This window comes from Scatophagus argus, chromosome 18 (assembly GCF_020382885.2).
Source record: "Scatophagus argus isolate fScaArg1 chromosome 18, fScaArg1.pri, whole genome shotgun sequence".
Taxonomy (NCBI): domain Eukaryota; kingdom Metazoa; phylum Chordata; class Actinopteri; family Scatophagidae; genus Scatophagus; species Scatophagus argus.
Window position 1 is genome coordinate 21,615,101 of NC_058510.1, and position 60,948 is coordinate 21,676,048.

The 60,948-nt window shown below is 42.9% G+C and overlaps 1 protein-coding gene and 1 long non-coding RNA gene across 2 annotated transcripts; both read right to left on the minus strand.

Annotated features, from left to right (window-relative positions):
• Positions 1–35,386: 35,386 nt before the first annotated feature.
• Positions 35,387–50,756, minus strand: LOC124049212. Its single transcript, XM_046370550.1, has 4 exons — positions 50,331–50,756; positions 44,555–44,674; positions 44,179–44,257; positions 35,387–36,295 (listed from the first exon to the last, which is right to left on the minus strand). Exons 1-4 carry the CDS (start codon positions 50,370–50,372, stop codon positions 36,204–36,206), a joined length of 333 nt encoding a protein of 110 aa, XP_046226506.1. The 5' UTR covers positions 50,373–50,756; the 3' UTR covers positions 35,387–36,203.
• Positions 50,757–57,454: 6,698 nt separating this feature from the next.
• On the minus strand, positions 57,455–59,196 carry LOC124049214. Its single transcript, XR_006841370.1, has 2 exons — positions 59,003–59,196; positions 57,455–57,955 (listed from the first exon to the last, which is right to left on the minus strand). It is a non-coding gene; the product is annotated as an uncharacterized LOC124049214 (long non-coding RNA).
• Between the last annotated feature and the right edge of the window lie 1,752 nt (positions 59,197–60,948).

Sequence of the window (60,948 nt, forward strand, 5' to 3'; positions counted from 1 at the left end):
CCTTTCCTTTTGTCACACCGCGGTGAGGTATTGTCTTGTTTTGGGTTTTTTTTTTGTCTCGTCATTTCCTGTTTTATTTTGAAGTATAACGCTCCTCTCGTTTCAGGTCACTTGCCCTTCCTCGTGTCTCCAGTCTGATTGTCTTCCCGATTACCTGAGTGTTTCCACCTGTTTCCCATTACCCTCGTGTGTTCAAAAGGTCTGCGTTTCCCTTGTCTTGTGCCAGTGTGTTTCGTCTTCGAATGATCACGCCAGCGTACCTTGAGCCACAGTCATAGATATCTTGTTTTTGAATCTCTTTGTTGAATCCTCTGTCTGAGTGAGTTTTGTTAAACCATTTTCATAGCGCAGCTTAGTTTCTAGATAGTATTTTGACATAGCTTTTCCTCTATATGAGTGATTTTTGTTGTAGTTCTTTATAGTGAGATTTCGTTCTTTTTCCTCCTTTGGAGTGATTTTTCGTTCTTGTCAGTAAATATTTTCCTCCTTAGGGAGCGCTTTCTGTTCGTTAATTCTTATAGCCTGCTTTCGTTTTCTCATTGCTTTGTATGTTTCATAGCCGTGGGATCTCTTCTAGAGAGGATCTCACATCAGGTAATTTTCATAGCCTCTTTGTTAATACACTCTGCTTAGAGGATTTGTCACAGACATTCTCAATAAAGATTGTTTTTTGCTACCCGAGTCTCCGCATCTGAGTCCTGCTCCGAGCCCCAGCCTGACAGTACACACTGGCCAATATGGACTCAGCGGAGACCCGGCAGCTGGAAGCCGCATTGCGGGAGCAAGAAGCCCGTATAACTCGTCAGGAGGAATTTCAAACAGCCATGGCCTCTCACTTCGGAGCTTTGTCCAGTCAGGTGAGAGAACTCCAGAGTCAACAGGCTAACACATCAGGATCACCCGTGGATCCGGAGGCTCTGGCAGCCTCCTCTCCAGCCCCAGCTCCGTTCGCCGTGGGAACGGGGATCCGGCTAGCCTCTCCTGAGCGGTTTTCCGGGGAACCCAACCAGTGTAAGCCATTTCTGGTTGATTGTTCAATCCACTTTGAATATTCTCCCCATGCATTTCCCACCGACAGGTCTAAAATAGCGTTCATGATTTCCCATCTGACCGGTCGGGCGAGAGCGTGGGCTACGGCGGAGTGGGCACGGACTCTGAACTCTGTCAATCCTTGTCCGAATTTAAAGCAGCTCTGCTTATGGTCTTTGATCCTATTACCTCGGATCGTGAAAAAGCTCGGGAGCTGTGCGGGGTGAGTCAAGGTACAGAGTCGGTGAGTGATTATGCCATTCGCTTCCGCACTCTGGCAGCGGAGAGCGGGTGGAACTCCACGGCACTCTATGACATTTTTCTGAAAGGACTGGCGCGATCCATTCAGGACCAGCTGGTTCCTCTGGACCTTCCCCCGGATCTAGATTCTCTGATCGCCTTGGCCATCCGGACTGATAGCCGTCTCCGCGAGCTCAACAGGCAGCGGCGAAGCGGAATGTCAGGGCGGAAGATTTATTCCAGCAATCAAGTACCGGACGGACGCAGTCTTTTTCTGACTTCGCAAGAGCTTTCTTCCCCCCACGCAGAGGATGAAGGGGAGCCCATGCAGTTTGGACGGGCTCGGCTCTCTCCTAAGGAGCGACAGCGACGTCAGGAGGAGGGTCGATGTTTTTACTGCGGTGAAAAGGGTCATCTCGTGGTAACTTGCCCGGTTAAAAGACCTACGAAGGTGAGTCTACGCACGGTGACTGGCCCTGATTCACGTCATCTCACTGCGGTCAAGGTAACGCACCATGCTGTCTCCACTGAACTTATGGCACTCATTGACTCTGGGGCAGATGAAAGTTTAATGGACTGGGGGTTAGTTAGAAAAATCGGCTTAAATACCGAACCCTTGGTTAAGCCTTTTGAAGCCAGAGCTCTCGACGGGAAAGAACTATTTGTTATCACCCACAAGACTGAAGCTTTAGTTTTAAACATCCAGGATCATAGTGAGGAAATGAGCTTTTATGTGTTTGAGTCTCCTTCACAGGCACTGGTTTTGGGATATCCATGGCTGACAAATCATAACCCTCATCTAGACTGGAAGACAGGTCGAATTCTGGGATGGGGAGAAGATTGCAGGAAAAGGTGCCTGGAAACACAGATACCTATGGCTGATAACTATGTTTCTGCTAAATCTTCCACAGATGCCGAACTCTCAGACTTAAGTTCGGTGCCAACATGCTACCACCACCTCAAGGAGGTTTTCAGCAAGACCAAGGCCTTATCTCTCCCTCCCCATCGGCCATACGATTGCGCTATTGACCTGATTCCTGGGTCTACCATACCCAAGGGACGGCTGTACTCCGTTTCGGGCCCTGAAAGGGGCGCCATGACTGAATATATTCAGTCCTCGCTGAAGGCAGGACTCATTCTCCCTTCATCATCTCCGGCAGGGGCTGGATTTTTCTTTGTTGAAAAAAAAGATGGCTCACTACGACCATGTATAGACTATAGCCCATTGAATGCTATAACAATAAAGAATCGCTATCCTCTACCCCTCATGTCATCTGTCTTTGATCAGATCCAGCAGGCCAAGATTTTCACTAAACTAGACCTCCGCAATGCTTATCATCTGATCAGGATTAGAGAAGGCGACGAATGGAAAACGGGTTTTAACACTCCTAGTGGACATTATGAATATCTGGTCATGCCATTCGGTCTAACAAATGCACCAGCAGTTTTTCAGGCAATGATCAATGATGTTCTCCGGGATTACCTGGATCAGTTTGTTTATGTGTATCTTGATGATATACTCATTTACTCCGCTGACCTTGATTTTCACCAGGCTCATGTAAAGAAAGTTCTACAGAGGTTGCTGGACCATAAGCTGTATGTTAAGGCGGAGAAAAGTGAGTTTCATGCCGACACTATCTCCTTCCTGGGCTTCATAGTAGCCCCAGGTAAGGTTCAGATGGATCCGGCTAAGATTAGTGCGGTCGCTGAGTGGCCCACACCAGATAACCGCAAGAAGGTTCAGCAGTTCCTCGGATTTGCTAACTTTTACAGGCGGTTCATCAGGGGTTTCAGCGCCATAGCCGCTCCGCTGCATGCGTTGACATCCTCCAAGGTATGTTTTCAGTGGACTCCTGAGGCAGAGGCTGCTTTCCGGGAACTCAAGCAACGCTTCACCTCAGCGCCCATCCTCATCCTACCTGACCCTCAGCGACAGTTCATTGTGGAAGTGGATGCCTCCAATGAAGGGGTAGGAGCGATTCTCTCCCAACGGTCCGAACAGGATGGTAAGATGCACCCATGTGCCTTTTTGTCACGGCGGCTATCCAAGGCTGAGAGGAACTATGATGTTGGCAACCGCGAGCTGTTGGCGGTCAAACTAGCCTTAGAAGAGTGGCGGCATTGGCTGGAGGGGGCCCCTCAGCCGTTTGTAGTATGGACCGACCACAAGAATCTAGAATACATTCGACATGCTAAAAGACTGAATTCGCGCCAGGCCAGATGGGCATTATTCTTTAACCGCTTCAACTTTTCTCTCTCTTACAGGCCGGGGTCTCAAAACGTCAAGCCTGATGCTCTGTCACGCCTCTACGACTCCGAGCCTGTTGCCAAAGAACCAGAACCGATTCTTCCACGTTCCTGTGTGGTTGGAATGGTCACTTGGCAAATAGAAAATGAGGTAAAGCAGGCTATAGGTGAAGCTCCGCCATCTAGTGGGTGTCCTAAGAATAGACTGTTTGTCCCTGTCGAGTTACGCCCACAGGTGGTCCATTGGGCTCACACCTCCCTGCTTTCCTGCCATCCGGGGATTAGACGGACGCTGTTCGCTATCTCCCGGAGGTTCTGGTGGCCATCCATGGAAGCGGAGGTCCGGGAATATGTAGAGGCTTGCTCAGTCTGTGCTAGGAACAAGTCATCTGCCAGGCCTCGCATGGGGCTCCTGAATCCTCTTCCTATACCGTCCAGGCCATGGGCGGAAATTTCCTTGGACTTCGTCACGGGGCTTCCGTCTTCCCGAGGTAATACTACAGTACTCACGGTAGTGGATCGGTTTTCCAAAATGGTTAAATTTATAGCTTTACCCAAGTTGCCTTCTGCCAAGGACACAGCCGAAATCATGTTACATCATGTGTTCCGTGTCTATGGGTTCCCCAAGGACATTGTCTCGGACAGGGGCCCTCAGTTTGTCTCCCGCTTCTGGAAGGAGTTTTGCCGACTCATTGGCGCTAAAGCCAGCCTGACCTCCGGATATCACCCCGAGTCGAATGGCCAGACCGAGCGTCTCAACCAGCAACTTGAGACTGGCCTCCGCTGCCTGGTGTCCCAGAATCCCTCTTCATGGAGCAACCACCTGGTCGCTCACCGGAGGAGGAGGCCAGCTCCTGCATATCAGCCGGGACAGAGGGTCTGGCTTTCTGCTAGAGACCTCAACTTGAAGGTGCCCTCCAAAAAACTGGCACCGCGGTTTGTAGGTCCCTTCCCCATCACCCATGTCATAAATCCCGCTGCGGTACGCCTTCGCCTACCTCGTTCCCTCAGAGTCCACCCCACTTTTCATGTCAGTCAAGTCAAGCCTGTCCGGGAGAGCCCCATGGTTCCTACGACTCCTTCACCTCCTCCTCCGGAAATCGTGGATGGCGGGCCGGTCTATCGGGTCAAGCAACTCCTCGCCGTTCGCAACCGGGGCCGGGGCCGACAGTACTTGGTTGACTGGGAAGGTTACGGTCCTGAGGAGCGGTCCTGGATTCCCTCCCGCTTCATTATAGGTGATACCCTCATAGCAGACTTTCATCGGGACCATCCTGAACAGCCTGGGCCGTCAGGAGTCGGCCCTAGAGGGGGGGGTACTGTCACACCGCGGTGAGGTATTGTCTTGTTTTGGGGTTTTTTTTGTCTCGTCATTTCCTGTTTTATTTTGAAGTATAACGCTCCTCTCGTTTCAGGTCACTTGCCCTTCCTCGTGTCTCCAGTCTGATTGTCTTCCCGATTACCTGAGTGTTTCCACCTGTTTCCCATTACCCTCGTGTGTTCAAAAAGTCTGCGTTTCCCTTGTCTTGTGCCAGTGTGTTTCGTCTTCGAATGATCACGCCAGCGTACCTTGAGCCACAGTCATAGATATCTTGTTTTTGAATCTCTTTGTTGAATCCTCTGTCTGAGTGAGTTTTGTTAAACCATTTTCATAGCGCAGCTTAGTTTCTAGATAGTTCAGTTAGATCCATCATTAAAATAACTGAACCAGTCCTGACGTATTTATATGAGGGGCCGTCAGCGACATTATTCAGAATTACCATTCACCTTCTCCTTGTGCCTGATGTCCATGTGCCGAAGCTCTGCTGAGCTTGATAATGCGGCACGGAGGTCTGGACCGGGCCAGCAGCTGGCTGTGGCAGAGCGCCACAGCCACGAGATGGCAATAGCATTGTAGGTCGACTCTCCACCAAGTCGTAACCTGAGGCAACGCATGACTGTTGCCTGGTTGTTGTTGCATAGACCAATGGTTCCTAAACTTTCTCTGCTCAACTGGCTTGTCTTTGTGCTGTGGATGTTTTGTCTCTAAGTGTCATCTTAGCTTGTTCTGTTTGAAGCTGTTACAAGCTAACACTTTAAGACAGACAACACACTGAGGTTTCTCATTACCCACCGTTGCACAGGTGAAGCCAAAGACAGGATATGTGTCGTCATATTTTCTAGTCTTTGCCTTGGAAAGAAATTGCTTTGGAAGCACATTTGCCGATGTTTCATCCGCTGCTTTGTGTTTACGTGAGAGCCCTGTCAAAACCTGAGGTACCCTTGAGCAAGGTACCTAACCCCCACTGCTCCCCGGGCGCTGCACGGGGTCAGAAGACCAGGAAGGCTCCAGGACCTGATGGAGTGTCCCCCTCCTGCCTGAGAATCTGCGCTGACCAGCTGGAACCCATCTTCACCCAGATCTTCAAAAGATCTCTGGAGCTGTGTGAAGTACCCTCCTGCTTCAAACGTTGCACCATCATTCCAATCCCCAGAAAACCATCACGGGGTTGAATGACTACAGACCCGTCGCCCTGACGTCTGTGGTCATGAAATCTTTTGAGAGGCTGGTGCTGAACCACCTGAAGTTCATCACAGGCCCCCGGCTTGACCCCCTGCAGTTTGCCTACCGGGCAAACCGGTCGGTGGATGACGCAGTCAACATGGGACTGCACTTCATCCTCCATCACCTTGACACCCCAGGGACATATGCCAGGATCCTGTTTGTGGACTTCAGCTCTGCATTCAACACCATCATCCCAGAAATCCTTCGCCAGAAGCTCTCACAGCTCACAGTGCCGACCTCCACCTCTCAGTGGATCTACAACTTCCTCACTGACAGGAGGCAGCAGGTGAGGCTGGGGAGCATCACCTCCAGCACCAGAACCATCAGTGCCGGTGCCCCCCAGGGGTGTGTTCTTTCCCCACTGCTCTTCTCCCTATACACTAACGACTGCTCCTCAGGGGACCCGTCCGTTAAACTACTTAAGTTTGCGGACGACACAACAGTAGTTGGCCTCATCAAGGACGGTAATGAGGCTGCCTACAGACGTGAAGTAGATCAGCTGGTCCTCTGGTGTGGTCAGAACAACCTGGAGCTTAACCCGCTCAAGACTGTGGAGATGACAGTGGACTTTAGGAAGAACCCACCCACCTTACCTCCCTTTACCATTCTCAACAACACAGTGTCTACTGTGGTCTCCTTTAAGTTCCTGGGAACTACAATCGCCCGGGATCACAAGTGGAAGTCCCACGTCGACCTAATCAGGAAAAAGGCCCAGCAGAGGTTGTATTTTCTGCGACAGCTGAAGAAGTTCAACCTGCCTCAGGAGCTTCTGACCATCTTTTACACCTCCATCGTACAGTCTGTTCTCTGCACTTCCATCACTGTCTGGTTTGGATCGGCCACCAAACAGGACAGAAACAGACTGCAACGGACAATCAGGTCTGCAGAAAAAATCATCGGGGCCGACCTGCCCTCCATCCAGGACTTATACCAGTCCAGGGTCAAAAAACGGGCAGGAAGCATCACTGCAGACCCCTCACACCCTGCACACAAACTGTTCGATCTGCTTCCCTTTGGTAGGCGTTACAGAGCTCTGTATGCCAAGACTACCAGACACAAAAACAGTTTCTTCCCCCAGGCTGTCTCCCTGATCTCCCCGTAAACCACCTGCCATTGTGTGAACCATCACACTGTTTGCACTACATCATTCCACTGTTTGCACTACATGTATATATATATTTTTTTCCCTTTCTTGTAAATACTTTATTCTTCATTTGTATTATTATTATTGCTATTTTGTATTTTGTACGGTGCACAGGACAGAGAAAAATCAAATTCCTTGTATGGTCACACATACTTGGCAAATAAAGCTGATTCTGATTCTGATTCTGAAATAGTAATCTGATATTGACGTGGATACATCAGTTTGACTCGATTCAGGGGAAATAACGGACCATGTTTACCCTTGGCTTAAAAAAATATCTGGCCAACCCAAATTACCCTTCTGGACTCTTGGCTCATCTTACCTTGTGGCTGACGTGCATCCATGAGCTATTAAGCTACAACCAGAGCCCTGTAATGACGCTGTGTAGGCCAATACACGCCATGGTTTTACCGGGAATAAAAACACGCCTGACGTGAAACACACCCATTACCACAACCAACGAGATGAATGGAAAGACCCCCTTAATCCTGTTGTCTCTATTCAACAGCACACCCTCTGATGCCAGCCAGCTAATAATGAGCTAAACATGTTCATAAATTGCCAACTTTTTCTCTGTGAGTAACATCAGCAGACAATGATAATCAAATTAAGTCAGTCTGATTTAATATTTAATCAACGCAACAGCATTACATTCAAGTCAACAATTAGGCTAGTTATCAGACTACATATTCAGAATAAATTAATACAGATTACAACATTAACACATGGCATTAATTAGTATCAATTAATTACAAATAAAACTGACTATGACTAAGTATTCATAAATTAACTAAAGTCAACAACATTGGACTATGAATGAATCAGTCGTGGTGAAGACCATCGTAAAATGGGTGGAAATCTTGGGACAAAACCGTTTTCAGCTCTTGAAGGTGTTTGAACTTCAGCTGTTTGATTTTCTGCTTGGATGTGTACAGTGGGGTCACTGTGGTGATTCTGTTCTTCCTCCTTAGAGATGGGGATAGATAGGGCTCCCAGTCATCTGCGTGGCACATCTTGTATTCCATTGTGCCATCCATGTTGTACCTTGTGGACAGAAGAAATGGTACAAGAAAATACGGACAGTAGACAGTTATTTGATGGATAATGTTTTGGGAAAGAACTCTCAGATCTATCAATGTGTTAGTGGAGAACATCAATTACCTTGTATGTGATATCTGAAAATACAACGCAAGGCGGCAATATTTTTGTGAGAATGTATGTGTACAAAAAAATACCTGATTGCTCGGAGGTCATGCACTGTAGGATCACCAGTGTTTTTTTCCCGGTCGAATGGACTTGCAGAGGTTTACTTGGCTGAAGTCCTTGAAAAAAGTGTGGTCCACATATCTCACCTGGTATGGCCTGGGATTGGAGCGAGCACCCCGGATCACTGCAGCGTACTCAGCTGGAACATGGATGTCTCTGTGCCTCAGTTTTCTCTCTATCACACTATGCACAGAATCGCATTCCATTTGTGTGTGACCTCTTTCAAGGTACTTCTGTGTCACTGTCTTCTGCTTTTCAGTCGCAAACTTGAGGAGGGCATTGCTCAAGAGGTTTCGGTTCTGGTATCCACATCCATCACTCCAGATGATGTACTCCTCATACGATGGTTGTGCTTCCAGGTAATCAACAATGCATGTAGCAAACTCATTGGCAGAAAGTCCAGCTTCCCCCTCATGCCACAGGTAATTTGTTGCATCATATGATGACATGTCAAAGATGGTTAAATTATGGACACTGAACTTGGTCTTGTAGTAGAGAACAGAGGCTTGCAGCTTGGGACAGAGCAGGAGCCCCTGCAGATCCATGCACACCAACGAGGTCTTCTCACCTGCCTCTTCTTTGTCCTTCTGCTTCGTGGCTTGTGCACTGTCTTTTTTAAGGCAGTGCTCCTTCCATGTTGCAGAGTTGATGTTCCCGGCCTTGAATGCACAACAGGTATCACACTGGTCTTTTCTTGTGTGAAAAAGAGAAAGATTTAGATGTTAAAAAATTTTGGAAAAGACTTGCCTTGAAAGAGGTCTTTATAAGAACGCTTATACTGTGTGTGGAGGTAACTGATGGACTTAAACACAGGCTCCAGATACAGCTTTGAAGAAGAGGCTCTGCAGTAGTGTGATGGAACTTTAGGTAGGTCCAGAAGGAAGGTCTTCAGGAAGTCCTGTTCTTCTGTCGCAACTCTCACTCTCTCCGTCTGCTCAGGAATTTTTCCTCTTCTCCCCACCCACTTCAAATACAGCCACTGTTTTATCCCCAATGTGGACATGAACATGCGCTGACAAACTCGAAGTCTTCTTCCATCCACAACAAGATAACACAATAAGGAAACTGACCTCCTGGACTCTTCTGCTCCTGTCCGCCTCCTCTTCACATTGCTCAGTTCCACTAATGATTTGACATAACTTTTCCTCTCCTTCCAGTCCAATTTCTCCCAGAAATACTTGAAAATCTCCCCTCTCTTTGATTCATCTAATTGTCTACAGTTCAGTTTAGAAGATTTTTGACAGACCACAGACTGGCATGGCACACCCATTTGTCTTGCCTCCTTCAACACTGTCTCTTTGTTTTTTCTGCCAAGACAGGATTGGCCCTTCATCCGCCTCCTTTTCTGGAGATTGGTCTTCCAGGTCTTCCAGGTCTCAGGATTTGACCTCTAAATAAAGGAATTATAATTCTGATTCTGATTCTGATTCTTCCTCTGCCTTACCAGACAAGTCTCACCACCTGAGGAGACCTCAACTGCTTCTCCCTCTGATTCAAAGAAAAACAAAGAAAATAAGTGTGAACTTTGTGTGTACACATGTGAGGCATAATACACACACACTTTAATGCAGTGCTTCTCAATTATTTTCTGTTGCGCCCCCCCCAGCAAGTAGAAAACAATTCGCGCCCCCCCCACCCCCCCCCACTCTCCGCCGCGACTATAAATAATAGTAATAATAATATGTAATAATATTTAATAATATGTAATAATAGGATGCTAACAATTCTCGCTGGTTTACTGAAGTAGCATTCACAAAGCGGGATGATTGTTGGCAATATTCGGCACGTTTTGGCTGAAAAATCTCCAGCGGCTTATCAGCATGATTGGGATGTAATGTCTTCAAGTGGCGACTTAATTTATTTGGCTTCATGCTGTCCGCTGCCAACATTTTTAGACACAGTAAACACACCGGTCTTTCGTCTCCCACTGTAGTCACAGTGAAGCCAAGCGCTACATATGCTTCGTCATATTTCCTCGTCTTAGCTTTCGGGTGAGTTACTTTTGTCTCATTATCTTCGTATCTCTCCGCCTTTATTCTCATCCCTCTTAAAAATTTCTTCATGTTGTCTCTTAAGGGTTCGCTTACTGCACTTCATATCGCCTGCTCGGTGCAAAAAAGACGCTACACCATAGAGCTAATACTCCCTGCGCACACTCTGACAATGAGAGCGCCACTGCCAACTACTGTTGTGGATGTGCAATTACACTTTATTCTAGTACGGCAAAAAAAGCATCTTCCCCAGGGTCACACGCGCCCCCCCTGGCATCGCCCCCACTATTTGAGAAGCACTGCTTTAATGTGTGTGAAGTGTGTCTTTGCTATTCAGTACTATTTTAATATTACATCTCATTCTATAATCTGTGAAGTGCTTCCTTCCTCCTGCTTTAATTCCCCCCTCCCACTTTCATTCCTACTCCCCTCCCTCGTGCATTTCTGTCCTTACTTCTTCCCCTCCTTCCCTCTTTCTTTCCTCCCGTCTTTCCTACTCTCCTTTCTTCTTTCCTTCCTCCCTCCCTCCCTCCCTTCCTCTCTCCCTTCCTTCTTTCCTCCCTCCTTTCTTGACCAGAGGGCAACAGATAAGTATTTAAAACAGGTACAGTTAAGTAAGTACCGTTACAACAGATCAATATACATGTAAGTGAGTACGGTTACAGTTATGCCTTTTACCATCCACAACAAGGTAATAATAAATAGAGTCTTTGTGACACACATTGTGAAGTTCTATCAGCTGTGTTTTTGTATGACAAAAAAGCTATTATTATTAATAATACCCACCTTCATTTTCTGATCGATTTGTGCCAGTTTTGTGTTCACCTTTGAGTGGATCTTGAAAATATTAAGAGGAAAATATTTTATACACTGAATTAAAAGATCACATAATACAATGTCGTAAAACAGTGGCTCTTCAAAATGCAGTTTTATGTGGATAAGTTTAATATTTTGATAATACCTTCTTCAGATTCCTCTGGCAAATACTCTGGGGAGTCATCATCATCATCAGCCTCAAGTGATTCTTCATTAAAGAGAAAAACTTTAAGTACAGTCAATCAATGCAATATTGACATAACTTTGTGTTAAAAAAAAGTCTGCATCCTCTGCAGTGGTTGACTGAACCCTATTTTTTTCCTCCACAAACCTCAATCACTTGTGCTGACACTATTCTGCCTCTCTCTTGCCTTTGCCTCAATAGCCCTATCATATTTCACTTTCGCAATTTCACACAGTTCCTCTAAAGAAAGCGCTAAACATAATCTATCCTGAAAAAAGAAAACAGAACACAGATAAGACACACGACGATGAATAACCTTACATCTCAGTCACAAAACGAATGTATAAGTAAACACGGCCATAACCCAAACACTGCTAGGATAGCAGAGCTACTTAGCCTAGCGCTGGCTACCGTAATGTCGGACCGGCATGCGTTTAACGCTACAGCAATGTCTCATCGTTTGACGCGTAAGCAACGTTATAATACCATAACACTATGGTCAAACATTAAGTTTATGGACATACTATACCTCAACAGCGAACGAAGCCAGCTTCTCTTCCATAGACGAACAAGCAGTAGGCGGGGCGGTCGACGAAACACGAGGGATACATTTTTTTTTGACTGACACTCCTGACATTCAATGGAGACACGTTTTAAACACAAAACGTCATAAAACATTTTTTTATTGGTCATATAAATACCCAACACATCGGTTGCTAGGGAGGAATGCGGACATGCCGTACAATGTAAAACGCAAAAAGTGGAGATACGTTTTTTCAGCAATGATATGTAAGTGTTAGCAGCGGTATAGAGCAAACAACTTACTATATGTTTTATCAAATTTTTCATGTAAAAAGTAGGCACTTCTTGCTGTGCCAGGTAACTTGCTTTATTTAAGTTACATATACAATGTGCTGTATTTTCCTTCATGACATCTTTTAGCGGACCAGTTCAGACCAAGAAAGTTGGTCATAACTTTAACTGCAGCTGTCATAACTCTCATCTACAGTGTGAGGGACCAGAGTGGTCTCCCCGAATACCGGGATCTCAGCAAGATCGGATTCAGGTGGAAGAGGTTGACAGTAGGAGGCAGCAAAGCGTCAGGTGCCAGGAAAAGCCCTTTTATTCTCCCGGAACACAAGGTTTGTACAGCCAGACAAAATGCAGGAATCATAAACAGCAATAGCAAACACTCACAGTAGCACATGGTAGTTCTCCCAAGGAACAACAAGTGCAAAATGAGGCTCCTTTAAATAGGGCTGCTTGTTGAGCCCAAACGGTCCAAACCATTATGGAGGGGATTACCAGCAGACATAATGGTCCATACAATATGCTAATCATAATAAATAAATACAAAAAAAAATAAACAAGGCATTATTCAATGTATCCACACACCAAATATTTACACACCATACAATAATTTTTCACAAACACCACATAGCCAATACCATAGAAAAATAAAAACCCCCCTGAGTGCAATGGGCCGTGCCCCCTTGCCCTGTGCCCAATAAAGTCCGCCCCTGCAGCGGCGTGCACTTCCGCAGAGGAGCAGTGGAGCTGGACCGGGAGTGCAGGTGACTATGAGTGTATGAAAAACCAGAGTCTTTACAAACTGAAATGAAGAGGTGGACGAGTAGTGGGTACCTCACCACACGCCTGGATGCTAAACCGGGGAGAAAACTGACACGGGTGAGTTGTGGTTGTGGAAGGTGAGAGACGCAGCGGGCTGAACTTTCAGCGCCGAAGCGTCCATGGCGTACGCCACGCCAAACATGTCACCAAGCACTTGAAATATATATAAACTGACGACAGAGTCCATTTCTCCGTGTGCATGTGTGTGTGTGTGTGCGTGCACATGCGTCAGCGTGTATATGCGCTACAAAGTCCGAAAAGTCTTTTTAATTTTAATTGTCCGACACTGCCTCGCAGGCCACGTTATCAAAACGCGTCCCTCGTGGGAGACCGTGAGAAGGGGGGTGCTCACCTTCTCACATACAGCTTAAGGGTGTTTGTGAGTTTTTGCACTGTAGGTATGTAGAGGTTATACCTCAAAATTTATAGTGCAGTAATTTTCAGAGGGAGTATGTCACGTTATTCATTTCAGAGTCAGAATTTAGTTAACTTTAGCTTTAACGTTAACTTTTGTCATTTATGGGGCACTTAGGCTTGATCTAGTTTGCAGGGCTGCAGTGGCAAAATATAGATGCCCCTCATGTGGTATCTCATTGAATAGCATTAAAAGATATGTTGATCATCAGCTCCTCCATAGACATGAAGCAAATAGCTTTCCATGTTGCTTTTCAGAGTGCAAACAAAAATATACCAAGTACACTGCCTTAAAAGCTCATGTCTACCGTTCCCACAACAGTCCAATTCCACTACACCAGTCGGAGGTCACCAAAGTTAATATTGAGTCGGTGTGTAATTTAGCAAAAACCATGTCGGACTCCGTAGTGTTCTTTGGTCCCCTCCCGAATCTGACCAGCAATGACATGTTTAGTCACATGTCATCGCTCCGTCGCTGGCTGTCACGGTGGTGTCCAGAAAACAACGTGGCCTTTATAGATAACTGGGAGACTTTCTGGCGAAAACCTGCACAGTAAATTTGCCAGTGTAAAAAATGCATTGTCAAAGTATTTTAATTCTTTCAGAGTTCTTCCAACAATGAACAGAGTAAAACTGAACAAGAAAACCTCCAGTGTTGGTGAAAATAATTGGCGTTAACAGATGTTTTACACTGTCAGTGCCACATTAAAGTAAATTGACTCTCTCAGGGATAATTCAACACCGATTAGAGCAGTGCTTCTCAAATAGTGGGGCGCGCCCCCCTGGGGGGGCGCGGTGCGATGCCAGGGAGGGCGCGTGTGACCCTGGGGAAGATGCTTTTTTTGCCGTACTAGAATAAAGTGTAATTGCACATCCACTACAGTAGTTGGCAGTGGCGCTCTCATTGTCAGTGTGTGCGCAGGGAGTATTGGCTCTATGGTGTAGCGGTTTTTTTGCACCGAGAAGGCGATATTAAGTGCAGTAAACGAACCCTTAAGAGACAACATGAAGAAATTTTTAACAGGGATGAAAAAAAAGGCGTAGAGAGACGAAGATAATGAGGCGCGAATTGTTTTCTTCTTGCTAGGGGGGGGGCGCAACAGAAAATAATTGAGAAGCACTGGATTAGAGCAAGTTACCTATCAGTGTTAAAAAAAATATTACTCTGAAAACCCCGCCCACCAACCTCTCCGCTCAAACTGAGGACATCTACAACACTTTTCGAATCGAAAGACTGCGGTAAGTTTTTCTAAATAAACTATTGCTGTTGTAACTTTATTCGAGCAGAATCTGTGTGTAAGAATAATGGTATGTCGTCGTTGTCATTGTTGGTTACGTGTCTTCAAATACCGAATTTCAAATGGCTAACGTGATATCTGATCGGCGGCTAGCTTAATTGTACCAGCTACATGGAGATAATTAGGGCTGACCACGCAACGCCAAACTGAACAAACATGACACGATGTAACGTTAATGTCAGCGAGGATGGGCTGTTGTGGTGTGTTATGTGTCACGCTTGCACATTTATTCCAGTAAAATAGCTGCCACTGCAGGTGTCTTGAGTCGGCTAAAGTAGCTAACACTAGTGACTATTGGTGTCTGTGGTGGCGAACGCGGCAGTGCTGCACGCTGGTATGAAGATTTTAAGATAAGTTTCCGGTGTCAGTCCGCACACCGTGACTGCTAAAACATCGTCGCTGCCACTAAAATTTCATATGCCGATCAACTTCCCCTCTTCTGGACGACAAGCGTTGGGTAACGTATTGCGTATTGCGTCACTTCCTGTTCTTGCACCACTCATTCACTTGCTAGCGTTTGGTGTTCGGTGGTATTGGTGTACTTCAGTCGACATATTTTGTGTATTTTGTGTGTATTTTTACTGTGGTTGATTTTTACAAATAAGTACACAAGCACTTTAGGAAAAGTTTATTAACCGCACGATCATCTAGATTCTTTCCTTTCCCGATCCCCGTTCTGTTTGTCGTTCAGCTTAGCTTAGTGCTAACATGGCTTCTTCCACTCACCCTCCCTCTGCCTCTGCCTCTCCCTCTCCCGTCTTCTGTAAGGTGTGTGAAATGTTTAGCTATTCCTCTGCCTCCTTTAGTGAGAGTGAGACGTGTAGAAAGTGTAGCTTATTCATAGCCTTGGAGGCGAGGCTAACTGAGTTAGAGGCCCGGCTTCGTACTGCAGATCATAGTCTATTAGTCTCGACAGCTAGCCAGCAGCAGTTAGCCTGTGCGGACCGGCCTACTTTAGCTACTTCAGCCGAGAAGTCAGGGAGGTTGGGTGGCGGTTCGAAAGAAGTGTAGTCCAAAACAAAGGCCCGTGGTTCACCACCAACCGCTTCATGTGTCTAACCACTTTTCCCCACTCAGCGACACACCCGCTGAGAAACTGACCCTGGTTATTGGCGATTCTGTTTTGCGATATATGAAGCCAACACCAGCAACCATAGTCAAATACATCCTGGGGACCAGAGCGGGCGACATAGAGGGCAATTTAAAGCTGGCCTCATTAGCAGAGACGGCATTCATCCCACCTGGGGTGGTGCGGCTCTTAATTCTACCAATACAACAACCAACAGACAACCAACACCCTGACAACCCAGGGTCGAGGCCAGGAAGCAGAGTCGCTGTCTTACACACTTCTCTACTGCTTCTGTAGGACTGCCGCCCTCCGTTAAAATTAGAATAAATAAAAATATAAATGCACACAGTAATACTAAGTTTAACAATCCCATAGAAATAGTGTCAGTGCCTCATCCTCCCATAGTCCAACCAGCACAAAATTTAAGAAGTGTTAATCATAATAACCTCATAAAAATACAAACTAGCAAATAAGAGCCAAAAAATAGGACAGTCAGATGTGGATTATTAAATATACGATCCCTCCGATCTAAATCCCTTCTAGTCAGTGATCTAATTATTGATCATCAGTCCGATATATTCTGTCTCACTGAGGCTTGGTTACGGGATGAAGAATATATTAGTTTAAATGAATCAACTCCATCTGGTTATATTAACTATCATGTTCCTCAAGGCACAGGCCGAGGAGGAGGAGTGGCAGCAATCTACCACTCCAGTCTTCAGATTAACCCCAAACCTAAATCTATCTATAGTTCATTTGAGAGTCTCACTCTCAGCCTGTCTCACCAAAACTGGAAGTCAGAAAAGCCAGTTTTATTAGTTGTTGTGTATCGCCCACCTGCTGCTGCTTACTCAGAGTTCCTGTCTGAGTTTTCTGACTTCTTATCTAGTTTAGTGCTCAGTACAGATAAAGTCATTATAGTAGGTGACTTTAACATTCATATGGATGTTGACTCTGACAGTCTTAAGACAGCCTTTAGTTCACTCTTAGATTCAATAGGTTTCCTTCAGACAGTAAATGAACCAACAAACTGCCACAGTCACACACACGATCTGGTTCTCACCTACGGCCTAGAAACTAAGAACCTGTTAGTTGTCCCTCAAAACCCTCTCCTTTCAGACCATTCACTTGTAGTTTTTGAACTAACTCCAGAAGACTTTACAGCACACAACAAAAAGATATACTATACCAGATGCCTCTCTGAAGATAGCGTAGACAGATTTAGGGATGCAATCGAGCGTACTGATTTAAACGTTACTCCTGCAGAAAGTGATTTTTTTGTTAATAACACTGCAGCCACGTTGCACACAGTTTTAGATATGGTTGCTCCACTGAAAAAAAAGGTTAGAAATCATAGGAGGCTACCTCCTTGGTATAATTCAAATATACGAACACTTAAACAAACATCAAGACGGATGGAGAGGAAGTGGTACTCCAAATCAGCTGAATCCCAGAGAGCCTGGAAAGACAGTCTATTGGCATACAAAAAGGCCCTTCATGAAGCCAGAACTGCCTATTATTCAACATTAATAGAGAAAAACAAGAACAACCCACATTTTCTCTTTAACACTGTAGCCAGGCTGACCAAGAGTCACAGCTCTGTTGAGCCTTGTATTCCTGCAGCTCTTAGTAGTGAAGACTTCATGAGTTTCTTCACCAATAAAATCAATAACAGGGGATTGTGGGCTGCAGTCTACCAGATCTGGACTCAGTTTACACTGCCCGAGTCCAGAAGAGGGCAAGACGCATTGCCACAGACCCCACCCACCCGGGCAACAAACTGTTTGTACCGCTTCCATCAGGAAAGCGGTACAGGAACATTAAAACCAGCACCAACAGACTCAGGGACAGCTTCTTCCCCAGAGCTGTTAAAGCAATAACCCCCCTACAGTGAAACACTCATACACATAGTCTGGCACTAGTGCACTTTGTTTTATCTACCTCACTCTGTATTCTGCATTTTGTACTTTGTATTTTATATTTTTATATTTTTTTTTTTCTAAGGTGTGCAATTTTTTATTTTTCCTATTTATAAGTGTGTTTTGAAGCTGAGAATCTGCACAAAATTTCGTTATGCTTGCATAATGACAATAAAGACTCTTGAATCTTAACATTAGAGAAAAAATCAATAAAGATCTCCCCAGAATAGCCAATATAGTGCCATCTCTAGAAATCTCTTTTAATCCTACTCCATCTCTGGACAGGTTCCTGCCCATAGACCTCCCCGAGCTGACCTCCAGCATTAACAAATCTAACCCAACTACATGTCTCTTAGTCCCAACTAAGCTCCTCAAGGACATCTTTCCCTTGATTGGCATTTCGTTCTTAGATCAGATCAACTTATCTTTAACAACAGGTTATGTACCACAGGTGTTTAAAACCGCTGTCATTAGACCTTTACTTAAAAAACCTTCACTTGACCCAGACATCTTAGCAAACTATAGGCCGATATCCAACATCCCGTTTTTATCTAAAATACTTGAAAGAGTGGTTGCAAATCAGTTAATTGATCACCTACACAGGAACAGTCTCTTTGAAATGTTTCAGTCTGGTTTCAGAGCCCATCACAGTACAGAAACAGCACTGGTTAAAGTCACAAATGACCTCCTCATGGCATCAGACCGCGGGCTTGTCTCCATACTTGTTTTGCTGGATCTCAGTGCTGCTTTCGACACTGTAGATCACAGCATTTTATTACACAGATTAGAACATGAGATTTGGATCACAAGGACTGCGCTACGCTGGTTCAAATCATATTTAAGAGATAGATTTCACTTTGTTCATGTTAATAATGTTTCCTCTTCATATATAAGGGTTAACCTCGGTGTTCCACAAGGTTCAGTGCTTGGGCTGATCCTGTTCACCTTATACATGCTCCCTCTAGGAAATATTCAGAAACATGGCATAAACTTTCATTGTTATGTTGATGATACTCAGTTGTACTTATCCTTAAAGCCTGAAGAAACAGAGCCGTTAGCCAGACTCCAGGCATGTCTTAAGGACATAAAGGATGACCTGGATGACCTCCAATTTTTTATTATTAAACTCAGAAAAAATTGAGATCATTGTTCTAGGCCCCAAACACCTTAGAACTAGAATAGCTGATAATATTGTCTCTCTGGACGGCATTACGTTGGCCCCCAGTACGAATGCGAGGAACCTCTGCGTTATCTTCGATCAGGACGTGTCATTTATCCATCACATTAAACAAGTCAAGTCAAGTCAAGTCAACTTTATTTGTATAGCCCATTTTTACAAGCAGTTTGTCTCAAAGGGCTTAACATAACATCAGCAACATCCTCTGCCCTTCGACCCTCACATCGACTAAGGAAAAACTCCCAGAAAAACCTTTAACAGGAAAAAATGGAAGAAACCTCAGGGTGAGCAACAGAGGAGGGATCCCTCACCCAGGACGGGCAGACGTGCAATGGATGTTGTACAGGCAGGAAAGCAATTAACAACATGAGAAATGACATTACTAAAAAGATAAGCAAAACAAAATCTCAACTGTTTAGTTTCACTTTTGCTACCACCTCAATATGATTTTAACATTTCACAAGTTATAAGAAAATTATAGTAATGAAAATTATAATGAACTGCTGTAACATTCATGTATTCTTTTTTTATGTGATGTTGAGAATCACTATCATATCAGTTCGATTTCGGCCCGTAGGGAGAACCACCCCGCCCATAGTCGGTACATAGAGGAATGACAGGCAGATGTCAACAATACACATTGGGTTGGTCATAGAGCCGGCTACAGTTCAACTTGAACTTGAAACAGACCTCTAAGACCGCCTTCTTTCACCTCCGTAATATTGCCTTGTCCTGGACAAGATTAGGAGCGTCCTCTCTCAGAGTGATGCTGAAAAACTTGTCCATGCTTTCATTACATCTAGGCTGGACTACTGCAACTCACTATTGTCAGGATGTCCAAATTACTCTGTTAATAGCCTGCAGCTGATCCAGAATGCAGCAGCTAGAGTTTTAACAGGAATCAGTAAAAGGGATCATATATCCCCCATCTTAGCTTCTCTTCACTGGCTTCCGGTAAAATTCAGAATAGACTTTAAAATTCTCCTACTTACATATAAGGCCTGAAACGGACTAGCCCCATCATACCTGCAGGATCTAATACAACCCCTGGCAAAAAATATGGAATCACCAGTCTTTGATGAGCACTCAGTCAAACATTTTATTCTGTAGATCAAACTCACATCAAAAATATGAAACAATAATGAGATCATTCAAAAGTGCAGCTCCTTGCCATTCAGAAACACTAAAAGAAATGAACAAAAATCACTGTGGTAGTCAGTAAATGTTACTTTTATAGAGCAAGTGCTTGGAAAGAAATATGGAATCACTCAATTCTGAGGAAATAAATTTGGAATCACTCAATAAAAATACAAAAAGAAAAAGCTTAACACCTAACTAGTATTTCGTTGCACCACCTCTGGCTTGTATTACAGCTTTAAGTCTCTGAGGCATGGATTTGATGAGTGACAAACAGTACTCTTCATCAATCTGGTTCCAACTCTCCTTGATTGCTGTTGCCAGTTCAGCTTTGCAGGTTGGAGCCTTGTTGTTGACAATTTTTTTCAATTTCCACCACAGATTTTCAATTGGGTTGAGATCAGGGCTATTAGAGGGCCATGTTATTGTCTGGATGTGTCTTTCTGCAAGGAATGCCTTCACAGTTTTCGCTCTATGGCACGATGCATTGTCATCTTGGAATATGATTTCACCATCCCCATACATCTTTTCAATCGAAGGGATAAGAAAGCTGTCCAAAATGTCAATGTATACCTGTGCATTTATTGAAGATTTAACTACAGCCATCTCTCCAGCACCTTTACCTGACATGCAGCCCCAGATCATCAAGGACTGTGGAAACTTGGAGGTCTTCTTTAGGCAGTCCTCTTTGTAAATCTCACTGGAACGGCACCAAACAAAAGTTCCAGCATCATCACCTTGTCCAATGCAGATTCTTGATTCATCACTGAAGATAACCTTCATCCAGTCATCTACAGTCCATGCTTGCCTCTCCTTAGCCCATTGCAGTCTTGTTCTTTTCTGTTTAGGCGTCAATGATGGTTTTCTTTTAGCTTTTCTGTATGAAAATCCCATTTCCTTAAGACGATTTCGCACGGTTCGCTCACATACATTGACTCCAGCTTCCTCCCACTTCTTCTTCATTTGTCTTGAGGTGCGTTTTCGGTCTTCAAGACATAAGGCCTTTAGGTTTTTGTCTTGACGCTTGGATGTCTTCCTTGGTCTACCAGAGCGCTTGGCTTTAAGAACCTTCCCATGCTGTTTGTACTTGGTCCATATCTTCGAAACAGCTGACTGTGAACAGCCCACATCTTTGGCTACCATGCGAGAAGAAACCCCTTCTTCAAGAAGCTTGATGATCCTCTCTCTGGTTTCAAGAGACATCTCTTTTGTTGGAGCCATGATCCTTGCCACTCCACTTGCTCCTGCAGCCCTCCAAATTGTGATAATTGCAGTGTTTTTAACTCTAGACTATCGAGCAGAACTAATCTGAGGCAGGTGCCCAATTAAAAGACTGTAATTGACTGATTGAGCCCTTACTCTCTACCTCAACATTAAGTGATTCCAAATTTATTTCCTCAGAATTGAGTGATTCCATATTTCTTTCCAAGCACTTGCTCTATAAAAGTAACATTTACTGACTACCACAGTGATTTTTGTTCATTTCTTTTAGTGTTTCTGAATGGCAAGGAGCTGCACTTTTGAATGATCTCATTATTGTTTCATATTTTTGATGTGAGTTTGATCTACAGAATAAAATGTTTGACTGAGTGCTCATCAAAGACTGGTGATTCCATATTTTTTGCCAGGGGTTGTAGTCCCATATACTCCCAATAGATCACTCAGATCACAGAGTGCAGGTTTACTTGCAGTTCCCAGAATTCATAAAAGTAGAACGGGAGGACGAGCCTTTAGCTATCAGGCACCCCTGCTGTGGAACCAGTTGCCAATCTGGGTTCGACAGGCAGACACCACCTCCACTTTTAAGACTAAACTTAAAACCTTTCTGTTTAGTAAAGCATATAGTTAGCCCCAAATAAAATGTGTAGGGCTGGTAGACATAGTTACAGTCACTTCTTGACAGACAGCCACAGGTAGAATAGGTCTGACTAACTGTTAATCTTTAAATCTCTATCATAGATATGCTGCTATAGGCCTATGCTGCCGGGGGACACAAACATGATCCACCAAGCAGTTCCCCCTCCTCCTTCTCCTCTTCTATCCTCTCCCCTCGTCAGATTAACATACAATTCATTATTTTATGTCACTAACTGTGTATCCAGTTCTCCTCGTAGTTTTGTGTCTCTCCCTCCCTTTCTCTCTTGTTGGAGCCTCTAGTCATGTGTTGATGAGAACAATAGAGAGGCCTATATGTAACCCATAAAGCTGAATTAGAGTGACTAACCGTTAGAAATCCATTTATGACGTACACCTAGTCATAAATTCATAAATTCGAACTCCGAACGAGCACGGACATTGGCTGCGTACCAGCCATCCCTAAAGAATCTACGGTGACGTCACTCAGGTGATAAAAGCTCAGCGCGACCCTCAGTCGTGGCTTTTTCCCGTGCACAAGGATAGTGGAGAGCTGTGAAGCTTCTACAACTTAGTCGCCGAAGGGAGCAACTCCTCAAACGTTTGAGTATCACTATTTTAAATCCTCGGTCACAGTCTCTCGCAGGCCGAGAAATCGACTGTAGTGTGTTTCGTTTCTTTTTCCTTTATTCCTCCAACGTGAATCGCTACAACCAGCTGATTGCACACGAACGAGGACCACGTGCGCCAACTTTGTTAAAGCAAACAAAGTTTGTTTCATTCACCGGTGATTTTTCCCCGCTGCCGCCGAGGGACCATTACTCCGCTTCATCTGAGACACCGATCGTCAGCATCCCGCCGAGGACAACGCTGCGAACGCTCAAGTGGACTGTTAAACTTTCCAACTCCGAAGGATCGGAGCAACGAAAAGTAAGAGGCTTATGTCTGGGCAGAGATAGCGTAAAATAGAGTTGTTTATACATGTTCGTAACTTGTAAGTGCTGCATTAATTGATTTTGGTTACCGATCATCCACTTCCGCCGGCTCAGCGAACCCGCACGTCACTAGTTAAAGGACCAATAGCTGAGCAGATAAACTCCGATTTACTGACTCTGCTATTGTGTGGTGATAAATGGGTTTCCAGAGAACTGGAGTGGTTTATTTTCCTATTTGGGTGTATTCCTCGTTCTTCTATCTCTTTCCTTTCTCCTTTACACTAATCCTTCTGAACAGTGAGGCGAAAGCCCGGTCAGGCGGTCGCGAACCGTAACAAAAGGGTACGTGGAGCCCAAAGGCTTTCGTCCATGGTTCTTGTCTATGGTCACGCAAAACAGGCCACGTGATTCATTACCACTTTGGCTCTGAATAACATGCTTGATGTGTTCTTTTGTAGCCATTTTGAGTATTGTTAAATTGCTGGTGTGTTATTCTGCTGATTTAATGTACTGATTAATTTGTGATTTGTGTTCTGTTTTTTTGTTTGCTGTTTGTTCTTTATGTGGCTACTTATACTGTGTGCTGGCTCCCCCTAGCATAGTTATCCATCATTTTAATTATAATCTGCTGCTGTCCTGTGGCTGTAGTTTGTCACCACTTTAGTTATAGTCTGCTGACATCTTGTGGTTGTAGTCTGCCACCAATTTGGTTATAGTCTGCTGCCATCTCGTGGTCGTAGCCTGCCTCCGTTTTAGTTATAGCCTGCTGCCATCTTGTGGCTGTAGTCTGTCGCCATTTCAATTGTAGCCGGCCGCCATTTTGTTTGTTTTTAGCCTTTAGTTTATTAGCCATTCCCTGGCTAGCCTGTTAGCCTCCATTTTGTTTGTTTTTAGCCGTTAGCTTGTCAGCCGTCATCTGGCTAACTCGTCAGTCTCTTCTTTGTTTGTTGTCTACCGCCAGTGTTAACTCTCTCTCTCTCTATATATATATATATACACATACACACACCCCCACACACACATATACACACTGTTATGAATGTCTTTTGCTGCTGTATCTGTACACCTATTGTAGCTAGTAGTTAGTGTGTGTGGCGGCACGAGGGCGAGACCTCCGCGTGCTAGAGAAAAAGTGCTATGGAAATCGATACCAGTTGCCAGACAACGCCACCCTGGGAATTTCACCCAGGGAACTCTTTCCAGGGGACTAACCCCCCAAGAATAGATGAACTTCAGGTTCGTCCACAGCTGAGGCAGAGACCGTAGCTCGTAAAAATAATACGTTTATTTACAATAAAAAAAAGAAACCAGGCACTGAAAATACATGAATTAAAAAAAAAAGAAAACACAAACCTGTCACTCAAATAATACAAAAACCAATCAGGGCTGAATCCAAACAATAAATAAAAAGAGAACCCCTGGAACACCACACGTGAAGCAAACCAAAACTGGGACAACAAAATCCACCCGGCGTGCAAACAACACAAAAGGGACACCGCCACCAGGACCATCCACCACCGTAGGTTCAGCACCTGAATGGGGAAAACCACAAAAAATCAACAGGTTATAAAAAGGAAAACAAGCAACCACTAACCAAGAAAACAAAACAAATGAAAAAGAAACTATAGATATATACACACACAAACATACACACACGCGCACACACAACAGAATAATCTCCCGCTACTCACTCTTCGCCATACACACACACGCACACCTTAGTGCACACAGACATATACATATGGATATATCGGCTACACCACAGGGAGAAAGCTCCAACCAACCACGGGAGCGCCGAACAGCCAGCCAGAGGCCAAGCCGGCTGCAGTGGAACGGCACGAGCCCAAGGCGAGGCAAGCAGTTAATCCCTCTGACGGCACGCTGTATCCAGCGTAAAGCGGAAGCGGGCAATCTCTGTCACCAACGACAATCTCCGGTATGAGGCAGAGCAGTTAGTCGCTGTTACAGCCAACGATCTCCGGTATGAGGCAAAGCCGTTAGCCGCGGTTGCAGCCAACAATCCCCGGTACGAGGCAGAGCCGTTAGCCGCGGTTGTAGCCAAACAATCTCCGACAAAGCAGCAGTGGTTTCCCTCGCTGATCGGCCGACACTGCGCAGCAGCTGGGTTACACTTCCCCCAATCAGGCAGTCCTGGGCGACACAGCTTGGAGGAGAGGAATAGACGCCGCACAGAAACAACCCGCAGTGAGCAATCAGTGAAGCATAGCACACCCCCAATGGCCTCTACCACCACGCTGGGACGGAACTGGGGGAATGCCAGGAAGTGCTACGACCCAGCCTCTGACAAGCCCAAAAAAAAAAAAGACAGGTGCTCTCTACCCGCTTTTAAGCAATCTCCTCCCACAATGATTGGCCAAAATCCCAACCCAGCTGAAACTGATCGGACCACCGATTGCGTCCTGCCACATGTGCACTCAGAAACTTGAACTATAATAGCTTGTTTTGAAGTGATATTTGTCTTTGGATGCTTGTTACTTTAATAAATTCTGTTATAGTTTAACCTGTCGTGGACTGTGCTTATTGTGGAAGGTATTAATGACAACAGTTGGATCCGTGACAGCCAGTGCTCGAGTTTACCCTTCCAAACATTAAGAGACTGTTTTCCTATTAATCAATTTGGCTATTGGTCCCTGGTGACAGGGTGGTGCCCCGATATTTATGTGTATGAAGCATACACTGATCTCTGCTTTAATGATTATTCCCCATAATCATTGACTCTTTTGCCAATAATCTAATTGCTCCTACTAGTGCACAACACTCTCTACATATATATATATATCTTTCTGCAGGTATCTCTCCATCCAGATCTTCAAGTTGAACTGTAGCCGGCTATATGACCAACCCAATGTCTACTGTTGACATCTGCCTGTCATTCTTCTGTGCACCGACTATCGGCGGGGTGGTTCTCCCTACGGGCCGAAATTGAACTGATAAGATAGTGATTTTCAACAGCACATAAAAGATACATGAATGTTACAGCAGTTCATTATACTTTCATTATTACAATTTCAGTCTTGTGAAATGTTAAAATCATATTGAGGTGGTAGCAAAAGTGAAACTAAACAGTTGAGATTTTGTTTTACTTGTCTTTTTAGTAATGTCATTCTCATGTTGTTAACTGCTTTCCTGCCTGTACAACATCCATTGCACGTCTGCCCGTCCTGGGTGAGGGATCCCTCCTCTGTTGCTCACCCTGAGGTTTCTTTTCCATTTTTTCCTGTTAAAGGTTTTTCTGGGAGTTTTTCCTTAGTCGATGTGAGGGTCGAAGGGCAGAGGATGTTGCTGATGTTATGTTAAGCCCTTTGAGACAAACTGCTTGTAAAAATGGGCTATACAAATAAAGTTGACTTGACTTGACTTGACACAGTTGGACGACATAAACCATTCATTCGTCATTCGTGTGTGAACATAGTAATTGTAGGAAACAATGCACAGATCTAAGAGATCTCATTGCACACCCCAAGGTACATTTGAGTAAGCATGAGTTAATACATTGTCCATTCAGCAATTGTAACAAAGCATTTAAAGTGAGGTCATCATTTACATCCCACATCTCGAGAGCACATAATCAAGAAACAGATGTAGCTACTCGAGTTACATATTCTGAGTCATCTGTGTCCTTTGAGATTGAGCACAATGAAACTGTAAGAGACCTAAATGAAAATCAGTCTCAGGGTACAGAAGATATTGATATTAGGTCTTTGTACTTGAGGAATCTGTGGTTGTTTTACATGCAACTCCAGGTGAAGTATCTGGTTCCATCGTCAACTCTTCAAATGATTGTTGAAGAGATCAATGGCTTGAGTGACATTTGTCATCAATATACCAAAGACAATATTAAGTTTTTCAGAGTCTACAGGAAACAAATTTGCATACTGCATGTAGCTCTCAATTGTCCACTGAGCATATCAGGAGGCCGGTTTATGAGAAGAACTTTGCCTATGTTCACCCTGAAAATGTTTATCTAGGAACAAATGACCATAGAAGAGACTGTTTTGCACAGTACATACCCTTGCAAGGAACTTTAAATCCTATTCAAAAAGAGTCTGTTGTGTGGGAACAGTGTGTGGTAGGTGCACTTGACTCCAGGTGGTAGGAGTTAGCCACACCTATTTCCTAATGACTGGGCAAGGCTATATAGGCCACTCCCAGTCTGCTGAGTCTCTCTCTCTGCTGCCTTGTGAGCCTGGGTGATCTTTTGTTTGCCACATTTGTTTTGTTTGTTTGAATGTGTTGTGTCAGTTTTAGTGCTTTGTTCAATTGCTGTTTTAGTTAGCAGGGTACTCTGTTTATTTAGGTGTGTTGTGTTGTATATTTTGTAATTTATTATCTGCTGTTTTCCCCCAAGATTGGTCTTTTGTTGAACTCACGTTCAGATCTGTCTTTCTTTGTGTATTGAGCTGTAGGGTGCCGCAGCAAGTGTGGCTGGTTTCGCTGCGGGTGGTTTGGTGGTGGGGCTCTTCACCTGCGCTCCACACCCCCCATACTAGGGAACGGATGGTAATTTGTGCACACCCCTCACTTTTTGTTTTTTCTCCCTTTATGGTTAATTTGCTGTGTGAGTATGTGTAGTTGCTGGTGTGGTGCCCCACCCCATGTGAAATAGTTTACAACGATATCCAACCTCTCCCTCTCACAGTGTGTGATTTCCACCTGCTTTAAGAAGTCTGTTGTAGTCCCCGTCCCAAAGACAGCCAAGCCCAATAACCCCAGTGACTATCACCCCATAGCCCTCACATCTGTGGCGATGAAATGTTTTGAGAAGCTGGTCAAAACATTCATCACCTCCTCTCTGCCCCCCACCCTGGATCCCCTTCAGGTTGCATACCGCCCAGACAGATCCACAGATGACGCCATAACCTTCCTGCTGCACAAGACACTTTCCCACGTAGACACTAGGATGGGGAACTATGTGAGAGTGCTGTTTGTGGACTACAGCTCAGCATTCAATACCATAGTCCCCTCCAAGCTGGCAACTAAGCTGTGTGATCTTGGACTGAACTCCTCCCTGTGCAGGTGGATTCACAGCTTCCTTACTGGCAGACAACAGGTGGTACGCGTGGGCCCCTATAACTCATCCCCCCTCACCCTCAACACTGGATCCGCTACAGTTCAACTTGAAGATCTGGATGGAGAGATACCTGCAGAAAGATACAGAGAGAGAGAGAGAGAAAGGGAGGGAGAGACACAAGACTACGAGGAGAACTGGACACACAGTTAGTGACATAAAATAATGAACTGCATGTTAATCTGATGAGGGGAGAGGATAGAAGAGGAAAAGGAGGAGAGGACACTGCTTGGTGGATCATGTTTGTGTCCTCCGGCAGCATAGGCCTATAGCAGCTTAGCTATGATAGAGATTTAAAGATTAACAGTTAGTCAGACCTATTCTACCTGTAGCTATATAGCATGAGGTGAGTGAAACTATGCCTACCAGCCCTACACACTTTATTTGGTGCTAACTATATGCTTTACTAAACAGAAAGGTTTTAAGTTTAGTCTTAAAAGTGGAGGTGGTGTCTGCCTGTCGAACCCAGATTGGCAACTGGTTCCACAGCAGGGGTGCCTGATAGCTAAAGGCTCGTCCTCCCGTTCTACTTTTATGAATTCTGGGAACTGTAAGTAAACCTGCGCTCTGTGATCTGAGTGATCTATTGGGAATATATGGGACTATTAGATCCTGCAGGTATGATGGGGCTAGTCCATTTAGGGCCTTATATGTAAGTAGGAGAATTTTAAAGTCTATTCTGAATTTTACCGGAAGCCAGTGAAGAGAAGCTAAGATGGGGGAGATATGATCCCTTTTACTGATTCCTGTTAAAACTCTAGCTGCTGCATTTTGGATCAGCTGCAGGTTATTAATAGAGTAATTTGGACATCCTGACAATAGTGAGTTGCAGTAGTCCAGCCTAGAAGTAACGAAAGCATGGACAAGTTTTTCAGCATCACTCTGAGAGAGGACACTCCTAATCTTAGTAATATTACGGAGGTGAAAGAAGGCGGTCTTAGAAGTCTGTTTAATGTGATGAATAAATGACACGTCTTGATCAAAGATAACGCCGAGGTTCCTCGCAGTCGTACTGGAGGCCAAAGTAATGCCGTCCAGAGAGAGAATATTATCAGCAATTCTAGTTCTAAGGTGTTTGGGGCCTAGAACAATGATCTCAGTTTTGTCTGAGTTTAATAATAAAAAATTGGAGGTCATCCAGTCCTTTATGTCCTTAAGACATGCCTGGAGTCTGGCTAACGGCTCTGTTTCTTCAGGCTTTAAGGATAAGTACAGCTGAGTGTCATCAGCATAACAATGAAAGTTTATGCCATGTTTCTGAATATTTCCTAGAGGGAGCATGTAGAAGGTGAACAGGATCGGCCCAAGCACTGAACCTTGTGGAACACCGAGGCTAACCCTTATATATGAAGAGGAAACATTATTAACTTGAGCAAAGTGAAATCTATCTGTTAAATATGATTTGAACCAGCGTAGCGCAGTCCCTGTGATCCAAATCTCATGTTCTAATCTGTGTAATAAAATGCTGTGATCTACAGTGTCGAAAGCAGCACTGAGATCTAGCAAAACAAGTATGGAGACAAGCCCGCGGTCTGATGCCATGAGGAGGTCATTTGTGACTTTAACCAGTGCTGTTTCTGTGCTGTGATGGGCTCTGAAACCAGACTGAAACATCTCAAAGAGACTGTTCCTGTGTAGGTGATCAATCAACTGATTTGCAACCACTCTTTCGAGTATTTTAGATAAGAACGGGATGTTGGATATCGGCCTATAGTTTGCTAAGATGTCTGGGTCAAGTGAAGGTTTTTTAAGTAAAGGTCTAATGACAGCGGTTTTAAACACCTGTGGTACATAACCTGTTGTTAAAGATAAGTTGATCTGATCTAAGAACGAAATGCCAATCAAGGGAAAGATGTCCTTGAGGAGCTTAGTTGGGACTAAGAGACATGTAGTTGGGTTAGATTTGTTAATGCTGGAGGTCAGCTCGGGGAGGTCTATGGGCAGGAACCTGTCCAGAGATGGAGTAGGATTAAAAGAGATTTCTAGAGATGGAACTATATCGGCTATTCTGGGAAGATCTTTATTGATTTTTTCTCTAATGTTATTGATTTTATTGGTGAAGAAACTCATGAAGTCTTCACTGCTAAGAGCTGCAGGAATACAAGGTTCAACAGAGCTGTGACTCTTGGTCAGCCTGGCTACAGTGTTAAAGAGAAAACGTGGGTTGTTCTTGTTTTTCTCTATTAATGTTGAATAATAGGCAGTTCTGGCTTCACAAAGGGCCTTTTTGTATGTCAGTAGACTATCTTTCCAGGCTCTCTGGGATTCAGCTGATTTGGAGGAGTACCACTTCCTCTCCATCCGTCTTGATGTTTGTTTAAGTGTTCGTAAATTTGAATTATACCAAGGAGCTAGCCTCCTATGATTTCTAACCTTCTTTCTCAGTGGGGCAACCATATCTAAAACTGTGTGCAACGTGGCTGCAGTGTTATTAACAAAAGAATCAATTGCTGCAGGAGTAACATTTAAATCAGTACGGTCTGTTGTAGTGGTACATGGTGCTGAGGGGAGCTGTGATGGGATTGCATCCCTAAATCTGTCTACACTATCTTCAGAGAGGCATCTGGTGTAGTAGACCTTTTTGTTGTGTGCTGTAAAGTCTTCTAGAGTTAGTTCAAAAACTACAAGTGAATGGTCTGAAAGGAGAGGGTTTTGAGGGGCAACTAACAGGTTCTTAGTTTCTAGACCGTAGGTGAGAACCAGATCGAGTGTGTGATTGTGGCAGTGTGTTGGTTCATTTACTATCTGAAGGAAACCTATTGAATCTAAGAGTGAACTAAAGGCTGTCTTAAGACTGTCAGAGTCAACATCCATATGAATGTTAAAGTCACCTACTATAATGACTTTATCTGTACTGAGCACTAAACTGGATAAGAAGTCAGAAAACTCAGACAGGAACTCTGAGTAAGCAGCAGCAGGTGGGCGATACACAACAACTAATAAAATGATGATGGTGGCTGTTGGTGTTATGTCTTCCATCATTTTCCCAATAAATCCCACAACCGCTTCCGTGAACTCGTTGATGTCACCGCCCGAGCTGCACCGAAACATGTTCCAGTTCCGCTGAATCCAGTGCGCCCCACAGAGCGCTGGCCTCTGATTGGTCAGTCCACCGTATTACTTCTCTGACTGCAGGAGATTCCTGCTTCAGCCGATGTTTATATTTCAGCATGAGGAGGACTGCACTGTGGTCCAAAAGGCCAAACGGAGGCAGAGACTTGGCCTTGTAACCATCCTTGAAAGGAGAGTAACAGTGGTCCAGAGTCCTCTCTCCTCTGGTGGGGCAGTCGATGTGTTGTTTAAACTCCAATATCACCTTCCTCAGGTTAGCACGGTTAAAGTCCCCAGCCACGATGAGGGCTGCATCAGGCTGGTTAGCTTGATAGGTGGATATAGCCTCATGCACCTCGGTGAAAGCAGTGTCTGTGTTCGCGCGAGGTGGGATGGGATGTAAACAGCGCTGACGCTAATCGGTTATAAGATTAGTGTCAAATTACTAAAGTGAGTGATGAAGTCTATGACTAGAACAGACGTTCAGTGTAACAGTGTGAAAAATTGCTACAGCGAATAGTAGAACAACTTAAGCGATCTTTCATTAAAGCGCAGACGGAGCTGCTCGTAACACCAGTAACACACAACAACACCAAATGACATAGGACGCTTACTGCAACAGGAAGTCCACACTCAACACTCACTGCTGTTGTACCCATCACTTGTACAGTCATGGAAGGATGGGAGAGTGACCTCACTTCCTTCCTCATATCTTTCTTCAGCCAAAAAGATTCCATACAGCGATCACTAGAGGCAGTCAAAGAGCTTGGAGTCTGTTCAAGATACAAGATAGGTTTATTTGTCACACACACAATCATACATGGTACAATGTGCAGTGAAATTCTTTTTGTCCCTTCTACCAAAAAATAGGTAAGTAAAAATTTAAATATTGTAAAATAGAGTCCTGAAACCAGTAGAAATCAGAAAAGTTATGATCTGCATTAAATGTAAGTGAAATAATAGCCCTGAGAGTAAGACAAATATTTAGTTTTCAGTCAATGATTCTTTGTGGTCCTATCTAGTTGTAGTAACATGTAACATAAATTGTAGACTGTCTTTGTTATGCTTGTAGGAAAATCACTACTGATCTTCTGGACAGAAGAACAAGTGAAAATCTCATGTGATTATATTGACTGTCATGAAGATGCTCTTTTTTTTATTTAGGTGCATCTTCATCAGTGACAGCACAGGATGATTCTTCCACACCACGTTGTAGCCAGCTGGAAGATTCAAGCACCGGAGACGATTCATTCACGAGTAACTTTGTCCCGTGCAACAAGAAGCCCAGTTTCAGGCACACCCATGAGAAGTTGCGCCTCACCTGCTTCATCAGAGAGTGAGTCCCCTCTCTTTGCCAAAGAAAATTGTAGCTGGCATTATACCTTGGACATACCCCGGGAAAATACCCTCAAGTACTAAAAAGCTGTTGGACATGGAGAAGAGGCCATCTGCAGCACAGAGAAGAGAGATTATTATTATTAACAGGATTGTGAGTGCTGAAATACTGACAGTCTGCAGAAAACCAGGAAAGAGGCACATCATAGAAATTGCAAGGAAGATGGTAATTCGCTATCCGAAATCCTTCCGAGATGAGATTGATGGTCAAGTTGTTGTCTAGGGAAAGGTATTATCTGTTTGGAATATGAAATTTTTATGTCCAATATGTAGAAAATTATGATTAACCATGTGTCCAATGAAGTGGACATCATGCATCATCCAGTATAGTTTTTAACACAACTCATATAATTGTTTCACTGTTTCTTGTGACTGTTTTGGTTATAAGTCAGTGTATAATTGTTATATTTATAAGCTGTTAATTTAAAATATACATTTTTGTGCAGATTAGCTGTAGTTTATTATAATTATTTTATCATATTTTGTAGACTTCAAATGCAGCAAAGAATAAGGCAGCCTACAGAATAGTCCAGGAAATTCCGTCCAGCTCCAGTGATGATGAGTATAGTGACAACAGTGATGATGAGTGGCTGCCAGAAAAGAACAGAGACATAGGAGCTGAGGATGATGGAAATAAAGACAGTCAGGAGGCAGAAAGTGAGGATGATGAGGGACAGGATGCAGAGGATGGTCAGCATGATCAGGGAGCTGTGGAAGATGGGTACATGGTGCATACTCAAGCCCAACAAAATATCTGGAAATTCCAAGACAATGACTTTGATGACTTGCCTTCTTTTCTAGAAAAAGTCCAGAAGAAGGCAAGACGCATTGCCACAGATCCCACCCACCCGGGCAACGAACTGTTTGTACCGCTTCCATCAATAAAGTGGTACAGGAACATCAGGGACGTGCAGAGACCTCTGGTGGGGCAGGGGCTCAGTTTATAAAAAAGGGCACAAAACATTTCAAGCAATTGAACTTTATTTAAAACTGAATTTCAATAACAACTTAATTTCTGCCTGTGTGTGTGTGTGTGTATTCGAAGCTGCCACATTACTAAATCGATGAGGTTGCTCTACATTACACAACCCAACGCAAAAAACAGCCCTAAACAATGTATTGTAACGTCCCTGCAAGAATGTTCAGTGCTGTTAATGTTGATAGAGTTGATGTTAATGTTAGAGTCAGATTAGTTAGAGTTGAGAGCTAGGAGTTTTATAGTTTCCTACGGTCTGTGAATGCATGTGTGGTTGGATGTGAGAGCGAGAGGGCGGGGGGCGCCGAGGGTGAGAGAGAAGGTGCCGGGAGAGGAGAGACTGAGCGGGGAGCGACTGGGAGAATTGTTGTTTTGTGGGACACCTTGATTGTTTATTTTGGCGTGGTTACGGCCGACAGTAACCGACTGTTCTACAATAAATGGGTTTGTTGAACAACTCTCATCGTTCTTACACGTCCGGCTGGACGTTAAAGTATTAACTTGTCCTTTCACGAATCATACAACATGAATGGTCAGAAAAGGAATGAACACTGTGATTCACTGCGACCTTACCATGCGCCTCTCCTTCTTGCATTGTCTCACTTGATGGCCGCATGCACACGCTTTCGATGGGTTCGCTGACCATGTGACATCATGAATCGTGGCCGCAAGGTATTTAGGTGTGAAACGTTTTTCCCCCCAAATGTATAACTTTGCATATGATTTAGGAGACATTGTGGAGAAATTAGCTGTTGGAATTTATTTATTAAAAAAAAATAATAATAAAAAAAAACAAAAAAAAAACAGCCCTGTCAAAAGGGCACTTTGAATGTCCATCAGGAAAAGGGCAGGTGCCTGAGCCCCTGTAGCCCCCCTTATCTGCACGTGCCTGACTCAGCCTCCCATCGGTTTTGAAAGGCTCTGTTTTCAGAATCAACTTTTCTCTTGGCCATTGTGAGGGGCTAGCATCACGTAGCCTACAGCAACAGACACTTAGCTAACTTGATTGACGCGGGAATGGTTCAAGGTAGCCTTGCGTCCGACAAGGCAGCTGAAGTGCTGCATTATGGGATCTGTAGTTTGAGTGTTATCAGCGCTTCATATAGCCGGGCCATTATAGTAAATCTATATAAAATGTTTTCGCGGGCCGGATATAATTGTACGCCGGGCCGGATGTGGCCTGCGGGCCTTGAGTTTGACACATATGCATTAGTGGGACATGAATGTGTGCAGAAGGAGAGGAAGAGGAAGAAAGAGCCAGTGCGTCATGGGAGGACCTCCGGCAGTCTAAGTCTATAGCAGCATAACTATAAGCTTTATCAAACAGGAAAGTTTTTAGTTTACTCTTAAATGTAGAGAGGGTGTCCGCCTCCTGGACCGAAACCGGAAGATGGTTCCATAGCAGAGGAGCTTGATAACTAATGTGGACTTTATGAAAAGGCTGTGAGAGCCTTATGGGAGGCTGTAGGGACATTATTGCCCACAACGATATTTGATTTCATCTTCACTAGTAGTAGTGGCTAGCAGTTGCATGTTTGATGTTATTAAAAAACAATTCCCTTGGTATATCAAGCTGTGTATTTAATTACAAAGTTTGGATGAGATTTATGAGATTTGAATGTCAAAGTACAGATAAATATAAGATTAAAATTAAAGAGAAAAAGTTTAGATTATTAGTATGGATGCAAGCCTTTATATAATGTGTAACATAAAATTGCTGTTTAGATGTGAAATTACACACATAAATAAAATTTGCCTTAGAATTGGACATAATATGGACATAAATTTAATATAACAGCCACGCTGTTTAAAAACTGTTACTCATTGTAAATTTATGGACATTTTTATAATAAATGTAGTTAATGTTCTGTTAAAATACAAGAAAAAAACTTTTTTTATCATTATTGGTATAACACCTAAAATAAAATGCTCAATGTTAATTTACAGACATTTACAGATTATGTATGTAATTTTACAGGTTTGTACACTGTTTTGTAAATAATGAAAAATAGTGTAAAAATTTAAAGTTTGTTACTGTAAAATTATGCTCATTTTTTTTTTACAGTGTATTTCTTGGCAGTGTAGTGTTGACTGTCAGAGGCTGCTTCTCATCTCTTGGCTAAGATGCTTACTATAGTATTCACACCGAAGCTGGATCATGACCAGGACTCATCAAGATTAATAGTCACTATTTATTTTACACAATACACATATAATATCAGTGCACAGTAATACAAGATATACAGTAAATTAAAATCAGCCCACTCAAAAAGAAGAACCAAAAAACATAAATTGAACATTCAGACATGTTACTTGATATGAACTACTGTATTGGAAAAAAGCCAGTCAGTAATGATATTGCTGATATTTTGATAGTTTCAATTAAAGACTGCAGTGTTATTCAGAGTAATTAAGGTTTAAATATCAGTCTTTCAACTACCTAAAGAATATAAAAACTAAATAGTTGTGGTGGAAATTTTGCTTTATTTCGTGAAAATGAAAAATGGTCATATTGTTGAAAAAATCTGGACATCACTTGGAAATAGCCATATTCTCTGAAAAACACTAATCCCCATAGCAAGAAGTTCTTTGGTTCGAACCCCAGCCAGGACCATTCTGTGTGGAATTTGTCCTTGTGTCTGTATGGATTCCCTCCAGATACTCCAGCGTCTCCCACATTCCTAACATATGTAGGTCACTTAAAAAAAAAAAACAACTCAAAAAACAAACACCAAAACATCTAAACTGTCCGGTGAATAAACAATTTGGTATTTCTGTTCATCTTAAATAGTCGGTTAGGAGGCTGTACATTTTGCCAAGGAACGCTGGGTACACAGGTAGTCACTGGTCACCTCTTTATAACCACTAGCTTCAGTTAGACCGCTTCCTGTTCAACAAATGACAAAAGAAACAGTTATGAGGAGCAGAGAAGAACTGTGCAGGAATGATACTGCTTGTTTAAATGATTGTAAATATTGTGCAAACCCTTTCCACAGAGGGCTTCATCAAGCTGCTAAAATAATGACTTTTATTCGTGTGCTTCCTGCTACGGTAAGCGTCCTGCGTCATTTCCTGTTGTTGTGTATTACTGGAGTTACTGGTGTTACGACCAGCTCCGTACTTCTCTTTAATTTAACCACGCTTAAGTTCTACTATCCACTACACCTAGTAATTTCACATTGTTACTTTGAACGCATGTTTTAGTGAAACACTTTATCACTCACTTTAGCAATTTTCATGCTAATCTTTAGCATTTTCTTTCGTTTAGCCTTCATTAAACTCTGCTAAACTAGCTTAGCTTGTTTATTAGTGATGGCTTCGCTGTCTCCCTCTCACTCTCCTGCTCTTTCCTGCTCAGTGTGTCACATGTTTAGCTATTCCCCAGTCTCATTTAATGAAAATGGTCAATATAATATAAATGTAGTTTTGTCAGGGACCAAAATGGTCCTAAGCACAAGCCCACGGTTCACCCTCAATCTGTTCATGTTTCCAACAGGTTCTCCCCACCAAGCAAAGAAACTAAATCTTATAGTTGGCAGCTCTATAGTCAGAAACGTGAAGTTAGCGACACCAGTGACCATAGTTAAATGTATTCCTTGGGGCCAGAGCGGGCGACTCCACCTCTGCCTGGCTCACCTGGAAAACAAAAACAGTCACGCACGGATGCTGTTCATTGACTTCAGCTCCGCGTTCAACACTGTCATCCCCCAACATCTGGTGAACAAGCTGAGTGAAATAGGCATCAACACTCCACTGTGCAACTGGCTGCTGGACTTCCTCACAAACAGACCGCAAACAGTCAGAGTCGGAAACAACTCCTCAGCGACCACCATCATAAACACCGGGGTGCCACAAGGATGTGTGCTTTCTCCTCTGCTGTTCACACTGATGACCCATGATTGCTGTGCCAGATCTGCAACAAATCACATCATCAAATTTGCTGACAACACAACAGTGGTGGGACTCATCAGTGACGACGACGACTCAGCATACAGGGAGGAGGTACACCAACTCATCAACTGGTGTGAGAGGAATAACCTGTCACTCAACGTCAACAAAACAAAAGAAATAACCGTGGACTTCAGGAAAAAAACAACCAACACACATCCCACTCTTCATCAATGGCCGTGCTGTGGAGTCTGTGAAAAGTTCCTTGGAGTGCACCTCACATGGACCACAAACACCACCTCCCTGGTCAAAAAAGCACAGGCAAGACTCCATTTCCTGCGGAGGATGAGAAGAGCTGACCTCCCCACATCTACACATCCCCACAGAGCATCCTGACCAGCAGCCTCTCTGCCTGGCATGGCAGCTGTCTAGCTGCAGACAAGAAGGCACTACAGAGGGTGGTGAGGACTGCAGAAAAGATCATCAGATCACCACTACCAGCCATTCAGGACCTCTACACCTCACACTGTTCCAGAAGAGCAATAACCATCATCAAAGACCCCACTCACCCAGCACATAAACTGTTCTCCCTACTACCATCAGGGAGGCGCTACCACAACATGCGGTGCCGCACAAGCAGACTGAGAAACAGCTTCTTTCCACAAGCCATCAGACTCATCAACACACTGATGAACACTCCATGAACATTCCATGACATGTCACTCGCACTTTACACTTTACTCTTTGCACCTTACATACTGCATCTACACTACTGCACATACCTGTATGTCCATTGACTGTACTTCTGCTGCTGTGACTGTGTGTGTGTGTGTATTTATTGTACATGTTTGTATCAGTATGTTGTCTTTTTACTGCACACTGTGTGTGTTTGTTTGGGTGTATGTGTATGGGTGTGTGTGCGTGTGTGTAATTATTGTCACTGTCTTACCTACATGTTAAGTTTTTAACTGCACATTGGAGACTGGTCAAACGAAATTTAAATTTTCTGTGCTAACCCCTGTTACATAGATTTTTGACAATAAAGTACACTTTGACTTTGACGTTGAATCATATCTAAAACTGCTGGCTAAGGATAAGCATAAATACAGTAAAATAGTAATACATGTCGACGTTAATGACACCTGACTGTGCCAGTCAGAGGCCATTAAAATGTTGAATTGGTGTGTACATTTGAAAAGACTACGGCAGACTCTGTAGTTTTCTCTGGACCCCTGCCCAATCTGACCAGTGATGACATATTTAGCTGCATGTCATCATTCAATCGCTGGCTGTCGAGGTAGTGTCCAGCAAATAATGTGGGCTTTGTAGATAATTGGCAGACCTTTTGGGGAAGACCTGGTCTCATTAGGAGATGGAGCAGCTCTCATGTCTAGAAATCTGACTTGAGTTTTGTATTAAACCAAAACCATGACAACCCAGAGTTGAGACCAGGAGGCAGAGTTGCAGTCCTACACCCCTCTCTGCACTTCCATTAGCACAGTTACCCACCCAAAATCCCATAGAGACTGTGTCTGTCCCCCGACCACCTAAATTAATTAAGTCACATACAAAAAGAGAAGTTATATGTAAAAATCTAATAAAGATTAACACCAACAGCTCCATAACTACAAGAAATAGGAAAATTAAATGTGGACTATTAAACGTTAAATCTCATATCATCTAGAGCTGTACTGGTAAATGAATTAACGTTGGATTATATTATAGATTTATTCTGTCTAACCAAAACCTGGCTTTAGCCAAAAGAATTTGTCACCTTAAATGAAGCCACTCCCCCTATTCAGATTAATACTCACATTCACTTCACACTCACAGGAGGTGGAGCTGCAGCCATTATTGACCCCAGCTTATCTTTCAGTCTAAAGCCTAAGGTCCACTGTCATTCATTCGAAAGCCTCATCCTTATCCTAGCCTTAGTCTTTCACACCCAACCTGGAAAACTGTACAACCAATTTTTTATTGTTGTAGTGTACCGTGCTATTGGACCATACTCTGAATTTCTACTGGAATTTTCAGAGTTTCTATTGAGTTTAGACCTTTAAACTAATAAAGTAATTGTTATGGGTGATTTCAACATCCATTTGGACAATGGTAATGATAGCCTTAACACAGCTTTTATGTCTTTGTTAGATTAGATAGATTTTGTTCGATAGTTTTTGTCAGTGTGTGCATATACCCACTGACAATTACACTGTTTCAATTACACTCTCACCTTGTTTTGATATATGTCATTGAAGTAGAACATTTAATAGTCTTTGAACAAAATCCTCTTTTACCTGACCATTGTTTATCTGACCACTGTTTAATAACTCACTGGATATATGTCTGATGGTGCTGTGGCTAAATTTAAGCAAGCGATTCTATTGTCATTTACTTCAGTATCATGTCCCAATACTGCAAAACATTACAACACTAAGGAAAAGTCTTATGCCAATTGTAGTACCTCTCAAATTGACCATTTTGAGGACAGTGCTGCAAGCTCAATAGACTCTGTTGCCTTGCTAAAAAATAAACACATAAAGCAAAAGAGACTTGCGCCATGATGTAATACTGAAGTTTGCAAATTAAAGCGATTTGCACAAAAACTTGAAATGGCATTCCTCCAAACTCACTGAATCTCACTCAATCTGGCAAGACAGCATTATGAAGAATCAGCTTTATTGACAGTATATATATTTTTACATACACACAATAAATTTGTCTTTTGCATTTGACCCATCCTTAGCTGAACACACACATGCAACACCCAGCAAATTACATGCAGTGAATCACTCCACCACACCCAAATTTTTCCTACCCATCCGGTGGGGGAATTGAACCAGTGACCCTCCGATCACAAGCCGCTTCTCCAACCTCTAGGCCACGGCTGCATACAGGAAGATCTGCCAGAGCAGCCAATGACTAAAAATTAATTGATAACAAGAATCACCCCAGGTTTCTGATCAGCAGCAATGACTTTATGACCATTTTTAATTTTCTAATGTTTAATTTTAAACATAAAAGATTCAAAATTCAACACCTGCTGACCTCTGACCTCAGCTGGTATTGATCTATCTTCATACACTGGAACCTTAGAAACAGCAGTCACAAATGACCTTCCATTGGCATCAGACAAGAGACTTACTGTATCTCTGTCTTTGTACTGTTAGACCATAGTGCTGCATTTGACACCATTGACCATTCCATCTTATTACACAGATTGGAACACCTAATTGGCATGAAAGGAACTGCATTAAGCTGGTTTCAGTGCTCTTTATCAGATTGATTTCAATTTGTTCATGTTAATGATGCATCTTCCATACTCACAAAAGTTAGTCACGGAATTCCCCAAGGTTCTATCCTCGGGCCAATATTACTCAACCTTTATATGCTCCTCATCAGTGATATTATTAGGAAACACTCCGTAGATTTTCATTGTTATGCAGATGACCACAATTGTACTTGTCAATGAAATGTTTAAAATTTTGTAATTAAAAATAGGTCAGCCTGGCTACAGTGCTGAACAGCTCTGCTCTCTCATTGGACAGCTCTGCTCCTCTTTTTATCCAAGTGTGCAGAACCTTGAGTATCAGGGGGAGGTAGTTATAGTTCATTCAAAGGTAAGGGTTGAACTCTCACCACCTCAGAACCCACCTTATCGACTCCTACAGTGAACTATTACAGTGTAGTAAGTTATATCCGATGTTTTGGATTAATATTACTTTCACATTAATGTACATATATAGTGGATATGTTTCGGGTTGAGCTCCTTTTAACTACTTTATAATGTTATAATGTTGTTATAAAAGTTGTCTTGTCTTATCCAAGATATCGCAGAGGACAGACGCCCTGGTGTTTTGGTGCACTCTGTTTTGTCTGTTTTTGTGTAAATATTGCGTGTCTGCATGCTCTTATACCAGAGAAGAGCTCATGAGCGCTCATCAGCGCGTACTCGCGGATCAGGTACTGTATGTGGAGCAAACATATCCGGACTCCTTAGTTATTGTCCTTGGCTACATTAATACGGGGAGAACACACTGGATCACTGCTACACCACAATAAGTGGAACATATCATGCAGTGCCCCGTGTCACTCTTGGTCTATCTGACCACGTCATGGCCCACCTGATTCCCACATACAGACAGAGGCTGAAGCTCGCCAAACCTGTGGTGAGTACATCTGTGGACTAGCCAGGCTGTGGAAGAGCTTTGTTTCTGTTTGGATTCAACGGAATGGGATGTGTTCAGGGCTGCTACAGATAGTCTTGATGAGTATACAGACACTGTAACCTCATATATCTAGTACTGAGAGGACAGTATTGTGCTAACACGCACCAGGGTAAGTTATAACAATGACAAACCCTGGTTCACAGCTAAATTCAGACAGCTGAGGCTAGAGAAGGAGGCTGCATTCAGAAGTGGGGATAGAGACAGCTACAAAGAGGCCAAGTACAGGTTTAGCAAGGAGGTGAGAAGTGCTAAATCACTGTACTCTGAGAAACTTCAACAGCAGTTCTCAGCTAACGACTCGGCCTCTGTGTGGAAAGGGCTTAGGCAAATCACCAACTACAAGCCTACAACTACAAAGCCCCCCACTCTACTGACGACCTGCGACTAGCCAAAAGTCTGAATGAGTTCTGCTGTCGCTTTGATGGACTATCTGCCGGCCCTGATTCCCCCACACACCCCATCAACACGGTCATTCACACCCCGCCACACCCCAGAAGACACCCCACCAGTGTCCACCCCTCCTCCTCCTCCACAGCCCTTTTTATCCAGGAGGAGGATGTTAACAATCTGTTCAGGAAACTGAACCCTCACAAGCCTCCTGGACCAGACGGTGTGTCCACCTCCACCCTGAGACACTGTGCGGATGAGCTGACTCCACTGTTCACAGACATTTTCAACACCTCTCTGGAGTCATGCCATGTACCAGTCTGCTTCAAATCCTCCACAATAGTTCCGGTCCCCAAGAAACCAAGGATCACTGGACTTAATGACTACAGACATGTGACACTGACATCTGTAGTCATGAAGTAATTTGAGCTCCTGGTTCTGTCCTACCTCAAGTCCATCACAACCCCCCTACTGGACCCCCTGCAGGTCTGTAGACGATACAATCAACTTAACCCTGCACTTCATCCTGCAGCATCTGGACTCCCCGGGAACCTACGTTAGGTTCTTATTTGTGGACTTCAGCTCTGCCTTCAATACAATCCACCCAGCTCTCCTCCAAGACAAGCTGTTTGCTGAACGTGCCTGACCCCATCTGCCAGTGGATCACTGACTTCCTGACAGACAGGAAACAGCATGTGAGGCTGGGGAAGAATGTCTCGGACACCCGGACCATCAGCACCTGTACCCCCAAGGCTGTATACTTTCCCCTCTGCTCTTCTCCCTCTACACCAACTGCTGCACCTCCGGCCACCAGTCTTTCAAGCTGATTAAGTTTGCAGACGACACCACCCTCATCAGACTCATCTCGGACGGGGACAAGTCTGCATACAGGAGGGAGGTGGACCGTCTGGTGTCCCGGTGCGGCAACAACCACCTGGAGCTGAACGCCCAGAAGACAGTGGATATGATCATTGACTTTCGGAAAGTGCCAGCTCTATCGCTGCCCCTCACCCTGACAGACACCCCCATCTCAATGGTAGACTCCTTCCGTTTCCTGGGTACCACCATCACCCGGGATCTCAAGTGAGAGCTGACCATCAGCTCCCTCATCAAAAGGGCCCAGCAGAGGATGTTCTTCCTGCGGCAGCTGAGGAAACTCAAGGTGCCAGCCAAGATGATGGTTCAGTTCTACATGGCCATCCTCACCTCCTCCATCACCATGTGGTACGCTGGGGCCACTGCCAGGAACAAGCACAGACTGCAGCGTGCTGTGTGCTCTACCGAGAAGGTGATCAGGTGCAGCCTTCCATCCCTCCGAGACCTGTACATCTCTAGGACTCTGAGGCATGCAGGTTGGATCACAGCTGACCCTTCTCACCCTGGACATGGACTCTTTGAGAAATTCCCTTCTGACAGGATGTTACGGTCAATTTGGACCAAAACCTCACACCACAAGAACAGCTTCTTCCTCTGTGCTGTTGGACTGTTGAACACCAACTGATTAAAATATCTGCACTTTAGCTACTTCTGTACAGACACTGATCTATGCTCATGTCATGATCTACCTGCTGACCATTTGCACTGTTTACCTCACCTACTTGCACTACTTCCACTCTGTACTACCTTACTGTTGTACTACCTAAAGAACCATATTTATTTTACTTATCTTATTTTATTTTGTTTTACTTTATTCTATTTGATCTTATTCTATTATTATATGTTACTCGTTGTCTTTCGTTTTATGTATGCAACAATCACAAAGACAAATTCCTAGTAATGTGAAACATCTTCACTTATATGGCAATAAAGACAGTTCTGATTCTGATTCTGATACGTTTTTATGTAAACTTGTGTCCCTTAAAAAAAAGTAAATGCAAATTTAGGTTCTTGACTGACTACTGTCTTGATGGCTACTACTACTACTATTGTGTCAAATCATGGTTCATGGTAAATCATGGTTCTCCAGTCCCAATTTTAGTTTAAGTGTCTGACCAACATTAGTACTATATAGTAATACTACTTCTACTACTATTTATTATAATAACAATAATAATACATTTTATTTTAAGTACCTATGTAAGGTAAGGACTGTTGACATGCAGAAGATAAGATATTAAAAATCTTCAAACAATAAAGACATTTGGCTAAACAGAATTCACAGAAAATGAGTTTAGTATTAGTTAACTACAGTTTAAAAATAAATAAGTAACCTGAATGATTGGCTAAAGTGTGTCAATAGTTCCATCAGCATACTGTTGTTTGATCTTACCTTCCATGAGATTGAAGAGGTTGCAGTAGTTGGCTCCGTGATCTTTGATGGCATACCAGGCCTCAGAGATGGACATGGCCTACAGAGATAGTTACAGCTTTGTGTGTTAAATAACAGAATCATACACACACAGGAATAAGGACAGATATCTTGAAAAGAAAAAAACTGTTAAGTCAGACAGAAAGGAAAGAGGGAGACAGAAATAAAGGCAAAAAGCACAGAAAAAGCAAAAGTGGTACAGAGAGTGGATACACATTCAGACTTAGAGGAACCATTATCTTTATTTCTTGACAGTAGTGGGATGAAAGGGTGAACTTAGTCAATTTAGTTTTACAACATTTGAGAGATAATGAATTAGAGCAGAGTGAAAACCCACCGAAACGTGACAGCAAGTGAAAAAGTGATAGGAGACCAGCCGGAAGTTGACGTCATCCACAAACCTCTTAAAAGGAGTGGTTTTTTTGGCTGCTATAAAGTGGATAGAAGCAGATTCCAGCTGCAGAGAGAGCAAATCATGTTTCATTAAAAGCCATTGACCTAAAACTGTGATTATTAGGGCCTGGGCACTAAAATAGTAAATAATAAAAGGGTCCTTTTATTATTCACAAGGTTTTTCTTCATTATTATTATTAGGGTCCTCGTTCTGACAGTACTCACAGGGTTTTTCTCTTCTATTATTATTATTTTTTTAGATATACTTGAAGCCCAAAACAAGGCCTTTCCCCTAGACAAAAACTCACAAAAAGACATGGGCTCCAAAAATTGGCGTGGTAGTACCAGCTTGAATTTTTTTGGACAAAACAAGTTTGCATGGCCACAGCATATGACTGACGTGTATGAAAAATGGCAGACCTAAGCATCTCATCTCATCTCACCTCATGTCTCTTGATTCTATGATGCAAAGAAAGTTGGCCGCTTTGGATTTTCTGTGAAAATTGCCTTAAATCAGACACTATTTTGAAATCCTTAAACTTCAGTGTCAGTGTATTATTAGCAACTTCAGGATCTTAACTTATCAAAAACGTCAGTTGTGCTCACAGGATATGGCTGTTACAGGTTCTCAAATTTTTTTCCCCAAAAAAACAGGAAGTTTTGCATAACTCCATCATGCAGAGTCCAATCGGGCCCAAACTTTCGACATGTGGTCATCCTTCCACCCTGAGTACAAGTATATGACAGTATTTGCTGATAGTCACAGTGCCACCTAATGGCAACAGGAAGTAGCATGTTGTATTCTTTGTTGTATTTCTTTGCATTACTACCACCAGAACCACACCAAATTTGGTAAATACTTCAGTAAATAAAGTATGAAGTTGTTGGGACCATGTGCTGTCATGTGTTGGTGAGAACAATAGAGAGGCCTACATGTGACCCATAAAGCCTGACTTAGAGTGACTAACCGTTAGAAATCTATTTTATGGCATACGCCTAGTCATAAATTCCTGAGCTCAAACTCCGAACGAGCACGGACATTGGCTGCGTGCCAGCCATCCCTAAAGAATCTACGGTGACGTCACTCAGGTAATAAAAGCTCAGTGCGAAACTCAGTCGTCGCTTTTTCCCGTGCATAAGGACAGTGGAGAGCTGTGAAGTTCTCTACAACTTAGTCGCCGAAAGGGAGCAACTCCTCAAACGTTTGAGCATCACCATCTTAAATCCTAGGTCACAGTCTCTCGCAGGCTGAGAAATCGACTGTAGTGTGTTTCGCTTCTTTTTTCCATTTTTTTTCTCCTCCAACGTGTATCGCTACAACCAGCTGATTACACGCGAACGAGGACCACGCGCGCCAACTTTGTTAAAGCAAAACAAAGTTTGTTAATTCACCGGTGATTTTTCCCCCGCTACCGCCGAGGGACCACTGTGCCGCATCATCTGAGACGCAGATCGTCAGCATCCGCCGAGGACAACGCTGCGACCGCTCAAGCGGACTGTTAAACTTCCAACTCAGAAGGATCGGAGCAACGAAGAGTAAGAGGCTTATGTCTGGGCAGAGATAACGTAAAATAGATTTGTTTACACATGCTTTGTAACTTTGTAAGTGCTGCATTTAATTGATTTTGGTGACCGATCACCCACTTCCGCCGGCTCAGCGAACCCACGTGTCACTAGTTAAAGGACCAATAGCTGAGCGGATAAACTCTGGTTTACTGACTCCGCTATTGTGTGGTGATAAACGGGTTTCCAGAGACGTGAAGTGGTTTATTTTCCTATTTGGGTGTATTCTTCGTTCTTCTATCTCTTTCCTTTCTTCTTTATACTAATCCTTCTGAACAGTGAGGCGAAAGCCCGACCACGTACCGTAACCAAGCGGTACGTGGCTCCCAAAGGCTTTCGTCCATGGTTCTTGTCTATGGTCACGCAAAACAGGCCACGTGAGCCATTACCACTCTGGCCTGAATAACATGCTTGACGTGTTCCTCTGTAGCCATTGTGAGTACTGTTAAATTACTATTGTGTTATTCTGCTGATTTAATGTGCTGATTAATTTGATGTTTCGTGTGCTATTTTAATTTGCTGTTTGTGGCTACTTATTCTTTGTGCTGGCTCCCCCTAGTGTAGTTATTCACCTTCCTTTTTTGTCAAAGTCAAAGTCAAAGTGTACTTTATTGTCAAAGATCTATGTAACAGGGGTTAGCACAGAAAATTTTAAATTTCGTTTGACCAGTCTCCAATGTGCAGTAAAAACTAAAAACTAAAACTAAACATGTAGGTAAGACAGTGACAATAATTACACACACACGCACACACACCCATACACATACACCCAAAACAGGCACACACAGTGTGCAGTAAAGGACAACATCCTGATACAACTATGTACAATAAAAATACACACACACACACACACAGTCACAGCAGCAGAAGTACAGTCAATGGACATACCGGTATGTGCAGTAGGATGCAGTATGTAAGGTGCAAAGAGTAAAGTGCGAGTGACATGTCATGAAATGTTCATGGAGTGTTCATCAGTGTGTTGATGAGTCTGATGGCTTGTGGAAAGAAGCTGTTTCTCAGTCTGCTTGTGCGGCACCGCATGTTGCGGTAGCGCCTCCCTGATGGTAGTAGGGAGAACAGTTTATGTGCTGGGTGAGTGGGGTCTTTGATGATGGTTATTGCTCTTCTGGAACAGTGTGAGGTGTAGAGGTCCTGAATGGCTGGTAGTGGTGATCTGATGATCTTTTCTGCAGTCCTCACCCCACCCTCTGTAGTGCCTTCTTGTCTGCAGCTAGACAGCTGCCGTGCCAGACAGAGAGGCTGCTGGTCAGGATGCTCTCGATGGCACCCCTGTAGAAGATGGTGAGTGCAGATGTGGGGAGGTCCGCTCTTCTCATCCTCCGCAGGAAATGGAGTCGTGCCTGTGCTTTTTTGACCAGGGAGGTGGTGTTTGTGGTCCATGTGAGGTCTTCTGTGATGTGCACTCCAAGGAACTTTGTGCTTTTCACCGACTCCACAGCACTGCCATTGATGAAGAGTGGGATGTGTGGTGGTTGTTTTTTCCTGAAGTCCACAGTTATTTATGTGTTTTGTTGACGTTGAGTGACAGGTTATTCCTCTCACACCAGCTGATGAGTTGGTGTACCTCCTCCCTGTATGCTGAGTCGTCGTCGTCACTGATGAGGCCCACCACTGTTGTGTCGTCAGCAAATCTGATGATGTGATTTGTTGCAGATCTGGCACAGCAATCATGGGTCATCAGTGTGAACAGCACAGGAGAAAGCACACATACTTGTGGCACCCCGGTGTTTATGATGGTGGTCGCTGAGGAGTTGTTTCCGACTCTGACTGTCTGCGGTCTGTTTGTGAGGAAGTCCAGCAGCCAGTTGCACAGTGGAGTGTTGATGCCTATTTCACTCAGCTTGTTCACCAGATGTTGGGGGATGACAGTGTTGAACGCGGAGCTGAAGTCGATGAACAGCATCCGTGCGTGACTGTTTTTGTTCTCCAGGTGAGCCATGCAGAGGTGGAGTGCTGTTGCTATGGCGTCATCAGTGGAGCGCTTGGGGCGGTATGCAAATTGATATGGGTCCAGAGTAGTGGGGAGGGTGGATGTAATGTGGGCCTTTACTAGTCTTTCAAAGCACTTCATCATGATGGGAGTGAGTGCTATGGGTCTGTAGTCGTTTAGTGATGATGCTGGTGACTTCTTTGGTAGTGGTACAATGGTGGTCGCTTTGAAGCTTGCTGGTATGGAGGCTTGGTTCAGAGAGGTGTTGTAGATGTCTGTGAGAACATCAGTGAGTGAGTCTGCACAGTCTCTGAGCACACGCCCAGGAATGTTGTCTGGACCTGCAGCTTTTCTGGGGTTCACCTTGAGTAGGGTCCTCCTCACGTCTGCTGGGTCCAGTTGAAGTGTATTGTTGTCTGGGCTGTGACTGACTGGATGCCTTGCCACAGGCGTCTTGGATCTTTTGTATCTGTGAAGTGGGAGTTGATTTTCTGTCCATAGGCACGCTTGGCTGCTCTCACGCCCCGGTGCAGGTTGGCCCTGGCCGATTTGAGGGCCTCCTTGTCCCCAGACTTGAAAGTAGTGTTTCGTGCTCTCAGGAGCTCACGTACCTCCCTGGTAAACCAGGGTTTTTCATTTGCTCTTACTGTAATGTCCTTGGTGATGGTTACATCTTCCATGCATTTTGTTATGTATCCAGTAACAGAGTCAGTGTATTCGGTGAGGTTGACGTGCTGGTTGGTGGTGCCATCATTCGATCTTAGCCGGCCGCCATTTTGTTTGTTTTTAGCCTGTAGCTTGTTAGCCGCCCTCTGACTAGCTTGCTTGCCGCCATTTTGTTTGTTTTTAGCCTGTAGCTTGTTAGCCACCCTCTGGCTAGCTTGCTTGCCGCCATTTTGTTTGTTTTTAGCCTTTAGCTTGTTAGCCGCCCGCTGGTTAGCTTGCCTGCCTCCATTTTGTTTGTTTTTAGCTTTAGCTTATTAGCCGTTCTCTGGCTAACCTGTTAGCCTTCATTTTGTTTGTTTTAGCTGTCGCCCTGCTAGCTCGTTAGTCTCTTCCTTGTTTGTCGTCTACCGCCAGTGTTAACTTTCTCTCTCTCTATATACACATACACACACACCCATATACACACACACTGTTATGAATGTCTTTTGCTGCTGTATCTGTCCACCTATTGTAGCTAGTAGTTTAGTGTGCACTCAGAAACTTAAACTATAATAGCTTTGTTTTGAAGTGATATTTGTCTTTGGATGCTTGTTACTCTAATAAACTCTGTTATAGTTTAACCTGTCGTGGACTGTGCTTATTGTGGAAGGTATTAATGACAACAGTTGGATCCGTGACAGCCAGTGCTCGAATTTACCCTTTCAAACATTAAGAGACTGTTTTCCTATCAATCAATTTGGCTATTGGTCCCTGGTGACAGGGTGGTGCCCCGATATTTATGTGTATTAAGCATACACTGATTTTGTTCAATGATTATTTCCCATAATCATTGACTCTTTGCCAATAACCAAATTACTCCTACTAAGTCGCACAACAAAGTCTTTGATGATGCATCAGAGTGAAAACAGTGATGTTTTCTTTAAACAAGCTTCCTGTGGCAGCACGGCAAATTTTGATGTTGCTAATGTTGCCAAAAAAGAGAAATTTGTCCAATCTGCCCCAAACGTCACTGTTTGATGACAGTGGTGTCCTGCAGACAAGTGAAAGTTTAGCCTCAGTCATGGCGTCACCCACTGGTAACAGAATGTATCAAACTCTCTCTCTTTTGGGTGTACTGATCCTAGCATTAGTTGATCCTACTTGATTAGATCAGGTTGTAAGGACAGCCTCAAGACCTTGATGATTCTTTATTATGAAGTTGATGAGGTTTTGTCAAATGCTGTTGCCATGGCAATGCATTCTTCAGCATGAAACAGGAAGTTGTGTTTGAGAGGCTAGGAATGCTCAAAACCTTAGGAAACGTGGCACACTTGTCCCAAGAGGAGAAAAGTAATATTTGAAATAGGTTTCTGTATTGAATGTGGGAAGATGACTCCATAGCGCCACTCACAAAATCTGAAGGAAGTAACCCTTTGTTGAAGCCATATGACTAGTGAGGCTACAAACCTGAAAAATTTAACAACATTACACCTACAGGATTTAACTCTGTGACAGTTCAATAAACTGCAAGGGTCACGCACACTGACTCACTCACACACACCTTATAAAGGCATCTCTGACCTCCCATGGTGCACCCCTCCATGGTTCTCCACTTGTTAATCTGTGAAACTAGAGTGTCATAAACCACTTTACATGGTATCCCAAAATACCTGTGACAGAAAAACAAGCAGTCAGAATCAGAAATGTCTAAATACTTTCAATTATTAGGGAAATGATAGAACATAATGCCATCTACTACAATAATAAATTCAGCCTTAATGAAGTTAAGCTGTTCTGCTGATGTGGACACAGCGTAAGAAAGAACTAAATACATTCCAACATGTTTAATGTTGTCAGTATCTTTTTCTTCTATCTTTTTCTTATCTTTTTCTTCTTTTCAAATCACTGTCTGAAGGACAGATGACTATAATGTTTTCTGGTATACATCTTAAAATGCTTTAAATGACCTCATGGCCGTTCCTGTAGTGCCACTACCGAGTGTTGTCTTGTTGTAAAACAGCAGCATACAGTGGTAGTGAGTGGGTGTTTAGAGGTCCTCTGTCAGGTTTTACTTTTCTCCTGCTCTTCATCATGTTCTTTCTTTCTGTTCTGTTCTTTATAATTTGTCTACCCAATCACAATTACAAAAGCAGTCATGCAAGTAAGTCATGTGCAAGTCGTTAGTGGAAGGTTGCTACAGTGGTCTGACTTATTTAACCACTCACTATGAATTCTCTCACATCAAGTTAAATGCTGAAAAGCCATTCTATATTTCTGATGTGTAAAAGTCAAGCATTATGAAACAATGTGATTGATTAAAAACTGAACAGGCAATGTGGAACACTGAACATGTTACCCTCAACAGGACTGATGGAATGACAGAATATCCTTTAATGGTCACTACAACTTGAACCAAAACCTCTTGAGACTTCGAGTCAAACACACTTTTATTACTTTTATTAATTCTATGACTGTGCTAATCGCTGATATTTTCAGAGATAGTCATATTGTATAGTTATATAAATAGTAGTTAAACTATTTATACTATTTATACTATTAAATAATAGTTAATCAAATCTTAGTTTTTGCATATAAGCATATATAACATTTCTGTCAAAAATAAACACAAAAGAAAACATACCATTCTACTTTACACTGGGCATGTAGAGGGGCGGCATAGCAAAACTCAGAGGTGCCAGCTGCCAGTAGAACTGCAAGAAACCAATGGACTTGATGCATTCTGCTCCAAAAAGCCCCAACAAAAATCAACCTGGACTCAATGCTCACAATGACAACAGCTCTTCTAACTGAGAGAGATAAAAGGAGGAGTAAGACAGAAATCATAAGATTATCATGTGCTTTTCTGAAAAGGAAGCAGCCTAAATTCAATTTACTTCTTCTGGAACAGAAAGAAAAAAAGAGATGCTTCAAATATGTCCAGGAACCAGAGACACCTAGAGGCAGTATATGATAGAACAGAAAATTGCCTCTGTCTGTCCATCCACTGCTGCTGCGGCTTCAATAAATGCTACAGTGACCACTGCGAAAGCAGCATGTACAGGTTATACCCCTGCATCTGGAACACAGAAAAAATAAGGAGTTAACCAATTACCTATTTGTCTTAAAAGTTTTATTATAACTACATTATTTGTTACCACCAGCACTCTTATTGCTAGATGCTGCTATTTATGGATGAATGTACAGTAGCTAAGCAGTGAAAAGCACATACACCAAAAGGGTCAGGGACATAAAAAAAGGCATCCTCCTTTTTGAGTAAGTTTATGTTTAGGAGGGCCCAGGGCCCTGACTTAACCAGGTTAGCAATTACAGAATTGCATCAATTCTACAAACAAACTGATATAGAATACAGCAATAATGAGCTAGACCAACTGTCTTGAGGAGACTTTATACACAGTGCCAGCACCTTTCAGCACAGAGTCTTCATCAAGAGGTTTTACACAAAACACAGTGGGTGTTATTTCCCATGTTTTGCCTGAAAAGCTAAAGAAAGTTTGCATGTGTGAAATTCAGTCTTGGATGTGGGTCATCATTTCTGTTTCTGAGTTATTTAATATTAACTTGAAGATAAACTTAAAACAAATCTTATTTCAGTGTCAAGACAAGTATGAGGGCAAAACAAACTTAGTAACTCTTCTTCATCTTTTACAGGTAGAAGAATAATTTCACCTTTTCCAAATCAAAATAAAGTGTAATATTATGGATCTCATCATGAAAAGACAATACAGGACACCGTACAAATTCAGTTCCAGTTATGTATTCCAGTTCAGTCCAGTTCAAAGAATATATGACATTTCATTTCAGTTCAAGTTCAGTTAAAAAAGATAAAAATCCCAGCATTCCTCCTGGTCAGCGGATCCTTTCACTGGTACAATGCTAGTCTGTGGGTTTGGCTTGCCATCTTGTGTCTATTGTGTGCATCTCTCTTCACAGGCAGAATATTCATTTTAAGACAAATTTCAAACAGGGTAAGAAACAAACAACATACAAAACAACCAAACAAAAAAAAAACCCATACTGGTTTATTTACATATAATTTTCATAAATTATCAGCCATGTAGGTATTATATTATAAGTATAAACATAGTCTAAACATCTCTTGCTTTGCTTCCTGTTTCCTCTGCTCACTCTGCTATATTTTCCTGCCCCTCTTTGCTCCTCTCAATTCCTCTCTACACGTGCTACATGACACAGTGCAGGGGGAAGTCTCTTAAAGGGAAGTGTCATTGTTTATGGAAAATTGCAATGAAAAAAATTAACACTTTTAACTGAAAATGATTTTAATGACTGTTTCTATTGATTGTGTCATTTCTTTTTATGCAGGTTAGAAACAGCTAACACTTGCATTAAATACTGCAACTGACTCATCATTTAGAACTCCTACAACTACTACTCACCCTGAGGTTTCTTCCATATTTTCCTGTTAAAGGTTTTTCTGGGAGTTTTTCCTTAGTCGATGTGAGGGTCAAAGGGCAGAGGATGTTGCTGATGTTATGTTATGTCCTTTGAGACAAACTGCTTGTAAAAATGTGCTATACAAATAAAGTTGTCTTGTCTTGTCTTGTCTACTATTCCAAACACCTTAGGGACGTGGAATGAACAGAGAATGTTGATTGTAGGCTATTTGATACAGACTTCCCCCAAATTACTCTAGCATAGCATAATATTGTCATTACTCCTAATTTTTTAAAAGATCAGTAGAAGTAGAATAGTAGAACGAAAGCATCAATAATATGGTGGCACACACGTATGCAGCAGCTTTGCTCTCGGAGTGGTTGTTGTGGCACTATACAGCATTGCAAAATCCACCTTAAAGAAAGGCACCAAGCAGGCAAAAGCAGCCTACAGGAGGAAGACCAAGGGACACTTCAGCAACGGACACCTCTGGTGTGTTTGGCAGGGCATCCAGCACCTTACAAACTTCAACCACAGTAACCTGGCTGAGGAGGTCAACCATTTCTTTGAAGTGACTGTGACTTCCATCTTCAATCTCTCTCTGTCCTCCTACACGGGCCATAAAAATCTACCACCATTGTGCCTGTCCCCAAGAAAACATCTGTCAGCAGGTTAAATGACTACTGTGGATTAATAAATATTTACTGTGCCTTATTCTGTTATATGCTTTGGTATAATTCATAATGTTATAATCATGTAGAACTGGTTGTTTGTCTCAGTACTGCACACTCTTAGGGAGATAGAGGCATCATGCATAGTAGGAGAAGGACACCATATCTCAAGTCACTCTGACCGACGGGCGAAGACACTGATACACCACCCCTCCCCTCTGGCTTGAGTGTAAAGGTGTTGAGACTAGCAACCGGTGTTATCTTAAAGTATATATAATGATGTACTTCCTTGAGTGCTTTAGATCCCACTTGGATCTCGGACAAGTACTCTGTGGTGGAATCTCCAAAGATCTTTGTGTCTAAATAAATAACTCTGTTTTAAGGCTATTCAACGACTCTGTTTTAACTCTCTCTAATCAACCTGCTCGGGGAAGCAAGTGTGCTTCAACACTACACATTGGATCGTACCTCCACCATAATTAAGTGCTTTGAAAGGTGGGTTTTAAAGCACATTAAATCCTACTTTCCCCACAGTTTAGATGAGCATCAGCTTGCATATAGAGCCAACAGGTCAACATCGGATGCCATCAACGCAGCTCTCCACACTCTCCACAACCTAGCTCTTATAAATATAAAATGCTGTTTGTAGATTTTAGTTCCGCATTTAACACCATCGTCCCCAGAAGAATAGTGTCCAAACTTCACAGCCTGGGTGTCAGCCACCACACATGCAGATGGATCAAAGACTTTTTAACAGACTGTCCACAGTCATTTAGGCTGGGATCCCATCACCCCCCAGGGTTGTGTACTGAGTCCTCTGCTTTACACCTTATACACCCATGACTGTACAGGTGTCAAACTCATTTTAGCTCAGGGGCCAAATCTCAAATCAAATTTTATATCCCGGGCCAAACAGGATAAAATTTGATCTTAAAAAGAAATATGAGGTTGAAGGACTATTTAAAGCAGGGGTGTTAAACTCATTTTAGCTCAGGGGCCACATGGAGGAAAAAATTTTCATAAGTAGGCCAGACCAGTAAAATCATGGATAATCACTTAAAAATAACAACATTTTCAGATTGTTTTCTTTGTTTTAATTCAGTCCAAAATAGAATGAGCATATTCTGAAAATGTGCACATCACAAACAACCCTCTTGACAAAACACAGGAAAAAAATTGGTGCAATTTCAAGAACACAATGCTTCAGTGATTGGAACTGAAACTTTGTGTCAGTGTATCTACAAAGGCATACAACTTTAAGTCACAGGTTATCTCAGATTGAACACAAACAAACAACTCTGCTAGGTATCTGTGGGATTTTTTGCTTTTCTTATTAAAATTAGAATAAGATTTCTTATCATTCATATTTAATTAAAAAAGTTTTCTTTAAAGTTTAATCTGAAACAAATGTCAGAGATCTCAAACTAATCCGTTTCAAACACTAATTCTCAGACAGTACCAAATACCTTATTTTGTCATTTCAACATTTTAATCCTGCACTAACTCATCAAACCATATAAACCAGACCTGGGAATTTTACGGCCCCTGGGCCGCATACGGCCCTTTGGTTTACTCTGACCAGCCAGTGTAAGGTTATTTGGAAATGATCAAATAAACATGTTTTTTGATTTCACATATGCATAACGCTGCCATACTTTTATTTCGAAGTTGAATTTATTCACTGACACGATACGTAGGCTTCAGACGTGCATATCATTGGATCGTTGTCAGAAGACGTTGTTAGCCCCAGAAATGTCCGATCAAGCTAAAAAATAAAGGTAGATGTCGAATGCAAGGTTTTTAACAAAAAAATTGGACTGCTAAGTATTTATTTATTGAAGTCAGAAGTAAAGTCGTGTGTTTAGTTTGCGGGGACCAGATAGCCGTGTTTAAAGACTACAACTTGAGTCGGCATTACCAGACGAAACACGCAGAGAACTGTGATGCTGAAAGGGCGCGGACATCGGAAGCTTTGCTAGCTAAGCTGCAAAAGCAGCAAGGCTTTTTTTTTTTTACCAAGCTTCCCGCATCCAGGATGCAGCAACCAAGACTAGCTTTGTTATATCCCACAAAATCGCTAAAAACAGTAAGCCATTCTCGGACCGAGAATTTGTCAAGCACTAATATGCCCTGGAAAAAAAAGAAGCATTTGAACATGACCCACTGTCCAGGCGAACTGTGACGAGAAGGGTCGAGGACATTGCGGGGAATCTGGAGCTTCAGCTGCAATGTGAAGTGGCAAGTTTTGACTTTTTCTCCTTGGCTTTGGACGAGAGCTGTGATGTTCGCGACACAGCTCAGTTACTGGTATTTGTCCGTGGGATAACGCAGGACTTCAAGATTACGGACTGGCAGGTGTCACAACGGACGGTTGTCCAAATCTTACAGGGAAAAATGTCGGTCTTTGTGACTGACTGAAAATGTTCACTAATTTGAGTCACAAATGGTAAAAAAAAAAAAAGTTCATATTTTGTGTACCATTGTTTTGTGAATTTTGACTGAATAAATTAAATTTTTACAAGGCAACTTCACTTTTTATTGCCTAACTATAACATACTCTTACCAGCCTGTGAAAACAATGCTATTTACTGCTTTTTATAAAGAAATACAATTAGTAATATGCAGAATTGAGTTCAGTCTTTTGGTCTAGCCCTTCACAGTGTTTTCTGTTTCTCATATGGCCCCATGGAAAAAATAATTGTCCACCCCTAATATAAACTAAGATAGAAGAAGGTTGAGTTACTCCCTGCCTTCTAGGCTACACCTCTGCAATGTATGTACAATGCAAACCAGTTATCAACTGAAGCAACTGGTATTATTACAGTAAATCACACACTGTTCACTTTCTTTAAATCTCCACATACATTCATTTTCACAGAACTACATCAGGGAGCAGTGTCCTCTGCATCATTTTAATGGGGTTACCCACTGTTTATTTTACTCCTGAAACCTGGCGTCTTTTAGCTTTCACAAGTCCATCAACATCAGGCGTCACATCCTGTGTGGCAACCAGTTTCAGGATGTCATTCAGGTGTTTGTGCGTGAGCGTTGAGCGCAGCTTTGTTTTATTTATATTCATTACCGAGAAAACCTGCTCACAAAGATACATGATTCCAAACATGCACAACACTTTTGCAGCAAGCGCTGTCAAGTTGGGGTAACCTGGTAAGAGATGCTTATAAAATGTGTCCAAGTCAGCTGCGACAAATTTGCCTTTCAAATTCGAGTCACACTGCAAGTCTATTAGTTCAAGTTGAATGTTGACAGGCAGATCAGAGGCATTCACAGTGAATGATGAGCAAAACACTCTGAAGTCTTTCTCCAGTTCTCCAAAAATCTGAAAGCTGTGCTCAAACTCCCGCAAAAGTCCTGTTAATTTATCTTTGAATCTGTCCCTTTTTTGAAGTATCTGTCTTGGCACACCTGGATTTTTTTTGCTTATTTTGACTATGAAAGGGTCAGAAAATGTCCTTTGAATAAGTTCTTTGCCCCTTTTCCCAGAACACTTGGACTTTTCAATATTTAGCAGTAATTTACAATTTACTACATGTCACAAGAGTGTAACAGCAGTTTAAAATGAAGAAAAACAAAAAATTCAAAATTTGATTTTAAGAGTTTTAGTAGGAAAAACAATGCAATTGAACATGAACAACAGGTTTTGTATGTTAAAATTTTAAATCTGACAAGTATAAAACTATTTACAATAAAATTTCTGATTCTTTGTCTCTAAATGTGCAAAAACAGTGCATAAAATGTAAACTATGTACAGGCGTTTTTTATTATACAGGGCAATTCCCTCCTCCCTGCCTCCTGAAAGTCCTTGGTGGTACTGCCAGTGACAGTTTCTGTCTGGCTACAAACACAGGCCCACATCACAGGTCTCACACTTCCAGGGAGTGCTCTTGGTGCAGAGATTGTAGCGCCGTCGCCCCATGCTGGCTCTATGCCCTTTGGTCTGTCAGTTGCTTGTGGGGACAGGTAGGTGCTGACCTGGGGTCTTCTGAAGGCCACCTTTCAAGTCAACCCCAAGGAGGTGTGCAGTAAGCTCCTCCTGGAACTACTGACGGGTCATAGGCCTCTCCTGCAGGGTGGCACAGCGAGTCTTGTGGATGACAAAGGAGTTTGTCACAGCAATGTGAACAATTTATTTTCATTTCATAGCACATACACAGTATAGCTGTTCCTGGACAAACATAAATATATACATACATTATAAGGTAACTTATATTTGATGTAAATGTATAGTATATTTTAGGCATACAAGCTTTCTGCTTTTGCCTGTTTCAGTCTCACATTGACTGTTCATTTTGTAAGGTGTAGAGTATTATGTTGTGTGACTGTCACAAAAATAAACTGAACTGAACATACAAACAAGACTTGGTAACGTTACACTATTCTAAAAATTTGCCTAACGCATTGCACAGTTCGAAACATGGCGCATGCATTGAAAGTACAAATATGCGCACATAGTACTGTCATGCTTGGTGTTTTTTGCTATGCTTTGTCTTTTGGTTTTGAGTCCACATGCCATGTTTCTTGTGTTTCTATTTGTTATGTTCAAGGTTTTTGTCATGTCCTGTTTTATTTTGAAAGTGTCTCTTCCCCTGTGTGCCCTGTTTTCATGTAGCTTTGCTTTTGGTTTTAATGATTGCTTTCTCTCTCCTAATGTGTGTCACCTGTGTCTCGTTGTCGTGTCTATTTAGTCCTTGTCTTCCCAGTCACCTTGGTCAGAGCGTTTTTGTATTGTCTTTAGTTCATGCCAGGAGACCATTGTCTTGCCATGCCATGCCATGCCATGCCATGCCATGCCAGGCCAGGAGTTTTTGTCTTAGTTTTTCTATCATCCCTTACCACAGTAAGTGTGTGCTTTGTTGAGTTTCTTGCCTTAATAATGAAAGACTAAAAGTTTGGACCTGTACCTCGCCCGCCTGCCTGCCTGCCTTTTTGACTCTGCATCGGGGTTCAGCCGTTTTCTGCGTCAGCCACGACGCCCATTTGTGACAAGCACAAACTAAAAGACTTAGTACACTGTTCTAAAACAGTCACCACACAATACAAGCGTTGGTTTACACATACAATAATATATACAAAGTAAAAACTAGCTAGTGAGGGCTTCATTCATCCAGAAAGTCAGCTCGTCTAACGTTACCTTTCCTCGCCAGAAGTTGCTCCTTTGGTTTCAAAACCTCTCTAAATCTCCATGGAGGTTTTATCACACGGGAGGGTCGTTTTGCTGACAACTTTATTCTTTTCTTGCTCTTGTAAATGTTATCTTTCACCGCTCTCTTTCATCCCCAGAAACAACGGGGCTATTCGTGGGCTTCCGAGTGCAATTACCGTAATGACACCATATTGACTGTAAAGTGCAATGTCTCAGCTTTTAGAAAACGTTTTTCCAGATGGAGCAAACTTTTAAGTAATTACGGTAATCCAAAGTGTGCTTGCACAAACGTGCCATCACCGACACATCAGGGATGAAAAGTCTTCACTTATGGAGTTTGGTATACTCAATAGGCAAGGCACAGGCAATAGATTTCAGTAGTGTTGAATAAAATGAATCAGTTCATAAAAATTCTCCAGTCATTTATGGCAAAGAGAGACCATTTCAATTTGCACTTCGACCATGTAAAAACTGTGCTCCAACATGTTTTAGAAACAGGCAAGCTAGCGAAAAAAACAGTGTAATGGATTGTTTGGTTGTTGTTGTTTTAACTTTAGCAAAAGTAAACCACGTGTTAAACTCTTGACCTTCAGGCTCACTATTGCCCCTGTCTGTGAGGCAGAGGTACAGCAAGCTTATTCCTTGTGGATTTTTGTCTGATCAAAAAGACTAAAATATTACACACATATGTGAAATACATTACCGAACACTATGGCAACTAAGACGTATAATAAAAGTTTCTTCAAGCAGGATATTAGAAACATAAAGAGAAATAACAGATATGAGATAAAGTTCTGCTTTGCTTGATGGCTATTTAATTATATTTTATCCAGACAGTGCATAGTATTAATTATTGCATTTGTCTTCAATTCAATCAAACTTTATTGTATAGTACTTCTCATACAAAAAAGCAATTTGCAATTCCAGCTACCAAAGCACCACAGGAAAACAAGTTGTCATCATCATCAATATCTATCATTGCCTATCATCAATAAGCTTGTCATGAAGTCACACTGAATATTTGTTACTAATTTAACATACTGTTATTTATTGGCATGGGATTTGTGGTGCTGTTTTCAGTTGGCCACGATTCCTCTGATGTCTGGCTCCATCTCTGTCATTGCAATACGAAGGACATCATGTAGATGGCCATCTGTCAGCCTGGATCTCAGCTTGGATTTGTTGATGGCCGAGGTGCAGAAGATCTTCTCACAAATGTATGTGCTTCCGAATAAAGAGCCTATTCTGATAGTATGCTGGCGACGTACAGGGTATGTGGATGGGGAAAGTCCTTTGTAGAGCTCGATGAGGTTCTTGTCAGAATATGCTGCTCTGGCCTCAGAGCTCTCCTGCAGGTCGATGAGCTCAAACTACATTTCTCCAGGCTCTTCCTCAGAGACACATGAGAAAGGATTTTGGAAGAGGTTGAATGACTTCTGATGGTCCCTGAAGTCAGAGAAGCGATGGTCGAAACCCTCTCTGAGTTTTACGATGATGTTATGGTTATGGTTCTTGTCTGAACGGAGGTGACATAAAACGTGGCACCCATCTGTGTCTGTGTCATCTACCAGTACCTTGCAGTTGGGAAAATGGGTTAGATCCCCCTTCTTGAGCTGTCCCTGCAGCAGTTGAAGTTTTCGCTGGAAAGCTTTGATGTTGTCAAATAGTGTGGAAATGAGCTTCCCATGGCCCTGCAACTTCACATTGAGATCGCTGAGACAAGTATTCAGGTCAACAAGGAGCGCTAGGTCACAGAGCCATGTAGTGTCACTTAACTGTGTAACATCTTGTCATTTTGACTCCAGGAACTCTCTTCTTTCTTTCCTCAGGTTACAAAAACGCTTCAGTATGGCACCTCTGCTCAGCCACCTGATGGCAGTGAAGTATATGATGTCACCAAAATCTGTCTCTGATTGCTCCAAAAAAGTCTTGAA

Excerpts from the sequence above, each read along its gene's own strand:
- LOC124049212 (XM_046370550.1), bottom strand. The coding sequence starts at position 50,372 with ATGGAGGGGTGCACCATGGGAGGTCAGAGATGCCTTTATAAG. Across the intron at positions 44,258-44,554 it reads TCACTTGCTGTCACGTTTCG|GCCATGTCCATCTCTGAGGC; the intron begins GTGGGTTTTCAC and ends CTATCTCTGTAG. Across the intron at positions 36,296-44,178 it reads CCTCTTCAATCTCATGGAAG|GAAGCGGTCTAACTGAAGCT; the intron begins GTAAGATCAAAC and ends TTTGTTGAACAG.